At 52.2% G+C, this 54,289-nt stretch overlaps 7 protein-coding genes across 14 annotated transcripts; 2 read left to right on the top strand and 5 right to left on the bottom strand.

The window, feature by feature from the left end:
- Nucleotides 1-5,991: 5,991 nt before the first annotated feature.
- Nucleotides 5,992-11,805, bottom strand: IRF9 (interferon regulatory factor 9). The gene is given in 10 exon segments (XM_036450033.2): nt 5,992-6,336; nt 6,338-6,424; nt 6,556-6,671; nt 7,475-7,816; nt 8,489-8,560; nt 8,656-8,746; nt 8,832-8,962; nt 9,210-9,393; nt 9,673-9,853; nt 11,301-11,805. Coding segments are annotated over 9 exon segments (1,287 nt in total). The 5' UTR covers nt 9,853; nt 11,301-11,805; the 3' UTR covers nt 5,992-6,252.
- Nucleotides 11,806-11,965: 160 nt separating this feature from the next.
- On the bottom strand, nt 11,966-24,677 carry RNF31 (ring finger protein 31). Of its 4 annotated transcripts, none has more exons than XM_036449871.2 (21): nt 24,274-24,670; nt 24,040-24,186; nt 23,711-23,866; nt 23,416-23,484; nt 23,251-23,326; nt 22,816-22,987; nt 21,945-22,332; nt 21,480-21,767; nt 20,972-21,220; nt 20,671-20,856; nt 20,355-20,561; nt 16,390-16,563; nt 16,209-16,307; nt 16,031-16,120; nt 14,245-14,359; nt 14,012-14,130; nt 13,626-13,739; nt 13,454-13,511; nt 12,671-12,767; nt 12,218-12,386; nt 11,966-12,094 (listed from the first exon to the last, which is right to left on the bottom strand). In XM_036449871.2, exons 1-21 carry the CDS (start codon nt 24,463-24,465, stop codon nt 12,041-12,043), a joined length of 3,219 nt encoding a protein of 1,072 aa, XP_036305764.1. In that variant the 5' UTR covers nt 24,466-24,670; the 3' UTR covers nt 11,966-12,040. The 4 variants fall into 4 exon arrangements, 2 of the variants coding, with proteins under 2 accessions (XP_036305764.1, XP_036305755.1); XM_036449862.2 differs by having other exon boundaries at nt 21,480-21,770; nt 24,274-24,669; XR_004990133.2 differs by lacking the exons at nt 11,966-12,094; nt 13,454-13,511 and having other exon boundaries at nt 12,243-12,386; nt 21,480-21,770; nt 24,274-24,676.
- A 698-nt stretch (nt 24,678-25,375) lies between these two features.
- PSME2 (proteasome activator subunit 2) lies at nt 25,376-28,999 on the top strand. Its single transcript, XM_036449774.2, has 11 exons — nt 25,376-25,541; nt 25,851-25,883; nt 26,294-26,356; nt 26,575-26,661; nt 26,757-26,787; nt 26,876-26,973; nt 27,832-27,900; nt 28,107-28,174; nt 28,344-28,398; nt 28,693-28,779; nt 28,873-28,999. Exons 1-11 carry the CDS (start codon nt 25,494-25,496, stop codon nt 28,951-28,953), a joined length of 720 nt encoding a protein of 239 aa, XP_036305667.1. The 5' UTR covers nt 25,376-25,493; the 3' UTR covers nt 28,954-28,999.
- Nucleotides 29,000-30,442: 1,443 nt separating this feature from the next.
- EMC9 (ER membrane protein complex subunit 9) lies at nt 30,443-32,546 on the top strand. The gene is made up of 5 exons (XM_036449752.2): nt 30,443-30,744; nt 30,866-30,942; nt 31,836-31,905; nt 31,990-32,084; nt 32,296-32,546. Exons 1-5 carry the CDS (start codon nt 30,547-30,549, stop codon nt 32,474-32,476), a joined length of 621 nt encoding a protein of 206 aa, XP_036305645.1. The 5' UTR covers nt 30,443-30,546; the 3' UTR covers nt 32,477-32,546.
- A 3-nt stretch (nt 32,547-32,549) lies between these two features.
- Nucleotides 32,550-35,293, bottom strand: PSME1 (proteasome activator subunit 1). Its single transcript, XM_036449725.2, has 11 exons — nt 35,129-35,293; nt 34,497-34,529; nt 34,271-34,333; nt 34,068-34,181; nt 33,938-33,980; nt 33,721-33,818; nt 33,420-33,488; nt 33,267-33,334; nt 33,109-33,163; nt 32,945-33,031; nt 32,550-32,768 (listed from the first exon to the last, which is right to left on the bottom strand). The coding sequence occupies exons 1-11, from the start codon at nt 35,165-35,167 to the stop codon at nt 32,688-32,690; spliced, it is 750 nt and encodes a 249-aa protein (XP_036305618.1). The 5' UTR covers nt 35,168-35,293; the 3' UTR covers nt 32,550-32,687.
- Nucleotides 35,294-37,964: 2,671 nt separating this feature from the next.
- Nucleotides 37,965-39,615, bottom strand: FITM1 (fat storage inducing transmembrane protein 1). The gene is made up of 3 exons (XM_036449706.2): nt 39,174-39,615; nt 38,152-38,821; nt 37,965-38,115 (listed from the first exon to the last, which is right to left on the bottom strand). Exons 1-2 carry the CDS (start codon nt 39,437-39,439, stop codon nt 38,209-38,211), a joined length of 879 nt encoding a protein of 292 aa, XP_036305599.1. The 5' UTR covers nt 39,440-39,615; the 3' UTR covers nt 37,965-38,115; nt 38,152-38,208.
- Nucleotides 39,616-41,910: 2,295 nt separating this feature from the next.
- On the bottom strand, nt 41,911-50,609 carry DCAF11 (DDB1 and CUL4 associated factor 11). Of its 5 annotated transcripts, none has more exons than XM_036449662.1 (15): nt 50,454-50,609; nt 49,544-49,750; nt 48,526-48,653; nt 47,811-47,938; nt 47,486-47,550; nt 47,075-47,175; nt 46,741-46,887; nt 46,475-46,529; nt 46,054-46,122; nt 45,683-45,740; nt 45,400-45,585; nt 44,521-44,674; nt 43,695-43,847; nt 42,833-42,939; nt 41,911-42,735 (listed from the first exon to the last, which is right to left on the bottom strand). In XM_036449662.1, the coding sequence occupies exons 2-15, from the start codon at nt 49,696-49,698 to the stop codon at nt 42,601-42,603; spliced, it is 1,641 nt and encodes a 546-aa protein (XP_036305555.1). In that variant the 5' UTR covers nt 49,699-49,750; nt 50,454-50,609; the 3' UTR covers nt 41,911-42,600. The 5 variants fall into 5 exon arrangements, with proteins under 5 accessions (XP_036305555.1, XP_036305561.1, XP_036305570.1 ...); XM_036449668.2 differs by having other exon boundaries at nt 50,407-50,545; XM_036449677.2 differs by lacking the exon at nt 50,454-50,609 and adding an exon at nt 50,166-50,274.
- Nucleotides 50,610-54,289: the final 3,680 nt, after the last annotated feature.

Genomic DNA, 54,289 nt, shown 5'->3' with positions numbered 1-54,289 from the left:
AGACCTTGCTCCCTCCCCCCACAAAATCCCACCAGGCAGCAATTGATGGTTCGTGAGCTGGCAGGTAGAAATGGTGTGAGGTGACCTGGGAGTTACCCCAGGTTGATGGGGGAAAATTCAGATCTCACAGGAAGTAATGAGAGGACTTGCTGGGTCATTTCCTAAACTTGAACAGTTCAGCTTGTGGGCATGCCTGATCTGGCTGTTTTCCAGTTGTAAATGTTCTCCTGGATTTAGTTTTGTTGAGTGCAGGATACACTCTCAGCACCCAAAAGCCATTTGTCTCAAACAATTCTTCGTGTAAAATTGTTAAGTTCTAATTACTGTACAAATATCCCTTGTCTCCATGCCTCCTGCCTTTGCATATCCATTTCTTTAGTCTAGATCGATGCCCTTCCCAGCTGCCACTCGAGGCCTCTTTATGACTCAGCTCCTATTGCAGCCCAGATGACCCTGTTTTGTTTTGCTCTTTCAATCTGGGAGGTCTGAGATTGGGGTCTTGTGTTTTCATTAGTGTCCAGAACCTAGTTCAGTAAATATTTGCCAAATGACTGTGCAGTTACCCTAAACTTACAACCACAGAATGTCAAAGCTAAAAGGGATTTCAAAATCTAAGCCAAATCTTGCCTTTACAAATGAGACAATAGAGGCAAAAACAGACTTTCTCCAGACCACACACTCCTTGGTGACAGCCTGGTTAGGGACTTTGCTCTTTTTCAGTGTTCCCAATCCATATTTTAACTGTGTTTGGCTAAATTGGCTTATATAAAACTAGAGGCCCGATGCACGAAGATTTGTGCAAGAATGGGCCTTCTTTCCCCTGGCTGCCAGCACTGCCTTTGCTCTGGATCAGAGCTGCCTTTCCACCTTCTCACGCTGCCCAGAAGCAGCAGCTCCGGCATCCTGCCCTGCCCCCAGCCGCTGGGTGCCTGCATATGCAAAATGACTCAACATATTTGTTGGGTTAATTTGCATACTAGCTCCTGATTGGCTGTTGAGTGTCCTGAAGGTATGGTCAATTTGCATCTTTCCCTTTTATTAGTGTAGATATTTACAATTGTTTCAGTCATTTATATAAGCTGTCATTGTTCACAAGTGTTCACATTGGGACACAAAGATGATAAAACAGGGATGCCTTGCCGAAACCGGTTTGGCTCAGTGGATAGAGTGTCAGCCCGGGTTCGATTCCAGTCAAGGGCATGTACCTTGGTTGCGGGCACATCCCCACTGGGGAGTGTGCAAGAGGCAGCTGATCAATGATTCTCTCTCATCGATGTTTCTAACTCTTTAACCCTCTCCCTTCCTCTCTGTAAAAAATCAATAAAATATATTAAAAACAAAACAAAACAAAACAAAAAAACAGGGATGCCTTCCCTTAAGGTGCTTAGAGCCTAGTTTAGGAGATAATTTGTTAACCCATTCATTCCTTCATTCCACAAGTATTTATGCTATATTTAGTTTTCTACTAGAGGCTTGGTATATGAAAATTCATGCACTGGGGGTGGGGGGGGGGTGGGATGCCTCAGCCCTGCATGCCCCCTATCACAGTCTGGGAGCCCTCAGGGTGGGAGGTGATGCCCCATCACACCTCTGCTGCTACCACTGCTGACAGTGCAACTTCAGCCAGTCCTGGTTACCTGAGCCTCAGGCAGCCCTGGGGAGCTAGGCAGCTGCCATCCAAGGCTTGCATGCCCCTCAGGCTGGCCCTGGGCAGCTGGGCAGAAAACATCTGAGGCTTGCCTGTGCCTTGGGCTGGCTCTGGGCTAAGGAGACTGGGGGACTCCAGAGGCAGGCACACCCCCTTGCTGTGCACCTGCTGCTCCAGCAGGGCTGAGGGTACTAGGTGCCACCATATTGTGGCTGTGGGTGCCACCATCTTTGAGGGCAGGAAAGTCAATTAGCATATCCCTAATTGGCTGTGAGTGCCTCTATCTGTTCCGGTGTGAGGCTCAATTAGCATATTCCCTCTTTATTAGATAGTATATTTTTATTGACCTAAGGAGAGGAAGGGAGAAGGAGAGAGAGAGAAACATCAATGATGAGAGAGCATCATTGATTGGCTGCCTCCTATATGACCCCACTGGGGACTGAGCCCACAGCCCAGGCGTGTGCCCTGACCAAAAATCGAACCATGACTTCCTCCTGGTTCATAGGTTGATGTTCAACTTCTGAGCCATGCTGGTTGAGCACAACAAGTGCCTACAATGTGCCAGGTGCTCCTTTAGGCACTGGGAATATAGCAATGAACGGAACAAGTTCCTGTTCTCAAAGAATAAGGAAGGAGAGAAGCTAGGCAAGCTGACATATAGAAAATGTGAAGAGGTCAGTACTATGAAGAAGAATGGACAGCATATGAGAATACAGAGTGCTATTTAGGTGGGTGCTCAGGGAAGAGAGGAGGCAAGTCCTACCTGAAGGAAGAGTATTTTAGACAAAAGAGCCAGCAAGTGTAAAGGTCCAGGGGCAGAAGTGTGTTCGGTGTGTTTGCTCAGTCACCTGGAACAAAGTGACTGAGGCGGAGCATGGCGAGGGGTGAGGTTAGAGAGGAGAGCGGCCACGTCACAAGGACTGTGGAGGCCATGGTTTTTAACCTGGGTTGAGAGCCGAGGGAGGGTGTGGAACAGAGGAGTAACATAACCAGACTTTTGTGTGGAGAACAGGCTGAGGGTGGACAAGAGTAAAAGCAAGAAAGAAAATGTGGAAGGAAACCGGAAGAAGTTATGAGATAATGGTGACTTGTTCCCAAGTGTTGGTGGTGAAAGCAAAGAGCAGCAGCTGGGCAGCTTTTGAAGGAATAGTGTCAGGGTTTGCTGATGGACTGGATGTGGGGTACAAGATAAAATGGAAATCAGGGAGGTAGCAGGTACAGAGGTCCAGGAGGGAATTCAGCAAATTGAGGGCACAACAGGGCGTGTGCACCCGTGCACTCAGTACCTGATTTCTTCAGTGCCTGGAGGAGGATGGGAAAGACGGAAGAGAAGGAAGGCCTGAGGAGGTAGAAAAACTCAAAAGCAGCACTCAAGTTTGTCAAGTGAGCCAGCAAGATCCTCAAGGTTGTAGATATTTAGATTTGATCACCTAGGCCAGTGGTCGGCAAACTGCAGCTCTGGAGCCACACGCTCTGTTGACTAATGAGTTTTTCCGACCACTGCATAAGGGATTCCTCTTACCCAGAAGTTTTGACTTCAGGTTAAAGACATTAGTACATTATTAAAATGTTTTTTTAAAATGTTTTTCCCTAAGGCAGTGGTTCGCAAAGTCATTAGTCAGCAGAGCCACAGTTTCTGACCACTGACATAGGTGATACATGAGCCACTGAAGGCTTATGAGTGACATGACAGGAAGGAATCTGGTCTGCTGGCCCCTTCTCCTCTAATCTAGTGTCGTGTGCTGGAAGCCATTGCCATTAGTAAGCGGTGCTTGAGGTCTGAACTGTTCTGCTGGAATTGATTATACACAGGGAAGAAGGATGACAAGTGACCTTGTGAAGAAAAAAATGTCCACTTTGATGGCAAATAAACATGGGGTAGCAGGGTTTCCCAAACTTTTGACAAATGTGTACCCCTTCTATCAATATAATTTTCAGAATGCTGAGTACCCCTCGTACTCATGAGAACGTAGAATTAGGCGCAGCTAAGCATGGTGCAGTGTGTACCCCCACCAAACTCTTCCTGTACCCCTGGGGGTACGCGTACCACACTTTGGGAAACACTGGCCGGTAAGGGAAAGGATTGTCAGGGGCCCCTTAAATCTGTGAACAGAGTGTCGGTGACACAGCAGTCTTGGCCAGACTGCCTTTTGTGGACCCAGGTGGAGTGAGGAAACCAGTTGGGGAGTACCTTCCATCGTGGGGGTGACAGTGCATCATGTGCTGGGAGAAGAGGCACCAGGGCCTGGTCTGCCCCTTGCACAGAAGGTTCAGCAACTCCTCCCTCTGATTTCCCCTCCCAGCAGGCCCCAAGGCCTTTAGGCCACAGTGTCAAGTCAACTTCAAGTTCTCCTGTTCATTCAGAACTCCAGTGTAGAGTCCAACTATAGGCCTGTTGTAAGGCCCAAATCAGAGGGCTCTAGTGAAGAACTAGGGAGCTAGATCTTCTCGTGTAGAGTTGGTGGCTACAGTGGCTGTAAGCTCAGGGTCCCTTTTGGGGGCTGACCCTAATCCTGGGAAAAAGGAACGAAAGCCAAGCCACACTCAGATCAGACTGCTCCCTGACCCCCTGTGGGTGGAGGGGAGGAGAGGCCCTGTGGGCGGAGGGGAGGGGAGGAGAGGAGGGGCCCTGTGGGCGGAGGGGAGGGGAGGAGAGGGGCCCTGTGGGCGGAGGGGAGGGGAGGAGTAGGGGCTCCTGTTGTTGGAGGAAGGAGAGGAGGGGCCCTGTGGGCGGAGGGGGACGGAGAGGAGGGGCCCTGTGGGTGGAGGGGAGGAGAGGAGGGGCCCTTGTGGGCGGCAGGAGGAGGGAGAGGGAGGGGCCTGTGGGCGGAGGGGAGGAGAGGGGCCTGTGGGCGGAGAGAGGAGCGGACGGGCCCTGTGTGCGGGAGGAGAGGCGAGAGGTGCCCTGTTGGCGGGATGGAGGGAGAGGAGAGGAGAGGGGGCCCTGTGGGCGAGCAGGGGAGGAGAGGAGGGGCCCTGTGGGCGGAGGGGAGGAGAGGAGGGGCCCTGTGGGCGGAGGAGAGGAGAGGAGAGGAGGGGCCCTGTGGGCGGAGGGGAGGAGAGGAGGGGCCCTGTGGGCGGAGGAGAGGAGGGGCCCTGTGGGCGGAGGAGAGGAGGGGCCCTGTGGGCGGAGGGGAGGAGAGGAGGGGCCCTCTGGGCGGAGGGGAGGAGAGGAGAGGAGGGGCCCTGTGGGCGGAGGGGAGGAGAGGAGAGGAGGGGCCCGATGGGCGGAGGGGAGGAGAGGAGAGGGGCCCTGTGGGCGGAGGAGAGGAGAGGAGGGGCCCTGTGGGCGGAGGGGAGGAGAGGAGGGGCCCTGTGGGCGGAGGGGAGGGGAGGAGAGGAGGGGCCCTGTGGGCGGAGGAGAGGAGAGGAGGGGCCTGTGGGCGGAGGAGAGGAGAGGAGGGGCCCGATGGGCGGAGGGGAGGAGGGGCCCTGTGGGCGGAGGGGAGGAGAGGAGGGGCCCGGTGGGCGGAGGGGAGGAGAGGAGGGGCCCTGTGGGCGGAGGAGAGGAGAGGAGAGGAGGGGCCCTGTGGGCGGAGGAGAGGAGAGGAGGGGCCCTGTGGGCGGAGGAGAGAAGGAGGGGCCCTGTGGGCGGAGGGAGGAGAGGAGGGGCCCTGTGGGCGGAGGGGAGGAGAGGAGGGGCCCTGTGGGCGGAGGAGAGGAGGGGCCCTGTGGGCGGAGGGGAGGAGGAGGGGCCCTGTGGGCGGAGGGAGGAGAGAGGGCCCTGTGGCGGAGGGGAGGAGAGGGGGCCCTGTGGGGCGGAGGGGAGTGGAGGAGAGGGGCCCTGTGGGCGGAGGGAGGGGAGAGAGAGGGGCCCTGTGGGCGGAGGAGAGGGAGAGGAGGGCCCTGTGGCGGGAGGGGAGGAGAGGAGGGGCCCTGTGGGCGGAGGAGAGGAGGGGCCCTGTGGGCGAGGAGGAGAGGGGGGCCCTGTGGGCGGAGGGGAGGAGAGAGAGGGGCCCTGTGGGCGGAGGGGAGGAGAGGAGAGGAGAGGGCCCTGTGGGCGGAGGGGAGGAGAGGAGGGGCCCTGTGGGCGGAGGAGAGGAGAGGAGAGGGGCCCTGTGGGCGGAGGGGAGGAGAGGAGGGGCCCTGTGGGCGGAGGGGAGGAGAGGAGAGGGGCCCTGTGGGCGGAGGGGAGGAGAGGAGGGGCCCTGTGGGCGGAGGGGAGGAGAGGAGAGGGGCCCTGTGGGCGGAGGGGAGGAGAGGAGGGGCCCTGTGGGCGGAGGGGAGGGGAGGGGCCCGGGATGGGATGTCGCAGGAAGAAAGCCGAGTGCCCTCCTCTCAGATTATATCTTCTTATCTCTGAGACCTCTGTGACCTTATCCTCCAAACAAGTCAGATCCGGATTCCTTTTTCAATAAAATTTTATTTTAAACCCTTAGTGAAGACTTAAAAAGAAAATATAAAGTGCTTGGCTTTAGCAGGTTGGGGAAGAGGAAATGGTCCCCCTGAGTTCATACCATTTGCACTTTCCCAGTTCAGTTCCTCAGAGATAAAAGAGGGTATATCTCAAAAATTAAAACAAACAAACATAAAACGGCTAAAAACCAGCCAGGCACCATGAGTAGCTGAAGGATGTAACCATCACAGACAACCACTAGGAATGATCACCGAGGGAGGCAGGTCCACAGTGTGCAGAATGAGTCTCTGTCAGAGAAAATCGGAAGAACAGAGCAGGGAGGGGGAAGGTAGGTCTTCCAGGCTCTGCACCAGGGTCAGAGCGGCTGTCTGGTCCTCCGGACGCTCTGCCAGTAAATGCCGAGCAAAGGCCTGCTCCATCTGAGCCGGAAGAGGTGGGAAGAGGGCATCACGAACACAGCAGGGCGGCCACTCCCCCTGCCCACCCCGGGGCCCTTTTCCTGGACCTCCTCCCTACACAGGCAGCTATCGTCACCCTGCCCAGGACTCACCTGAACTGAGATAGGGCTGTGTGGGGTGTGGCTGGGGTCAGGGTCGTCCTCCAAGAAATTCAGTGTCACCTGGAACTCGGGTGGGGGGCCCAGGCCCCGGAAGTACCTCTCCAAGTCTGAAAGAGAGAAGGTCAAGAGCTGGAAGAATAAAAAGAGAAGGGAGAGGGCCATAGGCAGGGAGGGAGGGAACGGGGAGGAACCCATAATGGAGAGAAAAAGGCTGTGGGGCCACTTGGAGATGAAGGCCAGAACAGGAGCTACAGGAGAAATGCCAGGAACTAAATGGTACTCACCCATGTGCAGACAGGAAAAAGTACTCCTTCCTCCAGGAGGAAGTACTTAGCGGTAGCTGACTCTACACAATCTGACATGTTCGCTGCTGAGAGAGCTTAGGGTCCTCTCAGCAGCAGCCCTGGCTGCTCATACCATCTGGCCTGGGCCAAGGCACCCACGGCCCAGGAAACACTCATGCTCGTGTCCCTGTACTCCTGGCCCCACCTCCAAGGCCAGATTTAGAGTTGAACGGAGGCAAGAAATGCACGGGAAAGGGACAATTTGAGGGGATGCCTGGCATGTGGTAAGGCCTGGGTGTGTGATACGTGTTAGCTCTCCTGAATGTGTGGGCGTGTGTGCCAGTGCGTGTGTAGGAGAGGGCCTCACGGTGCACCTTCCCCGGATGTGACGGCGCCCTCTGAGCTGTGATGCTCTTGTGCTGGGCTCCGCCTGAGCCTCATCTCTGAGCATGGACGACGGAAGTAAGGCTGCCAGGCAGCTGCTCTGGCTGAGCACCGGGCCTTACAGGATGTGCACCCAGCAAGTGCAGGGGCCACCCATGGACTGTGACGGCTGATCTGCTGGAGGAAGTGCAAGGGGGAGGGCTCATGGGGGGAGGTCAGGAGTTGGGCTGCAGCAACCTCACCTCTGCAGAAGTGGGCGGTTCTGAAGAGCTCCACACACTCGTTGCTGGGCAGCATATGTGGGCCTGGACCCGGTGGGAACTGGGGCGCGCTGTAGGAGATGCGGATGGGGCAAAGGCGCTGAACAAAGAGGCCCCTGGAGTTGCTAGCCACCAGGACACCTCTCTCGAGCTGGCTCAGCAGGCGTTGGGTGGGTCCTTGCGGGCCGGGCTTGGGAAACACCACTTGCTGCATGCTGCACTGGGAGCTGGAGAGCTCAGCGACGAGGCGGCAGTCCAGGCTCTGCACCTGGGCCTCACCCACCACGTGCCCGTTGTAGATGAAGGTGATCTTCAGGGAGTAGTCTGTGGACAGAAAGCGCCCTGCTGCACCACTGCCTCTCCCCACGGGTGCTTTCGCCCGGCCAGCATGGGCTCCGGGGAAACAAAGAGGGGCTCCTGCAGATCCAATGTCCTCGTTTTGCTGCTGAAAAGCATGAGGCCCGGACAGGAAACCAGGCAAGGGCTGGGGAGGACAAGGCAGGCTGTGGAGTGGGGACAGCAGCTACACCTTCTGAGCTCAGAGAAGGCACCGTCACCTCATCCGCATGCCCCTTAGCCTCACCAGCAAGGGGCTTCCTGTCAGACCTTCCTATCACTTGGGAGAGTAGCCAATGATCAGATTCCCACTGGGGCCTCAAGGCTTAATGCTCAGGGTCTTACAGTTTACAAGGAAGTCCCAGAGATTTGGTCTTTCTATAGAAGTCAATGTCTCAAAGTGGATTTCCAGGGATAGGGGGTATTTCTGAGAAGGGGAGAGTAGATGACTGAACCAGCTACATGACTGTCAGAGCCCAGTGCAAGATGAAAATGCAAAAATTTGTTTTGGAGTCTGTAGCTGGCCAGGTACACTGCCTAGAAACCGGCGCCTCTGTCTGGGTAAGGTGAGGCCAAGCCTGACATCAGGTAATGCACGTATAGCCACAGGAAGGTGGCCTGTGGCGGCCGTGAGCAGGGATGGATAGACGTGCTAAGTACCTGAGTCTGGAGGGAGCAGAAGCTCCAGAGACCCCGGATCTCCTTGGAAAGGGGCCTCATTTGTGTCTGCACCTGGAAGGGAGAAGAGGCGCTCATTTCAGAGTGGGACTGGAGTCCAAGGGCCAGAGGGTGTGGCGTGGGGGATGAGGAGAGGCACGAGGTGGTACCTTCCTGAGGCTCAGGACTGTTGCTGTTGCTGCTGCTACTACAGCACCCAGAGTCTGAATGGCCCGCTGCTCCATTGGCCTCCACCTTCTCCTGCAAACATGGGATCTATGGTTGGCCCCTTTCCCCCAGGGGCTGTCCTGCCCTCAGGCCCCCCGGGTCCCTCCCCAGCTCTTACGTGTTTGAGGGGCTCCTGAAGCAAGGCAGGACTGAGTCTACCGTTCTTTGTGGCACCCTCCTCCTCCTCCCTCTCAGGGGACACTGAGCTGTAGTGTCTCTTTGTGGGTGATTTCTGTACTGCTGCCGAAGCTGTGAAATGTTGTTGAGGGGGAGAGAGAGGTCAGAGCCTTAAGTGCGGACAGAGGGTAGGGGAGAGCTAGGAGCAGTGAAAGGATGGGCAGGACTGAGCAGGGGAACCAGGTTACCAGACTGGCAGCTCTCTGAGGGTAGGGACAAGGTAGAACTCGGACTGAGGGGCTGGGGGGAGTACCACCACCCTCCCAGGAGCTCATCTCCATCCTTCCGCCCTACTCTGCTTCCTCTAGGGGACACTCACCAGGGAGGGCTCCTGCTGGCAGCAGCCGATACACCTTGTAGGGCTCAGCCCCATCTCTATGGCTGTTCTCAGGAACCTCCTCAAATTCCGGGCTCTTGTTGAGAGCACAGCGTAGACGAGTCTTCCAGATGGCGGGGCCTTCTGTGTCTCCCTCCTTGTACTTTCCCTTAAATATTGCCCAGGCCTAGGAAACAGACAAAGTACAAAGAGGCAGCAGGTTACAGACCGCAGCTAACACGCCAGCAGGGCCAGCTTCATGGATGTGCAACCTGAGCAGCTGCACAGAAAGGCCTGTGCTGGTATAGGCTCAGTTGTTGCCACTTGGAATTCCTTAGTAGTTTTTGCATTTTCATCTTGCACTGGGCTGTGACAGTCATGTACTCTCTCCTCCATCTGACACGCAGGCAGGCACAGCCCTTGGGCATCAGTGTCCACTCCATCCCTCACTTGGAGGCCAATTCACCTTGAAGAAGGCAGCATCCTGGTCCTCGCGGAAGTCCTGCTTGCCAGCATGCTTCCAGGGAATCCGGAACATCGTCTTAGCTTCATCTTCCCAGCACACCCCTGGGAACTGCCCGCTCTCCACTTGCTCCACCACCCAGTTCCGGAGCTTCCGGGTGCAGCGTGCCCGGCCCGACGCCATCCTGGGAACAAGAGCAGCAGGCAGCATCAGTAACCAACCAACCGTTTGGGAGGAAACACCGGCTGAAGTCGTGGCCATCTGGGTTGTATTCTGGCAAGGGCCCCCAAAGAGCCCATCCATCTTTTTCTCTAGCTCAAAACACTCTGAGGTCAAATAGCTTTGTTTCTGCCATTACTGGCAATTACCAAAAATTATGCCTTTTTTTTTTTAACACCCCAAGCTGTGTGGTCTGGAAGGAAACCTTAGGTACTGATCTTAATTTTAAGACTTTTCAGGAATCTGCCCTGGTTGGGTAACTCAGATGGTTAGAGCATAGTCACTATACACTAAAGTTGCAGGTTCGATCCTGTCAGGACACATACAACAATCAACCAATAAATGCACAAATAAGCTGAACAACAAACTGATGTTTCTCTCCTTTCCTCTTTCTCTAAAATCAATATTTTTTTAAAAAGCACTTTACGTGCCAAAACTGGTTTGGCTCTAGTGGATAGAGAGCATCAGCCTGTGGACTGAAAGGTCCTGGATTTGATTCTGGTCAAGAGCATGTACCTTGGTTGCGGGCACATCCTTAGTAGGGGGTGTGCAAGAGGCAGTTGATCAATGATTCTTCCTCATCGATGTTTCTAACTCTCTATCCCTCTCTCTTCCTCTCTGTAAAAAAGCAATAAAATATATTATTTTTTTTAAAAAGGACTTTTCAGGAATCTACTGCTTGAAGAGAGAATTTCCTTGGTGTTCTGTTCCTGGTGAGAGGCTCAGTCTACATCCCTAAACCTTTGCAGAGGCAGTATCTGCTTCAGATACCACACCAACTTTTTTTTTTGTTTTTTGAGACTTTTTAAAAAAATATATTTTATTGATATTTTACAGAGAGAAGGGAGAGAGCGAGCTAGAAACATCGATGAGAGAGAAACATCAACCAGCTGCCTCTTGCACACCCCCCACCAGGGATGTGCCCGCAACCAATGTACATGCCCTTGACCGGAATCGAACCTGGGACCTTTCAGTCCGCAGACCGATGCTCTACCACTGAGCCAAACCGGTTTCGGCTACCACACCAACTCTTTACCACCATCCTCACCTGTACTATGATCCCACCACACCCCACTGCTCCCCCCGGTGGGGCAGGGAGAGGGGGCCAGGGGCGGAGCCAGAGTACAAGTAGGCGGGGCCAGAAGGCAAGCAAACAGAGCCAAGAGCCCGGGAACAAAGCCTCTTTTCCCGAACCCAGCAGTAGGTCCTCTGGGCCTTTGCCTGTAGAGCTTGGGACACAGACCCTGATCAGGTCAGTCTCTCACTCAGGCCAACCTGCTTCCTGGCTCACAGGCCTCCAGTCTATCCCTCAGTCTAGCAGAGGGGGACCCCAGGAAGCCTCTCCCTCCTCTAATGTGGCTGGGCCTCCCAGCTATATACCCAGGCTACCACCAATTCTTGGTTGATCTTACCTGAGCGGCTGTGCAGGCTGTCCCAGGGCTCAGCTGACCTCAGCTCAGCTCCAGGCTAGGAAGCTTCCTGTTAACTCCGCCCTGTTTCTACAGTCCCCTCCCTAAGTTTCAGTTCTACTCCTGGGAGGTCCGTTTCCCTGAAATCACGTGGCCTGAGTTGCAGAGCAATGAGTGGCCACCAGAGGGAGCAGCACCTAAAAATCTCAGATTCAGGAAGAGCCATCAGAGTGCAGGCTCCTTCTTCCTCCCTCAGCTACTCCTAGCTTGTGTCCATTTCTGTGACACTGCTGCTTCCCCAGGGAGGTCGCGGTGTGCTGGTCTGTTCTCGAGGCGTCTGTCCCAGGGCATCTGGAAAGCTCTGTACACCTAAGCATCTATGTTCCCTGACGGTGCCTGCTTAAGTACCTATTAGGTGATCTCAAGTATCAGCTGAATTGAATGAAAGGAAGAGAAGCAGGGATGGAGGAAATCAGCTCAGGCCAAGAGGTTGCACAGGGAGGACCTCCCTTTGTCAGCCATGGTATCGATTCCTTTCTGGTCCTGGGTCCAGAGAAGATCAAGCGGTGGGCTGTAGGGGCCCTTTCAGCAAAGCTCTGTTCACCCCCCTTTTTCCCAGGTGCCCCCAGATAGTGGGGTCAGGAAGAAGGACCACCAAGAAGCCTGGGCAAGGAGATGCCTCTTTATTGGTGCTGGAGCCGTTCCTGAGGGCGTGGGACCCTCATCAGGACCCTTGCCCTCAGCTACTTCCTCCTGCGGGGTATACTCTGTCCCAAGGGTATCTCTTCCATCAGCTTCTGCAGAGAGAGAGAGAGAAGATGATGATAATGACAATAATCCTGGAGGCCTGGAGCTGGTACAGACTGGACTGGGGACTTTCAGACACAGGGTCAGAGGTGAGGCTGTGGGGGAAGCTTCACCTGTAACAAGCGGGCGTGGTAGGCAGGGGCGTCCTCCCCAGCCAGCGGCTGCGGGCGCACGTGTAGGTAGCGCTCAACGGCTGTCTCCAGCTCCTCCACCTCATACAGAGTGGCTGGGTCCAGTGAGTGGGCATTGATGAGGCTTACAAGATACTCTTTGTAGTGTGCCCTGAGGGGATTAGAGGGTGGAATATTCGTTCTTGTTCGGCTAATATTAACTGAGTGTGCCCAGCGCCCTGCGGGACACTGGCATACTTGGATGAATAAGATTGACAACCTTCACCTGTGTATGCACGCCAACCTGAGCACACTGCTTGCTGCTACCTATCCAGGCCCTTGTCCAGAGAGCCCCTCCCTCCTACTCCTTGCAGGACCTATTGCTCCCAGAGACCCACTTCACTGCCTGGGCACCCTCACTGCTCCCCAACGTCATGCTCCCAGCCTGGCACTTACTGGCAGAGGCCTGCATAGCCAGCTGGCGTCTCCTTGCCGCAAGCTTCGTCCCGGAGCCCATTAGGAACCTCCTTCTGCTCCATCACTCGGCAGCCACCTACGGGTAAGGGCAGAAAAAAGACCCTTTGTTGGGGAAAGGCCACTGACAACCAAGACTCAGGAGAAGGGGATGGGCGCAAGGGAGGCAGCCTCCAGGGAGGGGCTGGGGGACAGGAGCCTCTGCTCAAACAGCGGTGGTGGTGGGGGTACGGTACTTAAGAGATGCCATCATGGCAGACCAGCTCTGATCTAGAAGCAGGGACCTTATTGCCCTGCTTTTATCCAAGCTGCCTTTTAGCCTATAATCACACACTCCCTGAGACAGTTCTTATGTGAATTAGCTCTTGCATAGTTAACTTATTCTGTGAAGGCCTTCCTCTGTGTAGATGGTAAGAAGTAGGGTATATCAGAACCACATGTGACATCTTTCTGATGCCCTCATGGAACCTAAGACAGTGCAACTAGCAGGTCTCAGTAAATGCCCATTGAACTAATGAATCATTAACCTTCGGGAATGGGAGAAGAAAGTTAGTATCGAGGTGCTTTAATGTGGCTTCATGTAAAATAGCTGAGATGGAAAGTGAGTATTACCCCCATTTTACAGAGAAGAATCAAGGCTCGGGGCGGTTAACTCGCCAATGAGCACAAAGTCAGCACAGGATGAGTCTTCAGCTCAGAAGCTGATGCTCCCCCTTTACCCACAGCCACCCTCTCCCCTTCTGCAAGGCTTCTCCCGACACTCACCTCCAGGGACTGCCCGGGCCCCCGCTGGGGGCTCTGTGTTGAACATGACCTTATTGTCCTGAGAAGAAACAGATGGAGGGTGTTAGGTTATCCCGATGCCAGCCCACTGGATCCTAGGCCCTACCCCTCTCCTGGACAACATGCAAACCCTGCCCGGTTGGCCACCCCTCACCTGTAGCAGCTTCTGGAGCCGGAGAGCACTCCAGTCCCGCAGGTAGAAGAGGCAGTCTCGGGGATGGTGTCCGTGCAGGGACTTTTTCACTCTGCAGTTAGGGTCTGGACATTTCTGGTGGAAACCCAGAGAGGAGAGGGGAAGTTGGAGACTGTTTGGGGTCCTGGCCTCTAGGAACCCCTGCATGAGGGATATAGGGGTGGGGGTAGGTGGAGACACTGGAGGGTCTGGAGCAAGCAGAAGGGAAAGGGAACAGAGAGAGGTAATTTACACCCACCAGCCTCCTCTTCTCTTCCCCTGGGCTGCTCCTCAGTGGCCTCTACCCATAATACCCATTGGCAGCCCCCTACCCTCTTATGCCTTCCATCCCCATTCTCTAGGCTCACATTCTTGGCGTAAAAGGTATTGTAGCATCCGCTGCAGAACTGATGGCGGCACTGGGTGCAGTGAAAGTGCATGCAGCCTCCTCGGGCCAGTGCATACGAGAACTTGCACTTGGGGCAGTCTGCAAGGGACAGCAGGTCAGGGCTAGGGCTGCTGCTGCTCCTCAGGCTTTCAGGAAGAGAGCCACTGGCAACGATAGATTACGGGGCAAACAGGGCTAGTGGGGCAGCCTTACCAATGCCATTTTCCTGAAGGTACATCGCCAGGCCCTGGGCCTGGTATTCTGGGTCGTTGTTGCGTTTCCAGCTCTGGAAATCCTCACAGCTCCGGCCCCGGTGCTGCTCCTCCCACTGCGAGAAGGAAACCAAGAGTCACCTGGGAGCTCCGAGGCCCTTCTTGCTGACCCTTCTACTCATACCCAGTGTCCGGGCTTAGTTTATGGCACAGCCATTCGCCATTTGCTCTAATCCCAAACTGATGGGCCAGCCTTGGTGCTTGCATGTCCTCATACCACCACAGATCCACCACAAGTCTTGTTTCCATCACCCAAGCCGAGCTCACATTGTAACTATGTCTATTCACAACCCTGACCTTCCTCTTCATCCCTGCTGTGACCATCTTCCTCTGGCCAGGCCCCGTCTTGCCTCAATGACTTGCCTCGGTTACTTGTTTCTCTGCCTCCATTCAAGACTTCCCTATGGTTCATCTTCAACCTTGCAGTCAAAATGCCTTTGAAAGTCTAAGTCAGGCAGCCCTAGCTGGTTTGGCTCAGTGGATAGATCTTTAGCTTGTGAACTGCAGGGTGCCGGGTTCAATTCAGGTTAAGGGCACATACCTGAGTTGTGGGCTTGATCCCCAGTGAGGGGCATGTAGGGGGCAGCCTATCAGTGATTTCCCCACCCCCCTCATCATTGATGTTTCTCTCTCTCCCTCTACCTTCCTCTCTGAAATCAATAAAAATACATTAAAAAAAGAAAAATCAATAAAATATTCAAAGACCATCTCTAAACTCTTCGGGGGGGGGGGGGGGGAGAACAGGGTAAGTCAGGCAGCTTTAACAGAATTAGGGTGTCCTAGTTTTGAGGTTTGGTGGAAGGATCTCAAGGTTTTTTGTTCTGTTTTAAATTATTTATTAATTTATTTTAGAGAGAGAGGAAGAAAGAGAGAAATACTGATTTGTTGTTCTACTTATTTATGCGGTCACTGGCTGACTCTTGCATGTGCCCTGACCAGGGATCGAACCTACAACCTTGGCGTATCAGGATGACACTCCAACCAAGCAAGCAACCAACCAAGCTATGCAGTCAGAGCTCAAGGGCTTATTTTATTTTGTCTCATAATATAGATGCAATTCTTGGTATCAAATATTAGTTGATGAACTAATGGTAAATGAACTCGTATCACCCTGGCTTGGCCTCAGGATGAAAAGCAAATACCTTCCTCACTTGGCCCCAGGCTTCTCCTCTCTGGCAGCTCGCTCCTCTCTGACTGCCTGCCTCTCCCCCCTGCTCTGGAGGCTCCAACCACACACTTCCTTCTGACTTTGGCCTTCCCATGGTTAGGAAATCTTTGCATGGTTAACTTCCTCTTCATTTTCAGGCCTGAGCTTAAATTACACCATTTTAGAGTAGACTTGACCTCTCTATCCTAAGTAGGCCCATTCCATTTTTCCTAATCTCAGATTCCTGTTTGTTTTCTTCATAGAACTTATGCCCTTGTATAATTATGCTCTTCCTCCCTCCATTTTCTTTCCTTCCCTTCCTCACTGCCACCCTTCCTCCTTTACTTTACCTCTCACCCCTCCTCCCTCCTTCATCTTTCCTCCCCTTTCATCCTCCCCCTCCTCAGGCTGCTTCTTCTGTCTCCCTCATCCTTCCTTCTTCTCTCACCCTTCCTCCCTCCCGGCCTGTGAGCACTCTGGGCCCAGAGCTCGCGTCGGTTCTGTCTCCAGGATCCCCTGAGTCTAACAGAGTACCTCCAGCAGTTCAGCAAGTATTTCTGGAAGGATGGACGTGCCTCACCTGGCGCTTACAGCGTACACAGAAGGTCTGGCGACACTGGGGACAGGTTGCCTCCAGCTGCTCACGCTCGTATATGAAGCCAAAGGAGCACTGTGGGCGCAAGAGCATAAGGCTATCTGAGGCCTGACTTGGCACCACCCCTGACCCTCCAGCCAGCTCTGCTGGGCAGGCCGCTTGCCTGGGCACACCACAAGAATTTGGGGTCCCGCATGAGCACAGCCTCAGTCAGCTTCTTATGGAACAGGGCATAGGCATCCGGCTCCAGGCTCTCTCGAAGCTGGGGACAGAATGAGAAGTGGTGGGAGGGCAGGGCTCCTCTTCAGAGCCCAGGGCACCCCGAGTCCCAGAATCTGCAGTACCTGGATGTCAAGAGTAGAGAAGTAGCTGAGCAACTGTGTGTCATCGGAAAGGTCAGGGCGGCCACAGGCAGGGCACACCATGTCAGTGATGTGCTTCTCCTTCAGGGCGATGGTGAAGTGCTGGCGGAAGCAGTCAGGACAGATGGTGCATTCACAAGAAGTCAGAGCCTGCATCTAGGGTGAGCAGGGAGAGAAAGGGGTCAAAAGCCACAGCTGCCAGCCTGGGGAAGGGGAAGCAGCCAGGTGTTCACTGAGAAACCACTAGTTAACAACTGAGCAGGGGTAGCAACCTCATATGCCAACAAGTGCCAGGCAGGCAACCTAAATGCCCGAAGACTGTCAGGTGGAGGGAAACAGACAATGGTAAACCCAAGGTAAACTAACCAATGTCTTCTAAAGGCAATCACATTAATTAAAAGCTAACACATATGCCCAACCATGTGACTCAAGTTGATTGAGCATCATCCCATGCACAAAGAGGTTGCCGGTTCAATTCCAGGTCAGGGCATATGCCCGGGTTTGGAGTCTAATTCCCAGCGTGAGCATGCAGGAGGCAGTCGATCGATGTTTCTCTCTCATCAATGTTTCTCTCTCTCTCTCCCTCTCCCTTCCTTTTTCTCTAAGTCAATAAAAACATAAAAAAGCCCTAGCCCTAGCTGGATTGTCTCAGTGGACTGAAAGGCCCCAGGTTTGATTCCAGTAAGGGCATTTACCTCAGCTGCAGGCTTGGTCCCCAGCCCTGGGTCAGGGTGCTGCAGGAGGCAACCAATAGATGTCTCTCTTTCTCCCATTGATGTTTCTCTCTCTCTCCCCCTCCCTTCCATTCTCCCTAAAAATTCAATGGAAAAAATATCATTGGGTGATAATTAACAAAAACATTTTTTAAAAAGCTAACACACAAACAATCTTGAAATGACAAAATGACTGAGTCGGAGAACAGACTAGCGTTTGCCAGGTGACGAGAAAAGGAAGAAGTTGTATATATACAACTACCAAAGGGCAGCATGAGGGAGTTTCTTTGTGGTGATGCAACAGCCTATACCTTGAATTGTGGTGGTGGTTACATGAATCTCTACATAGAACCACACACACATCCATGGAAAAAACAAACTAGGTCTGCAATCTAGCTAACAATGTATACAGGTCTATTTCTTGGACTTCATCCTGTACTATAATCATAACAGAAGTTATCATGGGGGGTTAAGGTGAGTAAAGAGCACACAGGATTCTGTACTATTTTTATAACTTCCTGTGAATCTACAATTATTTTATATATACACAATTATTTTAAAATAGAGTAAAAACAGCCAAAAGCGGTTTGGCTCAGTGGTTAGAGAGTTGGCCTGCAGACTGAAAGGTCCCAGGTTCGATTCCGGCCAAGGGCATGTATCTTGGTTGCTGGCACATCCCCAGTAGGGGGCGTGCAGGAGGCAGCTGGTCTATGTTCCCCTCTCATCGATGTTTCTAGCTCGCTCTCTCCTTTCCTCTCTGTAAAAATTCAATAAAATATATTTAAAAATAAATAAATAAAATAGAGTAAAAACAAAAAATATACCGAGTGAGCCTAACTAAATTGGACTGTATTTAACTAAAAAACTGCCAGTTTTCACCTAAAGTAAGTGGGGGCTCAGGAGACAAGAAGGGGCCTTTTTCTACAAAATGGATTTTTTTTTAAAGTTACTCCGGTTAATTTATGTTATTACTCATGGCCTGGTGCACGGATTTGTGTACATTGAAAGGAAATTAATTAGAAGAAATATTTTAATGTCACTATTCGCCCTTTCTCTTTAATAGAAGTGTCAAACAAATTCACAATCAACAATGACAGATCAAAAACACACGCATGCGATTGGCACCAGTGAGAGCTTTATATGTATTACGCATGTGCAAGTCAACTTAGACATGCTTTCTGATTTAAACTCTTTCCAGCTCAGTGAAGCACCCCAACTTCTCTTTCAGGTAATTTTCAGCAGCACAGCAGTAAATATCAACACAAGCAGATTATTAGTGTAGATCACGCAGGGAGAACAAAGGGTAAAATATTTAACTGCAGCAGTGTTTGATTTTATTCTGTGTAGTGCGACAACCTGAAGTCATTTTCAAGGTCCACCATTTCTTACTTTTCAGTCGGGTCAAGTTTCTAAACTTTGTAATCTCCATTTTCCAGTTAATGAAAATAAAATAGGATTCCACCAAGTCTCCTATCTACCTACTCCAGGACTTGTGTGAGGATCAAATGAGATGAGGATCAAATGGGAAAACTCTTCACAGACATTTGGTTACAGTGTGAAATGTTTCCACCTGGCTTAAAGCAAGTCGTGTTCCTGGGCTGAAGAAACTGCAAGGAGGCTGGTCTTCACTAGGGAGAGGAAGCCGTCCCTAGGGAGAAGCCGGGCATTGCTACATAACATCATTTCCCAATGGACACTTAGCATGTTAGCTTTTATATATATAACTGTTTTTTTAATCCTTACCCAAGGATATTTTTTTTATTATTTTTAAATATATATTTTATTGATTTTTTACAGACAGGAAGAGGGATAGAGAATTAGAAACATTGATGAGAGAGAAACATCGATCAGCTGCCTCCTACATACCCCCTATTGGGGGATGTGCCAGCAACCAAGGTACATGCCCTTGATCGGAATGGAACCTGGGACCCTTCAGTCCACAGGCCAAGGCTCTATCCACTGAGCCAAACTGGTTTTGGCCCAAGGATATTTTTTTACATTGATTTCTAGAGAGAGTGGAAGGGAGAAAAGACGGAGGGACAGAGGGGAGGGAGAGAGAAGGAAGAGTAAGAGAGAGAGAGAAATGTCATCGTGAGGGACACACTGATTGGTTGTCTCCCACAAATGCCTCTAGTAGGGAACCTATAACTGAGGTACAAGGTACAAGGTACAAGGTCTGTGCCTTTGACTGGTCTGTGCCCTTGACCTGACTGGGAGTCAAACCTGTGACACCTCGGTTTGTAGGCCGATGCTCTAACCACAGAGAAAAACAGGTCAGGGCCAAAATGGATATTTGATGATGATATCAAAGGATTACTGTTAAGTTTTGGACGTGACATGGTATTTGTGGCTATGTTTTCAAAGCATTTTATATTTTAGAGATACATACTGAAATATTAGCAGATAAACCATATGATGCCTGAGATTTGTTTCAAAATAATCCTCTGTGTGTGGAGGTGAAATAAACATTGGCCATACACTTATAATTGCTGAAGCCTAGTGATGAATATATGGTGGAGAGTGGAGAAGAAAATCTGTGATACAGCCGAAACCGGTTTGGCTCAGTGGATAGAGCTTCAGCCTGTGGACTGAAAGGTCCCGGGTTCGATTCCGGCCAAGGGCATGTACCTTGGTTGCGGGCACATCCTCAGTAGGGGGTGTGCAAGAGGCAACTGATCGATGATTCTCTCACATCGATGTTTCTAACTCTCTATCCCTCTCTCTTCCTCTGTAAAAAATCAATAAAATATATTAAAAAAGAAAAAAAAAGAAAATCTGTGATACAATTTTCTTTACCATTGTATGTTTGAAATTTTCCATAACAGAACATTAAAAAAAATGGGGGTTAAAAAAAACAGCCTAGCCGAGACCGGTTTGGCTCAATGGATAGAGCGTCGGCTTGGGGACTGAAGGGACCCGGGTTCGATTCTGGTCAAGGGCATGTACCTTGGTTGCGGGCATATCCCCAGTAGGGGGTGTGCAAGAGGCAGCTGATCGATGACTTTCTGTCATCGATGTTTCTAGCTCTCTATCTCTCTCCCTTCCTCTCTGTACAAAATCAATAAAATATATTTTTTTTAAAAAATAGCCTATTTTTGCCCTCCCCTTCCCAGAAGCCTCCAGGGGCTCGTGGGGAACTTTAGAGCAAAAGATGATCAGAGACAGGCTGGAGTAGAGTGTGGGGTCTAAAGGGAATGAGTCATTCTGAGGCCAGGTTCAGTGTGACAGGCTTACCCGGTTGCGGGGCAGGGTCCAACCACACACTGCACATTCCTGGGCTAGCAAGCGGCGCAGAAAGGCCCGATCCTGGCTCTGCCTCACAGCTTCTACCACATCCCCTAATTCATAGTTCCTGGGTGTCTCCTGCAGCAGTGCCAGCGCCAGCTCCGCCCGGCCCCAGCTGGGGAGTGTGTAGACTGCCAAAAGTCGTCTGACCAGGCTCTGCAATATCAATCAGGTGGAGAGGGAAGAAGTGGCTGTCAGACCCAAGGCTCCTATCCTTCAGCCTTCCCTCTCCCCCTCCATGTGTCTCTTCACCTCCTCCCAGCACCTGCTTATCTGAACTGTCCCATGAAGGGGTGGGCTCCGGGCCACTGTCCCAGAGGCGCTGATGGAAGGGCTCTAAGCGCTGACGCTGTAGCTCAGTCAGGGCCCGTGTCACGTCGCCCCCGTGTTGGAACAATGCCTGAAGAGACCCCTCCTCGGGCCCAAAGCCCAGGGATCGGAGCTCCTGCACCTGAGAGATGAGAGTGGAGAGGAGGAATAAAGAGGGGAAAAGCAAGCAAAGGAGATAATATGAGAGGCTCTGACCCACACCTTCAACCCTATCCCACTTCCAGCACAGCTGGTACCTTCCTGCGCCGGACTCTCACACACTCTTCCACAGCTTCGTCGAGGTTGCCATGACGATCCAGCCAGGCTTTCTGGGCCTCCTGGCAGGAAAAGGCACCTAGCCCAGGGTCCTGCTGTCCAGCCAGTTCAGCCACCATCTCCAGCACGTAGGGCAGCTCTGAACGCAGCCACTGCAAGGGCACCTCGGTGCCGGAGTACTGCAGGGCTGAGAAGATCTCCTCCGGACCAGCACCCGCGGCTTCTCCTTCCTGAGGCGCAGCCCGAGCGACAGAGGGCCATCAGGAAGGTGCCCTCCACCCCCTCAGACGGCACCAAAGTGCAGACAGGGGTTGAGCTCAGACTGTGATCATGTGAGCGGAGCTAAGCATGACACCTGCCATATGGGAAGTGCTCAATAACAAGTAGGTGTGGCTAACAACCACCAGATTGATTAAGAATTCGTATTATCTGACTGCAGCCTCTCCCCCCACCAGCTCAGCCCCACCTCATCCCAGGCCAAATCCTCACCCGGATCTTGGTCACCAGCTGGCGACCTTCCTCCCGCAGCTTGTCTTGGCGCTGCTTCTCAGAGTCCCCACAGGAACCGGGCAGCGGGGCGCTGAGGCGTCGCGGAGGCTCTGGAGTGGGGAGCTGCTCTTCCAAAGAGCTGGCGATGGGCTGGGAGACATGCTTTGCTGGGATGGGGCTGCTGGTCCGGTGACACACGGCACACACCCAGCCAGGGCCCGAATTGCAGAAGGTGCAGTGAGTACAATACCAGATTGAAGTCTGGGCAGAGGAAAGCAAAGCGTCTCTCTGCTGGAAAGGCAGAAAGAATTAGCCCATTGAACGTTGGCTGAGGCTCAAGATGGAAATGTAGGGAGCGGGTTGGAAGACAAGGGGAAACCGATGGAAAACCGGGGATGAAGAGGTAGAGAATGGCTTATGGTAACAGGTGCGAATGAAGAGCTTGGAAAGCCAGGAATAGGTTACCTGAAGGGGCTGCAGGCAAATGCCGCCATCCTGAGACTCCACCACCAAGCTGGGAGGCTGAGCCAGCCGAGGTCGCTCACACATGGCACACAGCACAGCCGCCGCCTCATTCTCAAAGGTGCAGCTCTGGCAGGCCCAGTGACCCCGTGCAAGTTCAGGTTCTAGGCCTCCAGCTCCTTGGGAACCTTCGATTTCCAGCCCCAACCCCTTACAGCCTCTGGGCCGATCACAGGCCTCACAGAGCACTGCCCAAGGTTTGTTTAGCATGGAACAGGTGGCACAGGGCCAGGACAGACGGGCACTTGCAGAATCAGGGCACGAAAGAGAGCTGTCTCCGAGGGCCAGCAAGGAGGTTAGCTGGGGCGGTGGTGGAGCTGAAGCAGGTAAGCTGCAATGGAAAAAAGCAGATAAGGCCTGCTGAGGAGGGGGGGGGTCCCCTGGTGCTTGGGTCCCCCACCCTGGGCATCCCTTATTCCCTGCATGATGATACATGGCTCTCGCCTTTGCACGTTTTGTTCGATCTGGAACACTCCCGTACCCATAGCCTATCGAACATTTAAATGACAGCTTAAAATTTACATCTTGCTGATGGAGATCCCTAACATAGGGCATGACCCATTCTAGGTGCTTAAAATACAGTCAGCTGATTGAGCTGATCTTCAGACTGGGTTGCATCCTCCTATTACCTATTTGCACACCATGATAATCTATCTTGTTGTGACTGCTACTTGCTTATTAATATGTATGTCTGTGATCTCCTGGAGGGCAATTACTAGCTACTTGCCCTTATAAAACAGTCTTTAGCACAGAATATGGTACGTAAGAAATTCTCAAATAATTGTAAGTCCTTTCAGAAGAGAAGGTCTCTCACCTAGGGGTCAAGTGGGCAGCGTGAGGGGCCCATGTCTGGCGGACGTGGTGGGCACGGGATGGGTGCCCATGGAACAGGCGGTCACAAGCTGGGCACAAGGCCTGTTTACAGGCTGAGCAGTGCAGTGTGCCTGGGGCAGAACCACAGAGGAAGCAAGGACCGGGAGTGGAGCCTGGAAAACAGGAGAGAAAGCATAGGACATCTTTCTGAAAAAAAAGGCCAGGTTACATCTGAACGCGCTTTGGAGGGGGACCAGTCACAGACTGCTTTTCAACACATCTGGAAACCATTTTAATCTCTTTTTTTTTTTTAAAAAAGAAAAAAAAAAAAAAAGAAAAGAAAAAAAGAAAGAAAGATAATTAAGAAGGTAGGCAGAGAAGGGCTCCAAATTTCCATCTACTAACCCTGCCCCTCCCAAGACAGGACCAGTCATACCTGGGGCAGAGGATGTGATGAGAGAGCCAGGAACAATCTCTCTTAGTAGGGGGGCAAACTCTGAGAGCTGTAGCATCTGAGGAGAAAGGGCAGGGAGTGGGCAAGGGTTTGGAGAGCCCCAACCCCTGTCCACTTTGTTCACCAGGCCCCAGAGCCCATTCCTGCCTTCCTTGCATCATCTTCAGCCTTGTCATTCAGCAGCTGCTCCAGCGCGTGCTGTCTTGGATGAGTTTTCTGTAAACAAGAAAAGAGGAGTTCCCACCTAGAGCCCTAGAACAAGGCCCTCTCTCTATGACCTTGTCCCCCCAATATTCACACGAAGAACAGTCAGGGGAGCTCCCACATTGCTGAGGGGACTATGCCCAGGGCTTAGGAGCATGGGAATCCCTAGGCTGGCTTTGGAGTCAGGCAGATCTTCCCAGCCTTGGTGCTTAAACCCTCAAGACCAGAGACACCTCACCTGTAACAGCATACTGAGCTCCGTCCGAAGTAACAGGACTTCCAGTGTGACTGTAGCTACCTGGTGCTCATCTGGATCTTCTTGCCCCTGAGGGAAGCTTAACCCATCCGGCTGCTCCTCGGTGTAGCCATACAATCGCAGGACATCCCGGCCCCCCTGCCACACAGTCACAATCACTCAATACCCAGCAGGCCCTCTTCCCGATAGGGCTGACCCCCTTCCCATTCTGCTCAGGCCCTTTCTAGCCACACTCCCACCCCCAACCCCCTCCCCCATCCCCCAGCCCAAGCCAAATTCCTTTCTCCCATAAGGGTCTCCCGGGGCTTCACCTGCACAGCATCCACCGTAGTCCGAAAGACCGGGTTATTAAACTTGACCCCGCGCCAGTACCGTGGCCTCTGAGGGCTGAGGAGGTTGCGGCCGTATTTCTCTAGGATGTTCAGGGCCGTGGAAAGGGTGCTGAGGTAGGTTTGGGGCTGAGAGCAGTCAGAGAGCAGAGAGCTGTGAGCGTCTAGCCCCGGTTCAGATTCTCCCCCCCCTCCACCGCGGGGGCCCGGCCTCACCTGCCCGCGGGCATTGCAGCGGACCAGGCGCGCGGCGTCCAGCTGCTGGTAGCGGGCGGAGGGCGGCAGAGGGCTGGCCAGCAGCGGCCAGAGCTGCTCCACGGAAAACGTCAGCCCGGAGTCCTTCCTCAAGGCGCCGGCCAGCTCCTCGCGGGCGGCCAGGAAGGCCCGCTCCTCCTCCTCGCCCGGCATCCCGAGGCGGCGGCCGGCCCCAGCCCCAGCCCCGCGGCCCGCCTGGACCCGCACCGGCTGCGCGTGGCCCGAGCGCCGCCCCTCCGGCCCAGGTCACTCACGGCCACGGTCACTCCCGGGCCCCCGGCCCCCCGCCAGGGTGAGTCGGGAACAGGAAGCACTTAGAACAGAGGGCGGGACTGCCACCCAGTTTCAGAGGAAGAGGAGGGGGGGTTCAGGCTAGAAAGGGGCGGGGAGGGGTGTCATGAAATGAGGGGGCGTGGCCAAAAGGGCGGGGACTTACTCCCAACCAATGAGGATAGTAAGTGGTCCATGGCCCCGCCCCTAGGGCGTCTCCACGTTTAACCCAGTGCCAGTTAACTAGTCCCCGCCTCCCTCCGGGCCGGCCCGCCCCTTCCCGGAGGACCCCAGGCGCGGGGGCACCTGCTTCCCCTCAGAGCCTTCCTCCCTGTGCAGACCAGCAGGCCCGGCTCCGGTCTCCACCGGGGAAGCCCACTCTGCGCCGGTGCCGGGCTCAAGCGCGTCTCCTCCAGTCGGGGCTGGAGGCGGGGAGCCCCACGCCCGCTCCGTTTCACAGTCAGCTAGCCGGCGCGCCCCAGCTCCAGGCCCTCCCCCCCCCCCCCCCTTCCACAGCTCTGGGGCCCGGCTGGTCCCTCCTCACAGCGGCGCCTTCCAGGGGCAGCCCCATCGCTGAACCCCCGCTCCCCACCTCCCGCTCCAACCCCGGCTTCCTGCCAGCCCCGCCCCTTCCCGGGAGCGACCGCCCCGGCTCAGTGTTCGCGGTGCCACTCGCCCTGGCTCCGCCCTCGGACCTCCCCGGGCCTCGTAACCGAGTGGGCACCGCCTCTCCTAGTTTCAACTGGTGGAGCATGGCTAAGGGGCTCCGCGCGGTTGGCGGCCTGCCAGGGGGAGGGGGGAGAGAAAAGGAAGGGGGTGGGGTTAAGGGGGGCGGGCCTGGATGTGGGTAGTGAAAGCGAAAGCCCAGGAGGTGAGCCCGGAGAGACCCGAGATCTAGCCACCGGAGCAGCATGGCCAAGCCTTGTGGGGTGCGCCTGAGCGGGGAAGCCCGCAAACAGGTAAGGGGGACCGGGGAGCTAGGAGCGGGGCCGGGGAGCCCTCCTGGATAGAGGCGAAGCTGGGCGTTCCAGGGGACCAAGGCCGTGCCGGAGAGCTACCCCAGCCTCCCTCTCTCACTAGTGCTTTCACTTCTGCCCGGGGATTCCCAGATTCATGCCCTCTGGCCTGTCTGCTCTGAGCAAGGACTTGCAAGGAAATCTGGCTTGTGGTGGGAAAGGCCAGAGCCAAGTTGGAGGGCATTTAATTGGGGATGAGATTGTTGATAATTGAGACCTTTAACCAACATTCGGGTACTGCTCTCTATGCAGGTGGATGTCTTCAGGCAGAATCTTTTCCAGGAGGTAAGTCTTCTGGATTCAAGCTATTTGACCTAGAATCTTAGGTCGATGCTTAAGGATCACAACCTCTCAGAGTGACCCCCGAACCCACCCTAGACTTTGGCCCTACTTCCCTTATCAAGCCTTCACCCAAGATAAGCTCCTAATGGATCTCTACCTCTAATTTGACATCTTTTAATATTGTCCCCATTTCTGCCACTTCTTCTCCACTCTTATGGTGTGGAGGGAGATGCTGTGGCCCCGAAGCCCAATACCGCAGCCCTAACCTTGAATCTGCCACTTCCCAGTTGGGCAAGTCCCTTCACTTTTCAGGACTTCAGTTTCCTCATTTGTAGGTCTTGGATTGAGTCCCACTTCTCAGACATCACACTGAGTGTTTTCTGTGATTCCCCACCCTTTAATATAACCCACAGGCTGAGGAATTCCTCCACACATTCTTGCCACAGAAGATCATACACCTGAATCAGCTCTTGCAAGTGAGTGGTATGGACCCCTTTTGCTTCATCCCATGACCTCTGTCCTCTCCACCCACCCTCTCTAACTAAAAACTGGGCTCAGCAGGTAGAGAACAGGTGTGAGTGGTCGACTGGGAATTTGAGGATGGTGTGAGGCTTGAGCCTAGGTTGGGAGGGAGAGAGCAGGAGGGATGGGTGGAGGGAAGGTCGGGCGGCCCCTGACAGGAAGCTTTGTGCAGGAGGACTCCCTCAATGTGGCCGACCTGACCTCTCTCCGAGCCTCACTGGACATCCCTATTCCAGACCCTCCGCCCAAAGATGACGAGGTGAGGCTCTCAGGGGTAGGGTTTAGACTATTGCAAAGGATGGCTCTCTCATCCCCATGACTTTTCTGAAGCTACTTTCACCCTTTCTACTTTAGATGGAAACAGATAAGCAGGAGAAGAAAGAAGGTAAGAAAAGAATGGGTAGCTAGGGAAAGGGAAATGGCACAATACTGCTGGATAAAAAAAAGGGGCCTACGTCCCTTCTTTTTCACAGTCCCTAAGTGCGGCTTTCTCCCTGGGAATGAGAAGCTCCTGGCCCTGCTTGCCCTGGTTAAGCCAGAAGTCTGGACTCTCAAAGAAAAATGTATTCTGGTAAGCCTGGGAACTGAGGAAAATAGAGAAGACAAGCCAGGCCAGGCCCTGGTGTCCTTCAGAAATGCAACTCCTTCCTTCAGGAACCTATTCCTGAAATAGGAAGCCTCCTTCTGTGACACAGGTTTAGATACCTTTTATTCCTCTAGACCTCTCATATCACTGTGGTATCCCTGAAATCAAAGGCCGTGCTATATTCACCTCCGTAACCTCAGAACTCACTGCTGTACCAGCTGGATAGTGCAGATGCTATAATATAGTGAGTTGATTTAAGAGTTTGGCCCTAGAGGAAAACTGCCTGGATTCAAATCATGACTCTATCACTTACCTAGCTGGTTATCTTAAGTCACTTAAATGTTCTATGGTTCCTTTTTTTTCATCTGTTAAGTGGGTATAATAATAAGAATATATAACTGGAGCCCTCGATGGTTTGAATAGAGCATTGGACTGTGGACCAAAAAGTCCTGGGTTTGATTCCGGTCAAGGGCCCATACCTTGGTTGCAGGCTTCTCCCTGGCCTGAGCCCTGGTCACTGTGTGTGTTAAGGAGGCAATCAATCGATGTGTTTCTCTCACATCGATATTTCTCTCTGTCTTTCCCTCTCTCTTCCACTCTCTCTAAATACCAATGGAAAAATATCCTTGGGTGAGGATTGAAAAAAATAATAATAAATAAATCAGTTTTTTTTTTTTAAAAGAATATATAACTTGAAAGATTAAATGAGATGCATAATACATAACACAGTACTTAGCACATAATAAATGCTCAATTAAATACAGCCATTGTTATGAAATAGCAGAAATAGGAAGAACCCAGTAAATTTGTTGAATGATTCCGACATGATACCTCTTCATGTAGGTGATCGCGTGGATCCAGCACCTGATCCCCAAGATTGAGGATGGAAATGACTTTGGAGTAGCAATCCAGGTAAGAAAAGGGTGTATGAAGACATTAAAATCTGGAAGAGACTTGGAGAGTAAGGAAAAGGAGGTAGACATAACTGGGAGGAGGAGGAAGATGATAATACTACACTTGATCTTAGCCAAAAGGCCAAGAAGCAATAGGAAGATGATGAATAAAGACGGGAGGAGATGAAGTGTTTTCTTTGCCTCCCATCTCTTTTGTCACCACAGGAGAAGGTTCTGGAGAGAATGAATGCAGTCAAGACCAAAGTAGAAGCCTTCCAGACAACCATTTCCAAGTGAGGGCACCAAGAAGGCCACCATGGGGGATGGGGAGTAGGGGAGTGGCTTTGGGGACTCCCAAAGGTAGGCAGTCCCATTAGGACGGTGGGGGGCTTTGGGAGGGGCCTGAGGGAATGTATCTCTCTGAATGCCCATTCTTGTGGTTACTCCCCTTGCTTCTGGCAGGTACTTCTCAGAACGTGGAGATGCTGTGGCCAAGGCCTCTAAGGAGACCCATGTAGTGAGTAGATTGTCTACTAGCCTTTCTGCTGAGGCTGGCGGCTGGGAGGGTGAGGAAAGAGGGATAGAAGTCCTCTTTGTTTTGTTTATGACCTTCCCAATATGGGGAATATTAAGGGAAAGCATTGCCTAGGAAACTGATTTGGGTTTCGAAAATATTGACCCTTTTTTTGTTTGGCACTGTGGGAATCCCGTTTCTTGTGCTAAGGGCTCATCCTCAAGTTACCTATTCCCTGTATGAGGGAACCAGACTTTGTCTCAGCCCCCTGACTCAGCTTTGCCTTCCACATCCCAGATGGATTACCGGGCCTTGGTGCACGAGCGAGATGAGGCAGCCTATAGGGAGCTCAGGGCCATGGTGCTGGACCTAAGGGCCTTCTATGTGAGTACGGAGTAAGCCCCCAAGGGATTTGGATGAAGGGGTACAGAGGGAGAGCCAAGAACCTGACTGCTGTACTTGTTGGCCTTCTTTCAGGCTGAGCTTTATCATATCATTAGCAGCAACCTGGAGAAAATTGTCAACCCAAAGGGTGAAGAGAAGCCATCTATGTACTGACTCCACGGCTAAAAGGAAATAAATTACCAATACTTTGTGTGGATTACCTCTGGTGTGTGTCGTTCATTCAGAAAGCATTTACTGAGTGCCACCTTTGTCCAGACACTGAATGTGAATGTGGTGGTGGGAAAGGTAGGGGGTTCCAGGAAGACAAAGATGAATTATATGCCAATTCTGTTCTTAAGAAGTCATCATAAGTAATAGGGTGGAACCGAAGCCGGTTTAGCTCAGTGGATAGAGCTTCGGTCTGCGGACTGAAAGGTCCCAGGTTTGATTCTGGTCAAGGGCATGTACCTTGGTTGTGGGCACATCCCCAGTAGGGGTTGTACAGGAGGCAGCTGGTCGCTGTTTCTCTCTCATCGATGTTTATAGCTCTCTATCCCTCTCCCTTCCTCTCTGTAAAAAAATCAATAAAATATATTAAAAAAAAACAAAACAAAAAACAGGGTGGAAACTGTTACATGCCACCAAGGCCATGAAGATAACTTGTATTTGGGATTTTCACAAGATTATTTCCATCTGGGAGTTTCATGAGTGCTTCTTGGAAGAGGTGGCATTTGGGCAGAGCCCTTACAGGAAGAATCAAGGTTGGGACCGACAAGAGGAAAGCTCTTTGGCTGAGGTCAGGGAATGAAGAAAGGAAAAGCCTTCCATCACTTCATCAGTTCAGAGCAAGCCTGGAGAAAGAATGACGTTTCACTGGAAGCATTACAGGTTAATGGTTGAACTTCTCAAAGACTGGGAGGGGGGGAAAAAAACCTCCTCAAGGCATTATGCTAAAGCAAATTATAGCACAGGACATTATGGGTCTGTGTGTGTGTGTGTGTGTGTGTGTGTGTATGTGTGTGTGTATGTGTGTGTGTGTGTGTGTATGTATGTGTGTGTGTATATATATATATATGTATATATATATATATATATATATATATATTTTATCCTCCTTCAGTCAATTGCTGTCTTCACTTCTGCAGATATTACATCAAGGAAACCAAAGGCCAGATAACCTATAGTTGGCTCATTAATAAATGCAAGAGCCGTCTAGAGTACAAACCTCATTCAATAGTAGGAGCAAGTTAATTGGCTACATGCCCAAGGTCAAAGATCTACTACTCTGGACACCTAACGCGGGCTGACTCTGCGGGCTCCTTGGGGGCTGGGGCACAGGTAAGGGAAGAAGCAGTCCTGCAATCACGAATCCTATTTGGGAAGCCTAGCCAGCCAGCGTGCAGCTGTTCCTTTTGCTGCGGTGGGTTCTTTCCACTCTGCTGGAGACAAAGGTGGGACAAGTTTTGGATGAGGCCGGTGATTGGACAAAACGAGGCCTCTGAGCCTATCAAAGAGCACGGTGTAGGCAGTCAGTCTAGGAGCTGGTCCAGCTCGGGTGTGTGGCCGCCCCTGGGGTCTGGCGGACGCGGGGCTGGGTACTGTACCATGCCATCCGGCTGCCTACGTTCCCGGCTCCGGAGCCGAGGCCCCTTCCAGGCAAACCGGGGTTACCCCCGGACCTAAGCGGGGGGCGGGGACACAGGAAGGGCCAGGAGGGTGTGGGGCGCTGGAGGAAGCCTGGCAGACGCGAGCCGGGCCCGGTTAGCCATGGGGGAGGTGGAGATCTCGGCGCGGGCCTACGGGAAGATGTGCCTGCACGCCGCCCGCTACCCGCACGCCGCGGTCAACGGGCTGCTGCTGGCGCCCGCGCCGCGGTCGGGAGAATGCCTGTGCCTCACCGACTGCGTGCCGCTCTTCCACAGCCACCTGGCGCTGTCCGTCATGCTGGAGGTCGCCCTCCACCAGGTGCGGCTGCTGGCCGCCCACCGACCACTGTGAACCCCCCTATCACCCCTTGCCCAAGCCTATCCCCGCCTCCAGCAGTGACCACCCACAGGGCGGCACTGACGGCCCTTTCCCACGGCAGGTAGACGTGTGGGGCGCGCAGACCGGCCTGGTACTGGCTGGGTACTACCATGCCAATGCGGCTCTCCATGATCAAAGGTGAGTCTGGGAGCCAGAGGCGGAAGGCTAAGGGTTATGGGGTGCGGGTGGGGGTGGTGTCAAGAACATTCCTCTTGGTCGTTCCTTCCATCTTTCCTTAATCAAAGCTTAGGAGTAGGGACTGTACACCAGGCATGAATGAGGTTGGGTACTGAGTGAGGAAATATAAATGCAAAGACACTCTGGGGAGCTTTGGTGGTGTGGGCAGGATGACTGTGTATAAGAAAAGGCTGACGCTTGTTCTCACCGAGGCACCCTTCCCCCAACTGCTAAAAGCACACCGGAAGCCCAGCTAGCAACTTAAATAAAAACCACAACATTTCTTTTCTATAAGTAGAAAAAAATTATCTCAATTTTTGTATTATATATCTGGATCAAAGTATACATAGTTGTTGTTTTTAATGTACTTTCCTCTCATTTAGTGAATATCTGACATCTTTCCATCTCTACACCAGGATCTACCTAAGCTAAGGCTGTGTAATGTGAATAAGGATGTACTGTAATTTATTTAATGCCTGTACTGAATATTGAGGTTGTCACAATTTTTTATTACACTGCCCGACTATTATTACAGTAATTTCTTTATAAGTGGAATGTCTGGGTCAGCATGTATGTAGCATACAGTTTAAATTTGGATTGTTATGCCAACTTACCCCCCCACCCCAAGACCACCTTTGATTTCCACTCTCACCAGCAGTGTCCGAGCACCTGTTTCCCACAGCACACAAGCATCCAGCAGCCCTGCGGGAAGCAGCAAGCAGACCTGAACCCCCAGGTTAACTACAGGGAAAGCCAATCCCTGCATCCGTGTCTGTGGAATCTGGGAAGCACAGCTCAGATGGACGGGGTCTCTCCAGTCGGCTCCTCACTCCTCTGATCTTCCCTCTACACAGCCCTGGGCCCCTAGCCTTGAAAATCGCTGGGCGGATTGCAGAATTCTTCCCTGATGCAGTACTTATTATGGTGAGGCTTGGCTTTGGAGAAGGGGGTTGGAAAGAAAGTAGGAAGGCAGATCCTTGAAGCTCTCACCTGCCCTTATCTTCACAGTTGGATAACCAGAAACTGGTGCCTCAGCCTCATGTGCCCCCAGTCATCGTTCTGGAGAACCAAGGTCCCTGCTGGGTCCCCAAGGACAAGAACTTGTGAGTGCCCCACTCCCTCTACCTCTCCTTGGAAATCCAGGGCCGGGGCCTCTGTCCTTGGTCCTGTCCCAAGGGTCATTCTCTAGACCAGTGGTCGCCAACTGGTGGTCAGTGAGGTCCGAAAGGTTGGTGACCACTGCTCTAGACTTAATCTGTTATGTCTGGCCCCACTGCCTGCTGAGTTTGACCTTCATGAGGGTTATTGTTTCAGAGTGATGTGGAGGGACTGGGAAGAGTCACGACAGATGGTGGGAGCACTCTTGGAGAGCCGGGCCCAGCAGCACCTTGTGGACTTTGACTGCCACCTTGATGATATCCGGCAGGATTGGACCAACCAGCAGCTCAACACCAAAATCACTCAGTGGGTTGGTCCCACCAATGGAAATGCCTGAGCCAGGGCCGGAGGGTGTGTGTTTGTGTGTGTATGTGCCAGGATCCAATAAAGAGACTTGAGCTAGTGGATAGCATTATGACTCTATTTATTGTGCCTAAGAGGCAAGTGAGGGAGAACCCTCAAATGGCAGAAGGTGGCACAAAGTCTGAAGTTCCCTGTCAGAGACAGGAAGGTCTCTGCTGGACCCATGACAGTGTACGAGGAAGCTCTCAATAGATCATTCCCTTTGTTTCTCCCCTGGGCTTCTTGAGCTTCTCAAAGTTCTTCAGGATGATATCATACAACACAGCCTAGGGGACCAAGATGGAGTGGGAATCAGCCCTAAGTTCCCAGTGGCTCTGTGCCTCCTTTCTAACCTGGCAGAGACACGGACCTTTGCCACCCTTCACCCCCAGCTGCAGAGTCAGGGGAAGGGTGGCCTGGGAAAGCTGCCTCTCCCACCCCTGCCCCACCCTCTCCTCCTCACATAAGCGTTTCGGATCTCCATGACCATCAGCCGGATATCCCGGTACTCTGCTTCGTCCAGCTCATGCACCAGCTGCCTGTAATCGCCCTGTGGGAGACCTGGGTCAGGGCTGGCTTCAAATGTGTCCTTCCTTTCCAATACACCCCACCCTGGGTCTCACCTACCACGTGGGGCTGCTTGGCTGCTTTGGCCACGGCATCACCCCGTTCCGAGAAATACCTGTGGGAAACAGAAGGGGGTGGAGTGGGAGAAGGAGAGAGACGAGGCCTCGATCCAGGTCAAAGGCAGAATGTGTAATGGGTGCGATTGGGCAGACTCTCACTTGGCGATTTGAGTGTGGAATCCTTCCAGCTTGGTGTGAAGGGCAGTCATCAGCTCAAACACCTTCTCCTGGGGGAAGAATTCAAGGGGGAAAGTGGAAGACAGCATGGACCAGAGAGGTAAGGAGAGCAGAGGAATGAGGCAGTGCTCTAACCTGGACAGCCACTCCAAAATTGTTTCCGTCCTCAATCCGAGGTATCTGCAGCTGCAACCAGGTGGTGACCTGGGAGGAGGGAACAGCATCAAAGCCACATCGATCCCTCAACCCAATTCCCGAATTCCTGTCCTCCTTTGCTCCCTGCCCACTTTGAGCCCCAGGACTTAAACTTCTGACTTTGTGGCTATGCCCTCTCCTGCTGAGACCTGGCAGGTGCCAGAGGCCCTCAATGGCAGGGGCCAAGGAAGAAAAGGGTTTGACTAAAACCCAGAGGGGGCAGTGAAGTAGGAGGGCTCACCAGGTTGAGCTGCTCAATGACGTCCTTGATCTCAGGCTTTAGGCGCTGCAGGAGGGTCACGATCTTCTCGTTGCAGTTCACGGGGCCACAGGGAGGACCTAGAGAGTGGGCAGTAGGTCAGTCACACGCTGGGACTGAGTGAGGGGTGGGGAAGAGGGATCCTTTAGGAGGCGCTCCTGGCCGAGAAGACTCAAGATCCTTCCCACCAGAGTGGTACCTTTGTCTTCATCCTCTTTCTTCTTTTCATCCTTGTCTTCCTTCTGCAGGGAAAGAATGGCTCTTGGGAGTCAGATGTAAGGCTAATTTTCCCATTCTTGGGTCCCTCCTCCCAGCTCTTCCTGGCTTGCCTCCTGCTGCTGTTTCTTCCGCTCCTCCTTCTCCTTCTCCTTCTCCGGGTCAGGCACAGGAATGTCCAATGGGGCCTTCAGGTCGCTCAGGTTGGCTTCATTGAGAGCTGGCTCCTGGCACAGGGTAGGAGGAAGGCTGGAGGCAAGGGCATCCTCCTGGCCCCTTAGCCCCTACTCTTTGGCTCCCTGCTCAGCCTCAGTACCTTTAAAAACGCATCCAACTCAGAAATCTTCTTGGGGAAGTAGCTCCCGAGCAGGTTCTCTGTCTGTGAATGCCGTGGAGTTGGGAGAAGTTGCGGGAGATGGGGGGTGGGGTGTTAGAATCAAACGTCCTTCCTAGGCAGCAAAGCAGGGCTGACCCTGCTCAGCAAGGAAGGGCTAAGCAGTGGGAACTGGGTAGGAGTGGGGTGCTGATGGGGTAGGTCTTACCTTGGTACACAGGTCTTCACGGAACACATCTACCTGTGGGACACAGGCAGCCTTTCAGACACCTGGCTTAATGGCCAGTTCACCTGGGTACTGTTCCCTTAGGGCTGTGTCGGGTTTGGGCCGGGGGAGGGTGGAGTGGATGCCCTTGGGACTGGGTTTTGGGGATGAGAACCTTCCGGGCTGCGAAGGGGCGAGGGGTTCTAGTGAGAACAGGTCCCTTGGGTGCCTTGGGCTGTGTAAGGAGAGGGGTGAGAGCCTTCCGCGCCAGGGCAGGGGCGGAGCGAGTGCCCTGCGTGGTGGGCCCCGGGCCCTCCCCGTGGAAAAGGCACGGTGGTGGCCGGACGGGCCCCGCACCACGCCTGTGTGTGGGCCCGGCGCCGGGCCAGCGGGCTTCCCCTCCACGCCAGCTCTCCGCTTCACCTCACCCCGCTGCACCGCTGCACCCCGGCCGCCTCCCCTCCCGGCGCCGAACCCGCGGGGCTCCTGGGGCTCAGGTGCTCCGGGCCTGGAGGCTCACTGGGGCTCGAAGACGGACCCCCCGGGTCGGGGGCGTGGGGGCCGGGTCACCTACGCCCCCAGCTTTTCGGCGCCACGCCTCCCGGATGGTCCTTCCTCGGACCCACAGCGCTCACCTTGGCTTGGGCTTCAGGCTGCACCCTGAGCGTGGCCATGGCTGGGCGGCGGGGGTCCCGGGTCCCAGCGCCGCACGAGGAGGAGGACGGGGCTGGGGAAGGGAAAGCGAAAGCAGCGCGCGCAGCCGGCCGCCCTCTAGGGTAGCGGGAGCCGAGGCGCTGGAGGAGGCGGGGACTGGCCCAGAGGGGCCGGGTGGGGACGGGGCGGGGTGGGGGGAGGCGTGCGGAGCCTGGCGGCTCGGGCCGGGCGCCCCCTAGAGCCCATGGGGAGCGTTTGCACTGAGCTCCTCCGCCCGCCCCCCGCCCCCCGCCCCGCCTCCCTGCTCTGGGCGCCCCGCCTTCTCCTCTCTCTTCCTCCCTCCTCCTCCCTCCTCCTCCCTCCTCTTTCTTCCTCTTCCCTCCTCCCCTGCCTCCTTCCCACGCCTGGGCGCTCTGGGCTTCGATTCTCGCCTCTCTGGCTTCAAGATCCGTGCACTCCCTCTTCCCGGCCAGTGCCCGCCTTTGGACTCCCTCCCCCGCGCCCCCGCCTCCTGACTTCCCACCGGCTCTCTTGTTCATCTGCTGGCCCTGGGACAGGGATAAGCCTTATCTGGTGCTCTGCCATCTTTCCTCAGCTGTGGAACAGGCCTGGCTTTTTCCCCTCAGCCCTGCCAGCATGCGTCCCTGGTTCCCCCGGCATCCTCTGCCAATGCAGTGACATTCAGACTCCAAGCCGGACCCTTGTTGTGGACTCCATTTCTCTATAACCCGCTCTCCACAAGCAGCAGAATCTGGCTCTTTCTTGCTTAGAACTTTTTGGATATATATATATATATATATATATATATATATATATATATATATATATATATATATTACTGATTTCAGAGAGGAAGGGAGAGAGGGGAACATCAATGATGACAGAGAATCACCCATCACCTGACTGGCACTGAACCCCGAATCCTTCAATCTGCAGGGCCACACTCTATCCACTGAGTCAAATCAGCGAGGGTGCCAAGTCTCTCTTTTACAAAGCATCCCATTTAAGTACCATCATAGCACTTATCTCTGATATCAGTCAGTTTAATTTTTGAGGCTTGTGTGGTTTAGACCAGGATTTGACAAACAAACGTTTTCTGTAAAAGGCCAGATAGTAAATATTTTAGGCTTTTGGGGCCATATAGTGTCTATAGCAACACAGTACTCAACTCTGCCATGGTAGCAGGCAAGTAGCTATACTTAAATAAATTAGTGTGGCTAGGTTCCAATAAAATTTTATCTATGGACACTGGAATTTGAATTTCACATTAATTTTCAGATATCATGCAATACTCCTTTAATTTTTTTTCAGCCATTTAAAAATGTTAAGAACCTTTCTTAGCAATCAAGCAATACAAAAAGTGGCCACAGGAGGGCTATAATTTGCTTATACCTGGTTTAGAGACAGATACTAGACCCATAGTGCCTGGGTTTATAATCCTGATTCTCATGTTTACTAGCTGTGAACAAGTGCTTCAGTTTTCCCAACTGTACAATGGACACACATGCCGTGTAGCCAGGAGCACCACCAGGGCTAAATGTGTTAATTTATATGAAGAACTTACAGACACTTAGAATGGTGCCTGGCACAGAGTAAGCACAATACAAATTACTTGTTATTGTGAGCATATCATCTACCTTCCCCAGTAATCAACCCATTAGCCCCCAAGTAGCAAAAACCTAGTGAAGTATGGTAGCAATCATCTCAGGTAGAAACCACTGTTTGGGCTCTGTACTTATTTGTTTGCTAAAACAATAGGAAGTGCCGAAACCACTTTGGTTCAGTGGATAGAGCATTGGTCTGCGGATTGAAGGGTCCCAGGTTCGATTCTGGTCAAGGGCATGTACCTTGGTTGTGGGCACATACCCAGTGGGAGGTGTGCAGGAGGCAGCTGATCAATGTTTCTAACTCTCTATCGCCCTCCCTTCCTCTCTGTAAAAAATCAATAAAATATATTTAAAAAAAGAAAAGAAAAGAAAGGGAACCCTGCCTGAAGCAATCCCCTCTTTAAAAAAAAAAATAGAAAGTTATTTTGATTTTCTGAACTTATGTATGCTATCTCAATACTCCATTGATGATGGTTTGAATATCCCATTGATTGTGATCTCACAGGTCATTGAAGCACATTCTTCTGGGACTCAGGATAGTTCAATTATCCTAATTGTCTCAGTAGCTACAGATAACTGAGTTTCGGTTGACTCAGTGGTCCCAGAATCTGGACAGCACAATTATTCTAAATTGCCCCGGTGGTCCCAGATAATGTGTTTCTGTTGATTCAGTGATTCATAGATACTTTAGATAACGAACTTGCTCACGAAACAAGTTCCTCATTCCAGACCCAAAGATGTAATTGATACCTTTGTGATATTCTACCAATATAAGCCAGATGTGGTAAGCTGTTCGGGGCTGTGAGATTCGGAGCTTTAGCCCCTCGTATGCCGCCGGCTTTTAATAAATGACTCCATAATTCAACTTTTTGAGACATCCTTTGTAAGATGAGGGATACACTACACTAGTCTTTCTTATTCACCTGGCATAGAACTATGCTTGGTTTAATAAACACCTATTAAATAAATGAGCACACATTGACCCCTGTGAGGAAGATAGGCAGGCCCCTGCAGAGAGCAGGGGTAGGATTCAGTGGAAGAGGCAGGGGAAAAAATCAACCAGGCTGGAGATGGAGCACCTGCTCAGCAGGAATGCTGCCGATACCCAAGGGCACCGTTACCTGCCCTAGCAGTGTCACTCCTTGGCTTCAGAGCCTCAAACAGCTCAAAGTCTGTGAGGACTAGGAGAATAAAAGAACACAGGAGAAACGGCCATTGAGCATAAGGGAGGACATTCAAAATTGATAACAGCAAGGAATGGCTGAGGAATCTCATGACCATCAGCCTCTCTTTTATTTATTTCTAATATTTATTTATTTTATTTTCCAGCCTCTCTTTTTGCCCTTCCCATCCTTTCAGGTGTCTCCCCACTCCACCCCCCCTTCCCCCCTCCCCCTCCCACCAACCAAATGATGAGAGGGGCCAGAGCCAGGCCTAACGTGCTTTTATTTCTTTCAGTTACGCTTGCGGCTGGAGTGGGGGCGAGGGAAGAGCCCGTGGCCAGGGCTCCCTGGAGACCAGGGCTGATGATACCAGCTGCCGTAGGTGAGGTACCAGGCGAAGGTGCCCACCGCGGCGCCCACCACCTTGTGAGTGTACTGGTGGAAGTAGATGACAGTACAGAGCAGCAAGAAGTTCCAGAGGCCCAGCAACAGCACGTTGAGCAGGAAGACAAGGCGCAGGGGCGCCCCGGCGGGCAGCCCGTGGGCCAGGTACTTGGCAAACACTGCGGCTTCCTCAGCCATGAGCAGGCAGCAGAAGGTGAGCAGGAAGGTGTGGGAGGAGACCGTGTAGCCCCGCCACTGGTGGCCGGCTGCCAGGCAGCTGCGGCGGTCAGGCAGCTCGTGGAGCAGCAGGCCCTGGGGCAGGGGCTCGAAGCAGGAGCCGGTCAGGTCCTCGATGAGCAGGAAGGCCCGGCCAGCCCCCCGCCACACGGCGGCCCCCACCACCAGCCGGCTCAGGTGCCGGGCAGTCACCGCCACGCGCCGTGTGGCCAGGAACACCACCAGCAGAACGAAGCCCCCCAGGAAGGTGCATGTCCAGCCCCACGCGGAATTCACGAACTTTCTGTGGGCAGACGAGAGGGGAGATTACTGAGACCCCTCCGCCCCGTCTCCCGGCTCCGCTCTGTGTTCTCCGCTGCTGTGCCCAGTCCTACATTTCATCACTGGGCGTCTATTTCCTATACCTCCCACCCCCACCCACTTAAGGGCCATTCAGCCTTTGAGGGTCCATATTTCCTCTTCAGTCCTGCTCCCGACTCTTCCCCCCTCCCCCAAGCAGTCCCCCTCCCCCTCTTCTTTCTCTTCAACCTCCTAGCCTATTTTTAGTGTTTGGCCTGGCAGGAGGACAGAAGCCCGGAGGGAGCTAGGATCCCAGAGGGCAGGGAGCCGGCGCCCCTCGCCTCGAGCGGACTCACATGTTGAAGAAGTTCCCGTGGCTGGCGAAGATGGTCCGAGGGTTGACGTGGAACTGAAGAAGGGGCCCAAAGATGACCACTGCTGCCAGCCAGGCATGGTACAGGCGCCGTAAGCAGGGGCTGCCCAGGAGGCGGGCAGCCTGTTCACTTCCAAAATACAGCAAGGCAGAGGCCACCCAGAGCAGCACCTTGACCAGGCAGCCCAGCAATGCCCGGATTCGGGCCCTGGCCCCCAGCCCTGCCCCCACCGCCGGCCCCCGCTCCATGTTCCCTCCCCTCCCCACTAACTGCTTGCTCTGCTGGGCAGCTGAGGAGGGGCTGATGGGGCCCCCCCGGGGCAAGGACAGGCAGTGACAGGTGTGGCAGACACAGAGCAGAGCCCTGTTGGCAGCTGGCAGGCGAGGGAGAGGGGCGGGGGGCCGTATGGGGCCAGGGCAGAGGGCTGCCACGTCAGCAGGGTCCCAGCCTCGGGGTGTCTGGATCGCAGCCTGTGTCCTTCCTACTAAGGCCGTGTCCCCTTGGTCCTCTAGGTCTGTCCCCAGCTCTATGTTCTAGTTCATGCCGTAGGGCCAGGCCCACTGTTTAGGGTTGTCTTGGACCACAGTCTGCTTGGATCTGCCTATTTCTGTTTGGTCAGCCAGTCGTCCCACTTCATCCCAACTTTACTATGTGTTTGATCCACAGGGAAATTAGGGGTCAGAAAGATAAAACCAAACCGTGGGATTTATTAAAAATCTGTCTCCCTCGTCATCAGTGTGGTCCAGCCCCTCCCCTTAGGTTTGAGCACAAGAGCCCACCACTGAGCATGCAGCCAGATGGCTGCACTGTCCAATCAGGCCACTTTAGGGAACTATGACCCCAGGGACTTAGCTCAGCCCCAGCTTATCTGGTCTGAGGGGTTCTGGGGGGGCTAGTTTGGTCCCAGGGCTGCTGTGTGAACGTACAAGACATTAGATCTAAAGGGGACCCTTCTTTGGTATGTTTATTATGATGGCCGACAGATGAAACTCGTGACCTGAAAGAGGCATACTGTGTGAGATGGTGATGGCCCAGACTGGACTCTCAAAGACCCAAAGATTAGGTTTACTCCCAGGTGATGGGGAAGGAGGAAAAGAGGGAAGGAGACCTAGAACAAAAATCCCCAGCCATCAAAACCTTAGGTTATGGGGGGTTGACGACAAATATGTGATACCTTAATCAATAAATTAAAAAAAACCCCATAAAATAAAACAAACAAAAAAACACCTTAGGTTGTGGCCAAAACTGGTTTAAACTCGGTGGATGGTGTCAGTCTGCAGACTGAGGAGTCCTGGGTTCGATTCCGGTCAAGGGCACGTACCTTGGTTACAGGCACATCCCCAATGGGAGGTGTGCAAGAGGTAGCTGATCAATGTTTCCAACTCTCTATCCCACTCCCTTCCTGTCTGAAAATAATTATATATATATATATATTAAAACAAAAACAAAAAACCTTAGGTTGTGTCCTCTAACCAATTACTCTGGATCTCAGCCACACATAAGATTTGGCCTCCTGCCCTGGCCAGGTGGTTGTTGGTTGGAGTGTCGTCCCGCACACCAAAAAGGTTGTGGGTTCGATTCCTAGTCAGGGCACATATTTAGGTTGCAGGTTTGATCACTATGGGAGGCAACTGATCAATGTTTCTCTCTCACATCAATGTTTCTCTATCTCTCCTTTCCTCCCTCTCTTTAAAAATCAATAAAAACATATCCTTGGATGAGAATAAAAAAATAAAAAAAAGACTTGGCTTCCCAACCTGATCACTGAGGCTGGAGCAGGGAGCAACTACTTAAACAACTGTTTATTCAGTAACTGTTTTGGGACCCCTTTTTGTCTTCTTTCCTCATTCCTCAAAACTGGTGGTGGGACTTCAAAGCACAGTAGAGACCAGTAAAGTAGTGAAAGGAATGAGCGAGCAAGCACGGACACCTGGGTTCTGGCCCCAACGATATGACTGGGAAGACAACTCACCCTCCTTGGTCATCAGCACCCTCATCTGCAAACTGATCAAGATGGATTAATCAGCCCAACCAGTGTGGCTCAATGGTTGTGTCCCCCATAAATAAGGAGGTCACAGTTCAATTCCCAGTCAGGGTACATGCCCAGGTTTCGGGCTCGATCCCCAATGGGAGAGCATGCAGGAGGCAGCCAAACATCAATGTTTCTCTTCCTCTCAGAAATCAATAAAAATATATTAAAAAAATAAAGTTGACAAGTTTTCGTTGTAATTGTAAATAGTTATAAAGGACATAATCTTAAAAACTGCCTTGAAATGTGGGGAAAGATGGATCAGAATTGGATGCGAACTCTAGTTCCCCAGTGGCTGCACCATCGGCTGCTCTGGGGCACGCTGCACGCCTCCATGTCCTCAACTGTGCAAGGGTGGCTGAGGGGGTGAAGTGCCCAGGGGCTTGGCATCAGTGACCGCCAGGTTCTCTGGCTCTGGGCGATTTTTTCTTGTCGACTAGACCAGTTCATGCAAGTGTGCTGACCTAAGATGTGTTTATTTCCTGCTCTCTTGATTTCCACTTGCTGGGGAGTTTCTAAGTTGGAGGAGGGCTACCTACCGAAAGGCTCGGTTAAATGATTAAATCTTGGGCATCAAAGGGATGCTTTTTTCCATAGAGAAGCAAACCTGAAGGCTTCGTTGAAGCTATTTTCTTGATGTGAGAGTATAAAAGGCCTCAGACAGGAAAAAGAGAGACAGAGACACCGAGCCAGGTTCCCACAGAGAGTTTATTGAGGGAGCCAAAGCCAGTGAGAGGACGAAGGAGTCCTACTCAACATCCCTCCTTGAAGCTGCTGGCCTCTGCAAGATGGACCGTGTGGGAGGAAGGGCTGCCCTGTGTGAGGCGGCCACGTGGAGCCTCTCACACCACAACCCGGCACACCCCAACGACCCAGACACAGGAAAGAAACGACATAATTCCCACCCCAGGAGGGTGCCGAGGACATGCCTTACCCATCCCACCCGCCCCCAAAGGGCTGCGGCTCTAGCCATCAGGACCTCTGGGAGAAAGGCCCTCTGATTGGCCAGACTAATCCTTAAGGTGAAGGCCAGGTAATGGGCCTGCCTGACTGCTCTGGTCAGACCTGGCCCAGGCATCTACTCTAGGAGCTAACACCTAACATCCAAACATGATTAAAAACACTCAGGACCGTTCTCTTGCTGACAAAGGCCATACCAAAATAAAGGCAGTCCTGCCAGACCTTAGCCAGAGATAGAGACCCAAGCTGAATGAGGGGTGAGATTGTGAGGAGACCCACGGGGAGGATTTTCCAGGGCTCAGTTAGGGCCCCTGAAAGCCTGGGCTTCTGTTTCTCCCCATCCAATGCCAATGACTCCCCAAAGATCCCTCAGAAAGGAGGAAGGGAAGAGGCTCAGCCACGAAGGGCTGGAGGTCAGATCTACTGGGGCGAGGAAAAGGCCGAAGAGGGGTGGGGCGCTGAGGCAGGAGCACTGGGGTCTCCCTCAGACTCGGGCATGTCATCCTGGAAGTACTCTGCCTGGCGGTACTGCCACAAACGCAGGTTCCCGTCCCACTGCAGGGCAGAAGGTGGCAAGAAGTCAGGGGGTGCTGCTCACTCCCAGGTCCAAGTCCCAGACATGCAAAGCCCCCCCTAACGCTTGCAACCTCACCGAACTGCTGACGATCTTCTCCTCAAAGGGGTGCCAACTGACGTCACGCACACAGGCCTTGTGGCTGGTCAGCTTCTTCACGATGTGCCCAGTGAGGAGGTCATACACTGTTCACAAAGGCCAGAGTGGAGAGGCTGCCACAGGGGCCTCTGGCCCCTGCCTCTCTCTGAGCAACACCACTTACCTACCCCTCAGCAACAGCCCTCTTGTCCAGAGTAACAAAACCCACAGCAGAGGACGGGGCTGCTTCTCAATTTCTTTCCCCTTTTCCCTACCTCAGATTGAGGGTATGGTCTAGCAGAGGTTGGATATCTCTGGTCCTCAGCTACATCTCACAAGGTCTACACTTAAAATGCAATGTGGCTTTAAAGCTCTCAGCAGCCATTTTCTAAAAAGCCCACAAGATGTGGAAGGCATCAGATCTAATAATAAATGTCTCCACAGGCACGAGAACCTGCTGTTCCTTGTCTGGACGGGGCGCACCTTTCTCTCATTCTGGTGGGTCTCCACCTGAGTGCGAGGTTTCAGGCTCCTTATAGCTGTAGCTGTGTTTGTGCATTTCTCCTGCTCTAGGGGCTGAATGTCTTTGTGTCATTCCTGTTTACCTCTGTTCCCTCCTACCTTTCATCTGCAATCTCTCTTGACTGGCTACAAAACAACCATGTATATTTTTGGTAATCTGTTCTATTTACTGACTAGAATTCTATGTTCCTTGTCTTAATTTAAAATGCTGATCAATAGAATGTTTTCTGTTTCTGTTTAAGCCTCCCTGGTGCCAAGCTAAATTCACCTCCACTTGTAGTTATAACCTAAGAAACATCACTGCACTTCCCAAGGCTCCCTGTTCTGACACAGTCCTTACCAACCACTTTGCCAGTGGAGCAGCCGCTGTAGATGAACTGCTGGCCGGTGCTGTGGGCGGGGGAGAAGCGGCATCGGATGAGGGTGTGCAGCACCCCATGGCCCCGGTAGGTCATCAAGGAGCTGTCCCCTGGGAGCTTCAGCTTTCGCCAGGCTGGGTAGGGGTGCAGGCAGAGCCCTAGGTTAGGAGTCTGGATTCTCCCAAATCACCAATCCTTAGCAAAGATCAATGCTCACAATCATTTTTCCAACTCCCAACTGGTGGCTCTTTTCCCACCTAATAGTCAACTGGTATTCACCAACAGTCAGCGGGGCTTTCTGCTGATTAAGATACTGAAATACTTTCATATTGGTTAGTTCTGAGTGATTCCCTACCCTCCTACCCTGGGAACCTCTGCACATGGTTCAGCAAACAAAGAGTTAATGCTCCAGGCCAGAGCATATTCACTGTGCCCATGACAGGCCTCTCTAGGGGTTAAATATTTTAACTACTACTCCTGACTCTTCACTCTCCATATCTCAGGCTCTACCTTCCACTCTCACCTTTTTTTTTCCTTTTTTCTTTTTTTTCACTCTCACTTAAAAAAAAAAAATAGTATTTATTAAAATGTTTTAAAAATGTTTTCACTGATTTCGGAGAGAGGAAAGGAGCGGGAGAGATAGAAACATCAATAATGAGAGAATCATCAATCAGCTGCTTCCTGCACACCCCCTACTGGGGATCGAGCCCGCAACCTGGGCAATGTGCCCTGACTGGAACTGAACCTTGACCTCCTGGTTCATGGGTCAATGTTCAATTACTGAACAGCACCACTGGGGCCTCTCACCTTTTTTGGGCACCTGCTGCCAGCGGTAGTCCCAGTTTTGCTGTGTGGCAGCCTGGCGTGAGGCTTCCATGCCTTCCCGGCTGGAAAAGCGCCGGATGTCCCAGAGCTTGATGGTCTGGTCTTTGGAGTTGGAGATGAGATACCGGGCATCACCCTGTGAATCCCAAAATAGATGAGGAAGTGTCAGATCTTGCAAATGTTGGTGGTGTCAGTCCAGCTCCCCTCTCCAGTTGAGGGGTAAAAACGCCAGTCTTCTGATTTTGCTTGCCTCTTTCCTCATCCAGGTGGGCTCACATCTTTTTTATTGTTGTTAATCCTCACTCAAGGATATTTTTTTCATTGATTTTTGGAGAGAGCAGAGAAAGAGGAAGAGACACAGAGAGAGAGAAACATCAATGTGAGAGAGACACATCAATTGGTTGCCTCCTGCATGGATCCTGCCTGGGGCTGGGGATAGAGCCTGCAACCCAGGTATGTGCCCTTGACTAGAACTGCACCTGAGGCCCTTCAGTCCATGGGCAGATGCTTAACCACTGAGCAACTGGTGAAGGCTCAACCAGGTTTCTCCCTCAGATCTCACCCCCTGGTTAGGCTTCAGCTTCTCTGACTGAGGCACTGGCTGAGTCTCCTATTCTATCCTATACTAACTGTCTTCTACTTTTCTTGTACAGAAAGCCCTGCCTGCTCCATTGGTACCCATCAGGGTTGAGTTCCAATGGATCTCATGTTTCCTGGCTTAGGCCCCTTCCCTAAAGTCCAGCTCTTGCCAACTTGGCTAATAAGGACCAAGGGCGAGTTTCCACAGCAGTCCACTGACATCCTCTCCTGGACAACTGGAACCTTAGTAGCCTGGCTTCGCAGTGCTGCCTCCCGGCCTACCTTGCTGTCAATGAAAGTGATGCCATCTTGATGTCCGGCCAGTGCACCCACGGGCTTGGGGTCATCCTCCCGCATGGTGCGTCGATCCCACACTTTGCAGATAGCATCGTCACCCCCGGAGAATAGGATCTGGGAGCTTATGTCAGCAAAGGCAACTGCATTCACATCATCCTCATGAGACTCAATCTAGGGGAGAAAGACAACAGGATATCTAGGACTTCTTTCTGCGTCTTCTAATAGTCAAGGACCAGGAAGCAGAGACTCTAAGTCTCAGAAGCAGTACCTGAAGGGTGCGCCGGTTCTGTTCTCGATCAAAGACATACAGGCAGCCGTCATTGGCCCTGAAAAGGAGGGGATAAAGAGGGTCCTGGAGAGAGGACCGAGAGTCCCTGTTGTGAAGTCCTGCTAAAGGGCAAACCCTTGTCTCTTCTTATATAGGAGGTAAATGGAGTGCTAGCTGTGTGTGCAAAAAGGTTTGAGACCTCTGATCTCATTCTGGGTGAATGGTAAGAGGTAAAGTGAGTTGTAAATCTTGACCTTGGAGAAGGGCTGGTTGTTCTCCACAGAAGCCTGAGTAGGGGTGCCCAGTATAGTCTCTGTGGTCTCAGGGAGGACTCTGTCTCATTAACTGACAGCAATATCCCTCATACTCACCCTCCTAGCACTTCTCGTCCATCTGAGGAGACAGCAATGGAGAAGACAGCAAAGCGACGTTCATCGGGCCTGAAGAGAGCAAAGGAGGAGGTGAGTAAGTGCACTTCCCTTCAGCCTTTGTTAATCCACACAGACTCTGATGAGGGTTGTAAGGCACACTTCTCAGGGGAAAAGTAGTCTTGACAACACAAGCCAGAATGTGGATCACCTCAGGGAGAACCCGGAAATAATCCTGCAACTATCTATTTTACCCTGGTCCTCTGTGGTCAGAAGGGTGGGTCCCTCCCAGGAATCCACACAGAGAAACTAGCAACGAGTGTACTTTTCCCTCTAAGCAGGAGTTCCAGTTCAAGAGATATGCCCCTGGGGAGCCTTCTTTGAGAAGTTTCTGAAGAGTCGGACCAGGAAGGGGAGCCAGTACCTTAGGTCCAGGGCAGTGTGTGTGTCTCCCTCCCCGTAGATGTTGCAGATATGAACTAAGAGAAGCAAGAGAAACAAGAATCTTTCAGGGCTGGGGGAAGACAGGTAGAAGTGAAACTAGAGAGGAGATGGAACAAAGGGCCAGGATGTCAGACCCTGGAAGAGATCTTTCCAGGAGAAGATGTAGAGTCCTGGCACAGAGGAGTGGGCATTTGGAGATCTCAGGTCCCGGGCTGGAGAGACAACAGAAATCTGGGGCATACTCACTGTAATCAGACCAGCTGGAGTACAGGAAATGGTTCCCATCAGGGGTGAAGGCCACATCCAGGACACTCCAGCCTACATCCCGGGCCTTGATGCTCTTGAATTTATGAAAGCGGCCATACCGGCAGTCATACAGTCTGATTGTCTGGTCTGTGTAAGATGAGACCAAGAAGAATTAGGGAATAACCTCCTCAAATCCTCCTATCAGATCTCTATCAGTGTATCTGAGAAAGGTGCTCTGACTAAGCATCCCTAAGTCAGGGTCTGGGTCTTTCTAGCCTCAGCCGTAGGGAGTATTCCTTGTTCAAGGACAGTTCATGGGAGCAGGGACTGGTACCTTGGCAAGCGGACATGAAGATTTGACCATCTTTGCTGTAGATGCCACAGAAAGCCTTCTGAGAGTAGGTATCAGTGAAGCCCAGATCATTGGGCAAGAAGCTGGGGAAGCAGAGGGAAAGTGAGGGTTAAGGGGAGTTCGGGATGAGAAGTATCCCAGTTAGCAGAATCCTAACAGAGCTGGATGTGAATACAAAAGCATTCTTCCCTTTTGGCCTTAGGTAAAACCCCCTTTCATTTATTCTGTCATCCTCTCATTTCCATACTTTTCCACTTTGTTTACTCTCAAAGCATTAACCCCACTTAACCTAACCTTAATATCCCTGAGGATCCTTTAACACCTATACCTTCAAAATTTAGGAGATAAGATCTATCTGGCCCTTAGAGTGTCTCCACCAAGCCCCATACTCACTGAGACATCACTCGAGACTGTTCTCCAAGGGAGAAGCTTCCCCGGTGGCAGAGGCCCCGTTCTCTCTAAAGGAAGGGATTGGGAATATTGCTAGCAGAAACACGGCCACTTCAGCCACACCAGGCCCCTCCTCCAAAGTTGTTGCTCTTGTTTCAGAAATGGACACCACATACAGAATGTCCCACCAAACTCTGGAGCAGGCTGGCTAAGAACTCCAGCATTTGAGGCTTCTTTGGAAAGTTTAATTCCCTCTTCTCTGGGGACGGCAGCACTCCTGGCTGCCTTGACAGGCCTGCTACTAGGCTGGCGGGGTGGAGAGGCCTACCTTATACAGCATTTGAGGGAAACTGTGCTCCCGGGCTGCCCGCCTAAGCCCCAGCCGCCCTGTAGCCAATTCCACTTGCGTCTTGATCTCATTGCATTCCAGCTCCCGGGTGTCAGGGGTTGCGTCCACTGTGAAGACCAGAGAGAAGTTTCATCCTAGGCCTTCCAGCCTCGGAGGGCAGTTAGCAGAACTATAGTCAAGCCCATTCGATGTGGCTGCATGTACCGAGTCTTAAAGGACCCCCTCACTCCCTGAATTATGTCATCTTCTTTTCACTTAACCTATTATTCTTTGTCAAAATTAAAAAGAAAAAAGATTTTCTGCCCTGGTTGGTTTGACTCAGTGGATAGAGGATCGGCCCATGAACTAAGATGAAAATAAATAAAGTAACTACTGATAAGGAGAGACTTGTTTTTTTAAAAAATATATTTTTATTGATTTTTTACAGAGAGGAAGGGAGATAGACAGCTAGAAAGAAACACCGACCAGCCGCCTCCTGCACACCCCCCACCGGGGATGTGCGGGCAACCAACGTACATGCCCCTGACTGGAATCGAACCTGGGACCTTTCAGTCCGCAGACCGACGCTCTACCACTGAGCCAAACCGGTTTCGGCAAGGAGAGACTTACTTCTACAAAAAAGAAAGAAAGAAGGAAAAAGATTTTCTAATGGAAGTCTTCTAATGTTAGGGTCTCGGTCCGCCTTTCCTCTTACCAGGTGGGTTGTATCTGTCTCCAAGACGCCCATCCCAGGCGCTGTCATGCTCTTCCTCAGAGTCCGAGAGGGCCTGGATGAGTTGTAAATTTGCTGCACCTCCTCCCTGCACCAACCTCACTTGGCCTCTGTGGAGACACCCCACCCCCATGACAAAGGGAAAGGATTCCTTTCCCAAACCAGCCAAACTCAGTCAGGGGTATCCAGTGCTTAGGCCACCCGGTATTCAAACCCTTGTACTGTTCCCATTGAGATCAGAGGTTGACTAGATCCTGGCTGTTATTTACAATCTCCTGTTCTCATTCTTTCAGCAGGAGTAAAGAGCCACAACGTTACACGGAGATTGGCAGACCTATTAGGTTAACTTCCCAGAGAGTTAAAAATTCTGAGAGCATTTCCTTCTGAGCCTCTGCCCATGTAGTCCAGTACAGAACACAGTATTCTGAAGGGACCCCCAAACTTGTCTTCTCAAGAAGACACAGCCAAGAAATGAAGCCAGTTTCACTCCCTTTCCAGTCAATTCTTGGTGGCCAACTTCCCTCAAAGTATTCTTTCTTCAAGAGCAGGGTTATAGTAGGCTAATTTAAACTTGTTTTTCAAGAAAATCCACATGGTCTCATATCTCATGCAATTAACTTCACTAAATTTCAACACCCACCTCCCCAACTCTTCAACCCCTCATATCACTCCTTTTCCAGTTTTTATTTTATTTTTTAAAGCGCCTTTTATTTTATTTTTAAAATTTACTTGGAAAATAGATCACATTTGTGTAGTCATAGCTAGAGAGGCTCCCTTGAACAATTCCTGAAAACACAAGAGTGGGATTTTGGTGACCCTCTCTGGGCAAGAATCACTCTTACTGGGTATGAAGCTCAGTGCTCAGTACCCAGCAGAAAAGGCTGTCCTGCTTAAACAAAACAGCTGTACTGTGCTAATCCCACTCCCTATCCTCTGTCTGGAGTTGGGATCAAGGAACTGTGGTGGTGTCTGGTGGGGGACACACCAGAGGGCAAGTTACCTGCGAAGGAGATAGGCCAGTACCTGGGCCAGATCCACATCTTCATCCTCCTCTTCCTCTTCCTCACTCCGACGCAGACCAGCCCCTCTTCGGGGCAAGCCTTCGGAGGAGTCTCCAGACCCAGATCCTGCGCTACTGCTGTTCCGTGATCCCATCTTCTGGTCACAGCATCCTTAAGTCCGGTGCAGGGACTCCTCCTGTCACCTCCTTAGGTTTGGTGAAAGCAAAGCCTGCTCTAGAAATACTAAGGTCTCCTGAGATAGGGTTAGCTATCTCTAGGAGGGCGACAGTTCTTAGGGACCGAGGAGATCCCTTTTTCTTTCGCCTGTGACAACTCCCCACGCCTCAGGAACAAAAAGCTTCCCCAATCTTGGGAAGCCAAAAAAAGAAGAGAGAAGCCTAGGGCACTACCCCTGGCTCACCAATGAGAATCCTTGTGAAGAGGAATTTCTCAGTTTTCTACCTCAAACTCACCTATCAAAGTCCCAGGCGGGGGTGGATTCCCAGGTAACCTCTCTGGCAGACCAATCACAACCCCTTGCGGAAGAACGCGCCTCATTAGCTTATCTCCTCTAGCCAATCAGAAGCCTATGGACTCAGAGACCCCCGACGCCCCCCTTACCGACCAATCAGAGCGCTTCCTTGTGAAAGTCGGCAGCAGCGACAACCAATGACATTAGAATTCAGCCTAACACTCCCCCCCTCCCCAGTCTCACGCCCACGTGTGTGCGGGGGGTGGGGATGGGGGGGTGGAATGGTGGGGGGTGGTGGTGGTGTGTACGCCGAGGAGAGGAGACAGGGAAGAGGCTGAGGAGCCCCTCCCACTGAAGCCGGCGGTTACCGCCTCGCGCGAGACCACCCACCAGCCAAGAGCGGTCGCAGGAGCCGCAGGGCGCCAGGTCTTGTTTACCCCGACTGCCGCCACAGCGCAGGCCAACCGCTCCTCCGTCACGCGCCCCCTCCGTCACTCATCTCTCGGCTTCCCGGTCCGCGGACTGCTGACGTCACGCGACGCCCCTGACGGCCCCACCTCCTTGGCCCGCTAACTGGACAGCTGAGCCCGGTGACTGACAGATGGGCGGGAGAAAGTGTGTGGGGCGTGAGGGGGAGGAGACTGCGCGCGACGGAGGAAGGACGTTCGCTACTTGTTGGGAGGAGTAAGTCGGGGACCGGTCGTTTCCTGTATCCGAAAGCGGAACCACAATTAGTAGGTGAGGGGTGGAGCTTACCAAAGACGTCGGTGGTTCGCTACCGAGAGGTGTCTTAGCAGGGGATACAATTTGATGTCGGCCCCTAAAATTCGTGTGGCTTCGCACTTTTCAGATGATCTCTGAGGGCCTCCTCTCTCTTCCCCCCTCCCGCGCCCCCTCATCCCATCCGGCTCCAGCCTTCCTCTTGTCGTTGGTTGAAGCTTCAGTCGCCCTACTCAGGGGTGTCGGCCCTAGAGGGTGTGTTTAGATCACTGGTGGGGGACCCAGGCCTCCATACCTCTTTTCCGCGTTTAGCTTCCGGAAGCCTTGTTCTCGTGGGGAGCGCCCTTTCTAGACCTCCCCTCAGCCGCTCTGATAACTTTTTAGACGAGCCCTGGCTTCCCTCCGCGCTCTTTGTAGACGCTCCCTAACACACCGGTAGCTCTACTGGCTGTCAGGTTCCGTCAATTCCCCTGGCTTAGACACCCCCTTGGCCCTCCAGGATCGGCAAACTTTCCCTAGACCTGTCCTTGCCTTCCTCTCTGTCCCCGACCACCTAGCTAGGGTGTGCAAGTGCTCCGCCCCCTACCCTCTCCTCCGGGTTTGTTGGTGACCCGTTTGAGTCCAAGGCGCGGACTTGCCAGGTCTCGGGATCGCGCCCAGCCTGGGGGGCGGGGGACATGGCTGGAGTGACTTCGCTGTGCCGGGCGCCAACGTCCGTGGTTCAGGCTGCACCTCAGCATCCCTGGCCCGCACTCCCCGTGCTTGGGGGTGGGGGGTGGGGGCGGGGGAGTGTGTGTGGGCGGTGTCAAGCAGGGGGAAAGGGCACATATGTAAAACTTTACAGTTAAAAAAAAAAGGGCTTCGAGCTGTCCCGAGTTTAGAGTTCTGCGACCGCTCTTGGCTGGTGGGTGGTCTCGCGCGAGGTGGATATATATAGGGGGTGGTGGTGGGGAGCGAGGGCTAATAATTCCCCCGGGCCTTTCCTTCTGGGCCTCACTCTCCCTGGGAGGGCGAGGGTGTGGCCTGCCCTTCGGGTCAGGCTCCAGGTCTCTAGACTGTTAGACCGTGTTTATCTCTGGTCACCAGGGCCGGCTTTCAGGGCGTTTCATCTGTACAATCGGACCCACACTTGTTTTACTATTTATAGCAACGCACTGTCAACAAATATACCCCAATATGGGACAGGATTGGTTAAATAAATTATGGTCCATGAGATAGGACGCAGAAATACCAGACAGACATTAAAATGGTGGTGTAGTCCTCTACTTTTATGCTATGGAAAACTGCTCATTGTTAGGTTTTAAAAACAGCATTAGTTCTCCTGGTGGCATATTATGGTGGATACAAAAACAATACGGTTTCAATTTTGCATAAAACAGTATGAGAATACCCTGGCACATTATACCATAAAACAAGTAACAAAATGCATGAATTAGTGACAAAGGTATAGCATGAACATTGAATTATGATTAATACACCTGGAGCACCCAAGGTCTACAAAAACACACAAGTAACTGTTCAATTCATCTTAATAATGCATTTTTGGTCCCTTTCCACTTCTTGGCCCCTTCTACTTAGCACTTACAAATCCAGTTTAAAACAGAATGAGATCCAAATTCAAGCCTTTGAAATATGAAACTTGTATATTATTATTTTTTTGGAACTTGGTACATTATTGAATAAACATATAAAAGTTATGGAAATTAAAAAAAAAATCTGAGATTGTATGACCAAAATGAGTCTTTTCTTTCTCTCTCTCTCTTTTTTTTTTTCATTCTCACCTGAAAATATTTTTCCATTGATTTTTACAGAGAAGGGAAAGAGAGGAAAAGACAGAAACATTGAGGAGAGAAAAACACATCGGCTGGTTTCGAGATAACACCCTTGACCAGAGTCAAATCCGGGACTCTTTAGTTGAAGGCAGATGCTTTATCTACTTAGCCAAACCAGCTAGTGCAGTCCTTTATTTTCTTTTTCTTTTTTTTTAAAATATATATTTTATTGACTTTTCACAGAGAGGAAGGGAGAAGGATAGAGAGCTAGAAACATTGATGAGAGAAACATCAACCAGCTGCCTCCTGCATAACCCCCATCGGGGATGTGCCTGCAACCAATGTACAGGCCCTTGACCGGAATCGAACCTGGGACCCTTCAGTCCACAGACCGATGCTTTATCCACTGAGCCAAACTGGTATCGGCAGCCCAGCACTTTTTAAAAAAATATGTTTTTGTTGATTTTATGGTTGTTTTGTTTTTGTTTTGTTTTGTTTTTTTACAGAGAGGAAGAGAGAGGGATAGAGAGTTAGAAACATCGATGAGAGAGAATCATCGATCAGCTGCCTCTTACACACCCCCCACTGAGGATGTGCCTGCAACCAAGGTACATGCCCTTGACCAGAATCGAACCCCGGACCTTTCAGTCCACAGGCCGACGCTCTATCCACTGAGCCAAACCGGCTTCGGCTGTTTTTGTTGATTTTAGAGAGAGGAAGGGAAAGGGAGAGAGAAACATCAATCGCTGTTTCCTGCACACACCTTACTGGGGATTGAGCCTGCAACCTGCCCATTCACAGGAATCAAACCAGTGACCTTTTGCTGCAAGGGACAACACAACCAACTGAGCCACACAGGCCAGGGCAAAATGAGTCTCCAAACCCACTAATTGATTTTTGTATTGTAAGATTTTTAAGCCTATGAACATGATTATGTTACTTGTGACTTATAATATTTAAAAAACATATATGCAGTTGTATCTTAGGGTATACTATGTATTCCTTTGAAAGAAAATGACATTTCTTTTTCAGTATATTTCTATTGATTTCAGAGAGGAAGGGAGACAGAGTGAGGGATAAAAACATCAATGATGAGAATCATTGATTGGCTACCTCCTGCATACCTCCTACTGAGGATTGAGACTGATACCTAGGCATGTGCCCTGACCGGGAATCAGACCACTATCTCCTGGTTCATAGATTGATGCTCAACCACTGAGCCATGATGGCTAGGTGGCATTTATTTTTTTTATTATCACACTTTATATTCAATATTATTTTGTCCTACAGTCCCGGTGTACAAAATTCGTGCATGGGGTTAGGGGTTGTCCCTCAGCCCAGCCTGCACCATCTTCAATCTGGGATCACTCTCACAATATAGGACTGCTGGTTCCCAACCACTCGCCTGCCTGCCTGCCTGATTGCCCCTAACCACTTCTGCCTGCCAGCCTGATCACTCCCTAACCATTCCCCTGCTAGCCTGATCAACGCCTATTGCTCCTCTGCTGTCTCGATTACCCCTAACTGCCCTCCCTGCTGGCCTGGTAACCCCTAACTGCCCTCCCCTGCTGTCCTAATTCTCCCAAACTTCCCTTCCCCTGCAGACTTGATAGCCCCCAACTGCCTTCCCCTGCAGGCATGGTCCCCCCCCCCCCCAACTACCATCCCCTGCAGGCCTGGTTCCCCTCCCCTTTACCCCCCAACTACCATCCCCTGCAGGCTTGAGAGCCTCCAACTGTCCTCCCCTGATAGTGTGGTTCCCCTAACTTCCCTCCCCTGAT

This window comes from Pipistrellus kuhlii, unplaced genomic scaffold (genome assembly GCF_014108245.1).
Source record: "Pipistrellus kuhlii isolate mPipKuh1 unplaced genomic scaffold, mPipKuh1.p scaffold_m20_p_1, whole genome shotgun sequence".
In the NCBI taxonomy this organism is placed as follows: Eukaryota; Metazoa; Chordata; class Mammalia; order Chiroptera; family Vespertilionidae; genus Pipistrellus; species Pipistrellus kuhlii.
Note: the sequence above shows the minus strand (reverse complement) of the source record. Positions and strands in the feature narration are given on the sequence as shown.

Coding starts and splice junctions, on each gene's coding strand:
- RNF31 (XM_036449862.2), bottom strand. CDS start 24,465: ATGCCGGGCGAGGAGGAGGAGCGGGCCTTCCTGGCCGCCCGCGAGGAG. Junction 13,740..14,011: donor ATACCTTTTACGCCAAGAAT/GTGAGCCTAGAG, acceptor GGTTTCCACCAG/AAATGTCCAGACCCTAACTG. Junction 13,512..13,625: donor GGCTCCAGAAGCTGCTACAG/GTGAGGGGTGGC, acceptor GTTTCTTCTCAG/GACAATAAGGTCATGTTCAA.
- PSME2 (XM_036449774.2), top strand. CDS start 25,494: ATGGCCAAGCCTTGTGGGGTGCGCCTGAGCGGGGAAGCCCGCAAACAG. Junction 27,901..28,106: donor ACTTTGGAGTAGCAATCCAG/GTAAGAAAAGGG, acceptor TTGTCACCACAG/GAGAAGGTTCTGGAGAGAAT. Junction 28,780..28,872: donor TGGACCTAAGGGCCTTCTAT/GTGAGTACGGAG, acceptor GCCTTCTTTCAG/GCTGAGCTTTATCATATCAT.
- EMC9 (XM_036449752.2), top strand. CDS start 30,547: ATGGGGGAGGTGGAGATCTCGGCGCGGGCCTACGGGAAGATGTGCCTG. Junction 30,943..31,835: donor GCGGCTCTCCATGATCAAAG/GTGAGTCTGGGA, acceptor CCCTCTACACAG/CCCTGGGCCCCTAGCCTTGA. Junction 32,085..32,295: donor GTCCCCAAGGACAAGAACTT/GTGAGTGCCCCA, acceptor TTATTGTTTCAG/AGTGATGTGGAGGGACTGGG.
- PSME1 (XM_036449725.2), bottom strand. CDS start 35,167: ATGGCCACGCTCAGGGTGCAGCCTGAAGCCCAAGCCAAG. Junction 34,530..35,128: donor AGCCTGAAGCCCAAGCCAAG/GTGAGCGCTGTG, acceptor TGTGTCCCACAG/GTAGATGTGTTCCGTGAAGA. Junction 33,489..33,720: donor TCATTGAGCAGCTCAACCTG/GTGAGCCCTCCT, acceptor CCCTCCTCCCAG/GTCACCACCTGGTTGCAGCT.
- FITM1 (XM_036449706.2), bottom strand. CDS start 39,439: ATGGAGCGGGGGCCGGCGGTGGGGGCAGGGCTGGGGGCCAGGGCCCGA. Junction 38,822..39,173: donor CACGGGAACTTCTTCAACAT/GTGAGTCCGCTC, acceptor GTCTGCCCACAG/AAAGTTCGTGAATTCCGCGT.
- DCAF11 (XM_036449662.1), bottom strand. CDS start 49,698: ATGGGATCACGGAACAGCAGTAGCGCAGGATCTGGGTCTGGAGACTCC. Junction 44,675..45,399: donor TCACTTTCATTGACAGCAAG/GTAGGCCGGGAG, acceptor TGGGATTCACAG/GGTGATGCCCGGTATCTCAT. Junction 42,940..43,694: donor CTCCACTGGCAAAGTGGTTG/GTAAGGACTGTG, acceptor CTTTGTGAACAG/TGTATGACCTCCTCACTGGG.